We start from the raw sequence: 62,349 nt of genomic DNA, 5'->3' as shown, positions 1-62,349 counted from the left end.
AATTGACATTCCCACCAGCAGTGCAGGAGGGTTCCTTTGACCCCACACCCTCTCCAGCATTTGCTGCTGTTACCTTTTCTGATGTGTGACATTCTCACAGGAGTGAAGTGATATCTCATTGTTGTCTTGATTTGCATTTCTCTGACAATGAGAGACTTGGAGCATTTTTTCATGTGTTTCTCAGCCTTTTGGATCTCTTCTGTGGTGAATATTCTGTCCAATTCCTCCCCCCATTTTTGGATGGGGTTATTTGTTGTCTTGTTGTTGAGTCTGGTAAGCTCTTTATATATGTTGGTTATTAAACTCTTATCTGATGTATGGCATGTAAAGATCTTCTCCCATTCTGTGAGGGGTCTCTTGATTTGGGTAGTGGTTTCTTTTGCTGTGAAGAAGCTTTTTAATTTGATGTAGTCCCATAGGTTTATACTTGCCTTAGTCTTCCTTGTAATTGGATTCGTTTCATTGAAAATGTCTTTAAAATTTATGCGGAAAAAAGTTCTTCCAATATTTTCCTCTAAGTATCTGATAGTTTCTGGTCTAACATCCAAGTCCTTGATCCACTTGGAATTTACTTTTGTATTTGGTGAAATACAGTGATTCAGCTTCATTCTTCTGCATGTTTCAATCCATTGTTTCCAACACCATTTGTTGAAGAGACTCTGCTTTCCCCATGTAATAGTCTGGGCCCCTTTGTCAAAGATTAGATGTCCATAGGTGTGGGGCCTCATTTCTGGGCTCTCAATTCTATTCCACTGGTCAGTGTGTCTGTTCATGTTCCAGTACCAAGCAGTTTTGATGACAATGGCCCTATAATATAGTTTGAGATCTGGCAGTGTGATGCCTCCGGTTCTGTTCTTTTTTCTCAAGATTGTTTTGGCAATTCTAGGTCTTTTCTGGTTCCAGATAAACATTTGTAGCATTTGTTCTATTCTCCTAAAAAATGTGGTTGGGATCTTGATGGGGATAGCATTAAATTTGTAGATGGCTCTGGGTAATATATTCATTTTGATGATGTTAATTCTTCCAACCCATGAGCATGGAATATCTTTCCACTTCTTTGTGTCTTTTTCAATTTCTTTGAGTAGTGACTCATAATTTTCAGTATACAAGTCTTTCACTTCTTTGGTTAGGTTTATTCCTAGATATTTTATTGTTTTTGTTGCTATAGAAAAAGGAACTGATTTCTGGATTTCAATTTCTTCTAACTTAGTGTTTGCATAGAGGAATGCCACTGACTTTTGAATGTTAATTTTATAACCTGACACATTACTGTATTGCCTGATGATTTCCAAAAGCTTCTTGCTAGATTCCTTAGGTTTTTCCATGTATACTATCATGTCATCTGCAAATAAGGAGAGTTTGACTTCTTCTCTTCCAATCTGTATTCCTTTAATTCCTTGCTCCTGCCTGATTGCTATGGCAAGAACTTCCAACACTATGTTGAATAGTAATGGTGATAGTGGGCAGCCCTGTCTAGTACCTGATCTGAGGGGAAATGCTTCCAGTTTTTCACCATTGAGTATGATGTTGGCTGTAGGTTTGCTATATATAGACTCCACTATCTTCAGGAATTTTCCATCTATTCCCATTTTTTGTAGTGTTTTGATCATAAAGGGATGTTGTATTTTGTCAAAGGCTTTCTCTGCATCTATTGATATGACCATGTGGTTTTTGGTCTTGCTTTTGTTGATATGGTGGATCACATTGATTGATTTACGTATATTAAACCAACCTTGCATGCTTGGGATAAACCCCACTTGGTCATGATGGACAATCTTTTTGATATACTGCTGTATCCGGTTGGCTAGAATTTTGTTCAATATTTTCGCATCTATGTTCATCAGAGATATTGGTCTGTAGTTTTCTTTTTTGGTTGTGTCCCTGTCTGCTTTTGGTATCAGGGTGATGTTGGCTTCATAGAAGCTGGCAGGGAGTATTCCAGTGTCTTCAATCTTCTGGAAGACTTTTAAAAGTAGAGGTATTAGTTCTTCTTTGAAAGTTTTGTAGAATTCATTTGTAAAACCATCTGGTCCAGGACTTTTATTTTTGGGAAGATTTTTGATAACTGTTTCAATTTCATTAGCTGTGATGGGCCTGTTCATGTTATCCACTTCCTCTTGACTTAGTTTTGGAAGTTGGTAGGTATCTAGGAAATCATTCATTTCTTCCAGGTTCTCTAACTTGGTGGCATATAGTTGTTCATAGAAGCCTCGCATGATATGTTGAATTTCTGCAGTGTCTGTTGTGATATCTCCTCTTTCATTTACTATCCGATTTATTTGGGTCTTCTCCCTTTTTTGTTTTGTGAGTCTGGCTAAAGGTTTGTCGATTTTGTTTACTCTTTCGAAGAACCAACATTTACTTTCATTGATCTTTTGTATGGTTTTCCTATTCTCAATGTTATTTATTTCTGCCCTAACTTTAGTAATTTCTGTCCTTCTGGTTGCTTTAGGATTCCATTGTTGTTCTTCTTCTAGGTCTTTAAGATGTGCAATCAGGCTGTTTATTTGTGCCTTTTCTTGTTTCCTAATGTGTGCTTGTATAGCTATGAACTTCCCTCTTAGGACTGCTTTAGCTGTGTCCCAAATATTTTGATAGCTTGTGTCTTCATTTTCATTGAACTCTCGAAACATTTTGATTTCTTCCTTGATTTCCTCTTTGACCCAGAAGTTGTTAAGAAGTGTACTGTTGAGCTTCCACATTTTGGCACTGTTACTAATCTTTGGTTGATTGTTAAGTGTTAGTTTAATTCCACTGTGGTCTGAGAAGATGCTTGGGATGATTTCAGTGCTCTTGAATAGGCTGATGCTGTCTTTGTGGCCTAACATATGGTCTATCCTTGAGAATGATCCATGTGGATTTGAGTAAAATGTGTATTCCAGTTTCTTGGGATGAATGACTCTGAAAATGTCCAATAGTTCTAGTTTATCTATCTCTTCATTTAGCTCCCTTATGTCTTTACTGATTTTCTGCCTGGATGATCTGTCAAGTTGAGATAGTGGGGTGTTGAAGTCCCCTACTATGATTGTGTTACTGTTAATATATTGCTGTAGCTCTTTCAGTAGAAGTTTGATGTATTTAGATGGCTTCTCATTGGGTGCATAGATATTAATAATTGTTAAGTCCTCTTGATTGACTGATCCTCTGAGCATTAAGTAGTGTCCATTCCTATCTTTTTTAATTTTATCTATTTTAAAGTCTATCATGTCAGATATGAGAATAGCTGTTCCTGCCCTTTTTTGTGGGCCATTGGCTTGAATGATAGTTTTCCATCCTTTCACTTTAAGTCTGTGTTTGTCTTGTTGCGTTAGGTGAGTTTCCTGTAGACAACATATTGTTGGGTTGTGTTTTCTGATCCATCTTCCTACTCTGTGTCTTTTAATAGGTGAATTCAGGCCATTCACATTTATTGATATCAAAGATTGAAGATATTTTAACGCCATTCTTGTAGAGTTTTAGAGTGTTTTGATATATGTTCTATTTGTGGTGGTCTGGTTGTTTATAGGAAACCTTTCAGAACTTCTTTCAAGGCAGGCTTGGTGATGGTTGCTTCCTTCAACTGTTGCTTGTCTGAGAAGGTTTTGATGCTTCCATCTAGTCTGAATGACAATCTAGCAGGATATAGTATTCTTGGCTGAAAGCCTTTCTCATTGAGCACTCGATAGATATCTTGCCATTCTCTTCTGGCCTGTAGTGTTTGTATGGAGAAGTCTGCTGCTAATCTTATGGGTTTTCCTTTGTAGGTGACTCTTTGTTTTTCTCTTGCAGCCTTGAGGATCCTTTCTTTATCCTTATTCCTTTCCAATCTAAGTATAACATGTCTTGGTGTCTTTAGGTCTGGGTTAATTCTGTTTGGGACCCTCTGGGCTTCTTGAATCTTTATGTCTTTGGTGTTGTCTAGACTAGAGAAATTTTCAGCTATTATGGCCTGGAGAACGCTTTCTTCCTCCCCTTCTCTTTCTTCCTCTGGTAAGCCAATAATGCGTATATTGTTTCTTTTGAAGTCATCCCATAGGACTCTGTTGTTGTTTTCAGCATCTCTTAATCTCTTTTTGAGATCTCTTACTTCTTTTTTAGTTGTCTCTAATTCATCCTCAATCTTGCTAATTCTGTCTTCAGCCTCATTGATTCTATTCTCTCTGCCCTCTACTGCTTTCTGGAGTTCATCTATTTTGTTGCCCTGCTCTGATACTGTTTTAGCTTGTTCAGCTAGTTGCCTTCTTAGCTCAGCAATTTCAGCTTTCAGCTCTCTAATAACCATGCGATTATTAGAATTTTCTTCCATATTCTCATTTGTTGTTCCTGCAGTTCTGATTACAATTTTTTCAAATTCTTTACTCACTCCTGTTATTATTTCCTTAGCTAATGTTTGGATGTTGAACTCGTTGTTTTGTGCTTCGCCCTCTGGAGGACTTTTAGCTGGACTCTTGTCCTGGTTCGAGTCTCCATTATTTTTTCTTGTTGTTTTAACCATTTTATATAAGTTAACAGTTTTTTCAATCCCTGAGTTGGAGTTCAGTGGTGTAAAAGCCTTTTTTTTTTCCCCTGTAGGCTATGGTAGCCTGAGGGCTTTTAAACTATCAATAGGCTTCTTGGCTTAATCAATGACTCCTGACCAAGAGATAAAGCAGGGTGTGGCAGAGATAATCCAGTGGTTATGCAAAGAGACTTTCACAGCCCTTCAGCTATGCCACCGAGGTATAGGTCTTCTCCTGAGTTTCCCGGTTAGATCTCTGTGCCCTGGTGTCCCTCCCTGTTGCTGCTCCAGATTCTGAGGTTAGTAGCAATGGAGACTCAGAGTTGTACTTGGTGAGTCTCTGGGGAGTCCTTTCCTCCCTTCAGCTGTCCCCTTGTTGGTGGAGCAGACTGGAGGTGGTGTCTCCACTGACAAACTGTCGAACTGTTAGCAGTCACTTAATCTCTCCTTAGGCCCCTCTCTCCTCTCTGTCACCAGCCATGCGTGTTTGTACTCACGGGTGATTTACTGGGTTTCTGTGGTCATTCTAGTCCTGTCTTGTTTCGGTCCGGGTGGTCTCCTTTGGTATTCCTAGTTGATCCGGGAGAGGAGAGGAGAGCAGTTTGTTTCTTTTTATTACTGAGCAGAATGTCATTATGGACACACACAATTAGGTTATTTATTTGCCTACCAACAGACCTAGGGTCATTTCTAATTACTGGCTGTTCTACAAATAAAGCTGGTATGAATATCCATACTCAAATCTCTGTGAGAACATAAACTTTCTTCTTTATTATTGTATTGATTGATTGATTGATTGATTGGATAGATACAGCCAAGAAATCGAGACGGAAGGGATTGATAGAAAGGGAGAGAGGGGCAGGGCAGTAAGTAGTACAGTGGGTTAAATGCACATGAAGCAAAGCTCTCAGACACGCATAAAGAGTCCCAGTTAGAGCCCCTGGCTCCCCACCTGCAGGGGGGCGGTCACTTCACAAGCAGTAGTGAAATCCCAGAGATGATAAAGGAGGTCTCCCTAGGTTCTCTATTTTCATAGCTCTTATCATTGTAGTGTGTGAGTGGTGTGTGTGTGTGTGTGTGTGTGTGTGTGTGTGTGTGTGTGTGTGTGTGTGTGTTCTGGTTTATGGTGGTATGGGGGATTGAACCTGGGACCTTGGAGCCTCAAGAATGAGGAGTTTTGCATACCATTATGCTACATCCCCTGCCCCCTACACTGTTTCCTTTTATTTTTGCCTATTTGTTTGACTCTCTCTCTTCCCTCCTAGGCTTTCCACTGTAAATGCCTCATGAGGGCAGGGGTCATGCCTGCTCGTTCTCAGTAGGTTTTACTAGTGCCGAGCTGCAGCAAGTGTTCAGTAAGTGTTGGATGAATGAATGTAGAAATGCTTGAATAAACTGCATCTTATATTTATTTCTTCCTTTATTGCCCTTGTTTTTTATTGTTGTTGTGGTTATTATTGTTGTTGTTATTGATGTCGTCATTGTTAGGACAGAGAGATGGAGAGAGGAGGGGGAAGACAGAGAGGGGGAGAGAAAGACAGACACCTATAGACCTGCTTCACTGCTTGTGAAGCAACTCCCCTGCGGGTGGGGAGCCGGGGGCTCGAACCAGGATCCTTATGCCAGTCCTTGCGCTTGGCACCACATGCGCTTAGCCCACTGCACTACCACCCGACTCCCTGAATAAACTGGATCTTAAAAGGCCTGGAACTGTGCTCTCCAATACAATAGTCATAGCCATAGGACGATGTTTAAGCATATTAAAAATAAATGACAGAGTCAAGCTGTGGTTCACCTGGCTGAAGGCACGTGTTACTGCCCAATGACCTGGGTTCAAGTCCTTGACCCCCACCTCCAGGGGAGAAGTAGTGAGGCAGTGCTGCAGGTGTCTCTTCCTTGTTCTCTCTCTCTCTTTAGAATTTGTTTATTTATTCATGAGAAAGGAGAGAGAGAGGGAGGGAGAGGGATAAGGAAAGGGAGAGAGCAGGGGAGAGAGAGAGGGAGAGAGAGAGAGAGAACCAGACATCACTCTGGTACTTGTGCTGCCAGGGATTGAACTCCAGACCTCGTAGTTGAGGATCCAATGCTTTATCCACTGTGCCACCTCTCGGACCACACTGTATCTCTTTTTTTCTCTCTTCTACTCTATGATCCCCTCCCCTCTCAATGACTCTGTCCTGTCAAAATAAAGAGAAAGAAGGAATGAGGGAAGAAGGAAGAAAGGAAGGGTGAGTTGTGGATTTGTGGGTTAGTCTGGCAGGTACTGAGCCCCAGTGATAACCCTGATGCCAAAAAAGAAGGAGGAGGAGAAGAGATGGTAGAGGAAGAGGAGGAAGGGGACTGGGGAAGGGGAAGAAAATAATAAATTAAGAATAAATGACTTCAGGTTAGGGTGGGGGGAGATAGCATAGTGCTTATGCAAAGAGACTCTCATATCTGAGAGTCTAACAGTCCCAGGCTCAATCCCTCACACCACCATAAACCAGAGTTGAGCAGTGTTTTGGGGATGAATGGATGGATGGATGAATGACACCTAGTTCCTTGGCTGCACTAGTCATAATTCAAGAGCTCAAAGGCCACATACACAGGACTGGTGGCTACCATCGGACAGCAAAGATATGTCACTATCTTAGCAAGTTCTATTGACAAGTGCCTGGGTAGCCTGGAGGCACAGGGGGTGGGTGGCCGATATCACGGAGCAGAGGACACATCTTGTACCAAAACCTGCAGATGTCGATGAGCACAGTCAGGCTGTGCTTCTGAACAAGGAAGAGCCCCTTCATCCCATCCTTACAAAACCCTGTGGTTTAAGATTGACTTCAAGTAAGAAAACCGGAACTGGGAGAGTTCTTAGAGATTAGCCAGTCCCATGCAGCACTCTGTGGGGTGGAGCATGTGGCAGAGAGAGAGATGGGACTTAGGCAGGGTCAAAGCAAGTCACAGGAATGGGATGGAAAGCCAGGCATCATGGTGAACAAGTGTTAGAGCTGACTCATGCAGTACCTCCTCCCTCCTTCCCAGTCCTGTGCCCCAAGGGCCAGGCCACTGAACTCACCGAGCTCCCCAGCTACCCCTCCCTCTGCTTTTATTTACCCCCTAAAGCACACCCCCCACCCCATATCTGACCCCTAGAAATTGTCAACGTCCCAAGGAGAATAGCTGCATATAAGCATTTGCTAATTACACGTATGTATGTCAATTAATTCATTTAGCTAATTAGTCACTCGATGAACACCATGCACCAGAGAACTGTAAAAGACAGGCATATGGCCAGGGGGTGGGGTGTTCATGCAGCATGCAGGGACCAGGAGGGTGCTCCCCCCACGCCCAGACGCCCAGACGAATGGAAGGAGGCGGCTTAATGGCCAGGGGAGCGGAGCTGTGGCTGGAGCTGCCGCCATAAAGCATAATTACGGCTTTCTGCTAATAGCGCTGGGAAAAATATGCACGCATGCGCTCTTGCACACAGACAAGCACACAGACACGTATGCACGTTCCTACTTACACAGACCCATGCTCACAGGCTTGCAAACACAGCATGCACACATCTGTCAGCACAGCCCACCGGCACACACACCCACATGGACAAACGCATGTAGATGCATGGGACGTCAATACACCAGAATTTTCTTCTTTTGAAGATGTATGTATGTATGGGACCAGGCGGTGGCACAACTGGTTAAGTGCACCAAGTAACAATGTACAAAGACCCGGGTTCAAGGCTTTTGGTCCCCACCTGCAAGTGGAAAGCTTCACAAGTGGGGAAGCAGTGCTGCTGGTGTCTGTTTCTGTCCCGCTCTATTTCCCCTTCCCCTCTCAATTTCTCTGTCTCTAGCCAATAACAAATAATTTTAATAGAACTTTTTAAAAGATGTTTTATTTTTATTTGTTCCGTTTTGTTGCCCTTGTTATATTGTTGTAGTTATTATTGTTGTTGTTATTGATGTCATTGTTGGATAGGACAGAGAGAAGTGGAGAGAGGAGGGGAAGACAGAGAGGGTGAGAGAAAGAAACCTGCAGATCTGCTTCACCGCTTGTGAAGCGACTTCCCTGCAGGTGGGGAGCCTGGGGCTCGAACTGGGATCCTTAGGCCAGCTGGTCCTTGCACTTCACACCACATGCACTTAACCTGCTGCGCTACTGCCAGACTACCACAAATAAATAATTTTTTAAAAACCCTGAAAAGATATATACATTTATTAATATGAGAGAGGAAGGAGAGAGAAAAAGAATCAGAACATCACTCCAGCACATGAAATGCCAGGGGTCAAACTCAGAATCCTGGGCTTCCAAGTCCAAAGTTCTAGCTACTGCACCACCTTCACGACTGCAAGGTTTGTTTGTTTGTTTCATGAGAGAGAGAGGGAGATGACTCAGGAACAGACTCGTGGCGAGACAGTACAATCTCTTTTTTTTTTTTTAATTTTTTTAAATATTTATTTTATTTATTTATTCCCTTTTGTTGCCCTTGTTGTTTTATTGTTGTAGTTATTATTGTTGTTGTCATTGTTGGATAGGACAGAGAGAAATGGAGAGAGGAGGGTAAGACAGAGAGGAGGAGAGAAAGATAGACACCTGCAGACCTGCTTCACCGCCTGTGAAGCGACTCCCCTGCAGGTGGGGAGCCGGGGTTCGAACCGGGATCCTTATGCCGGTCCTTGTGCTTTGCGCCACCTGCGCTTAACCCGCTGCACTACAGCCCAACTCCCAGTACAATCTCTTTATTGATCAGAGAGCCCAGGCTTTTAAAGGGCAGACCCGGAAGTGGCAAGTTGGAAATGGAAATGGCTAGGAAAGGGGTGGAACTTGCTAGGAAAGGCAAAAGGGGGCTAGAAAGGTAGAAACTTCCTTAGCTACGGTTTTAACTGGTAGGATTAATATTACCCTGCAGGCAGGGAGGGTCTGGTCGTCTGTCTCCCGTCCGCGAAGCTAGCTTGGCATCTGGTGCCTGAACAGGGACATGAAGCCCCCTCTTGCTTCAAAATCTCTTTCTTTTGGTGGATTTTTTTTCTTTTGTAAATATTTATTTATTTATAAAAAGGAAACACTGACAAAACTATAGGATAAGAGAGGTACAACTCTACACAAATCCCACCACCAGAACTCTGTATCCCATCCCCTCCCCGATAGATTCCTATTCTATTTTGTTCTGTTCTATTCTATTTATTTAAAAAAAGAGACATTAACAAAACCATAGGATTGGAGGGGTACAACTCCACACAATTCCACCACTAGATCTCTCTATCCCATTCCCTCACCTGATAGCTTTCCCATTTTTTATCCCTCTGGGAGTATGGACCTAAGGTCATTGTGGGTTGCAGAAGGTGGAAGGTCTGGCTTCATGTAATTTCTCCTGGAGGCCATTTTTTCCTTCTGTTGCCCTTGTTGTTTACCATTGTTATTGTTGTTGTTGTTATTGCTGTCCTTGTTGTTGGATAGGACAGAGAGAAATGGAGAGAGGAGGGGAAGACAGAGGGGAGAGAGAAAGACAGACACCTGCAGAGCTGCTTCACCACCTGTGAAGCGACTCCCCTGCAGTTGGGGAGCTGGGGGCTCGAACCAGGATCCTTACGCTGGTCCTTGCACTTTGCGTCATATGTGCTTAACCCACTGTGCTACCACCTAGCCCACAACAGCAAGACTTTGAACTTGCTCTCCAACCAAGAGCCCAAGCTTTCCTGGTGCTTCATGTGCCCTCTTCCTTCCTACACTTAACAGACCTTCCCAAGACTGAAGGCCCAAGATGAGCCCCTTGAGCTCCCTACATGGAATTCTGTCTCCCTGTCTCAGGTCTTCTCTCCAGCACTGATGCTTCATGTCCTTCCTCATCCCCATAATGGCCATAGAGTTTTGCCTGCCCAACAGCAGAAGGATGGACATTTCCCCAGTACTAAGGGAAAGAGCATTCTCCCACAACCTGCAGTTTTCTTTTCTTTCTTTTTTTTTTTTAGGGGCCAAGAAGACGCACAGTGATAGTTAGTGCTCAGGACTTGCATCCAGACTCACAGCCAGGCACACACAGCAGAGTACACACATTACCTTGCATGAAGACCTGGATCCCTACCAGGGAAGATAAAAAGGGGAAAAAAATGGTATGGAATGGTATGGTGGAATGGTGGTGTAGGCACGAAACCCCAGGAATAGCTCAGCTGGCAAAAGAAGAAGCAAGAGAAGGAAAATATTGCAAACATGGCTTTAATTTTTTTTTCTTGTTGCTTTGCTTGTTTGTTTGTTTATTATTTGGTAGAGGCAGAAAGAGTGAAAGAAACCACACAACCAAAGCTTCTTTAAATTCTGTGGGGGCTGGACTTAAACTTGCAGATGAGGACTGAGAACTTGAACCTTGATCTTTACACGTGGTACTGTCTAAGCTTTACTAGGTGAGGTACAACCCAGCCCCCAGATGTTTTTCTAGTAGGTTTTTCTTTTTCCATTTACTTATTTGTTTATTGATTGATTGATTTTTAAACTGCAGCCAGGGTTTCGACGGGAGCTTGGTGCCTAACAAATAAACCACTTTCCAGTTGCATTGGTGGTTCAGTGGTAGAATTCTCACCTGCCATAAATATACCACTTTAAAAAAATTTTTTTGTTGCCCTTGTTGTTTTACCATTGCTGCTGTTGTTGTTACTATTGTTGCCATCATTGAGGTCATTGTTATTGGATAGGACAGAGAGAAATGGAGAGAGGAGGGGAAGACAGAGAGGGAGAGAGAAAGATAGACACCTGCAGACCTGCTTCACCACTCTCGAAGCGACCCCCCTGCAGGTGGGGAGCCGGGGACTCAAACCAGGATCCTTACACGGGCCCTTGCACTTTACACCATGTGTGTTTAACCCACTGTGCCACAACCTGGCCCCCCACTTTTTAATTTTCCCTTTTCTTCCTTTATTTTTTTTTTACTAGAGATAAAGAGAAATTGGGGGGTGGGAGAAGGAGAAAAAGAGACACCTACGGCCCTGCTTCACTGCTTGTGGAGCTTCCCTTAGTAATTTAGTGTGTGCCTCCACCTGGCCAGTAGAATACATTCTTCAAATGATCTTCTCCTCTGTCTGTCTGGCTTTCAACTCCTCCTTCGTCCCCTCCTGAAATCCAGCCTTCTGCCCCCACCCCCAGTTCCACCCCCCCACCTACCCTCACAGCTCTTTTTAGATCTTGTAAATGCCTCACTCCCTGGCATCTTTTATTAGCTGTAGTAGTAGTAGTGATTTAATAGTGATCAACAAGATTGTAAGATAAACAGGGATACAACTCCACAAACTTCCCACCACCAGAATTTTGTGTCACGTCCCCTCCATTGGAAGCTTCCCTATTTTTATCCCTCTGGGACTATGGACCAACATTCTTTATGGCATGCAGAAGGAGAAGGTCTGGCTTCTGTAATTGCTTCTCCACTGGACATGCTTGTTGGCAGGTGGATCCATACCCCCAGCCTGTTTCTAGCTTTCCCTAGTGGGGTAGGGCTCTGAGGAGGTGAGGTTTTCCTAAACCAAAGGTGAAATGGGAGGCAAGAATTCTGGATCCTTTGAGTCTTGGAAGTGGTTTTAATCCGCTCCTTCCCAATACATCTGAAAAATCTGACACATTCCACACCTCAAAAAACACATTGTCCTGTTGAAAACACTAGTCATGTCAGCTTCTTACTAAGAATGCAGCTTTAACCTAATCATATACAAAAACTCTTACCCCTTTACTGTGAAAAACATTGGAGAGCCTTTTACATGAACCCCTCATTGGAGTGTGCCATGTTTCAGGACTCCAGAAGGTAGGTCAATTCCTACCACTGGGATGTGACAGCTCCATCCTCCCCTCCCATCTCCCTTCACCCACTTCCTATGTCCTCTCCCTCCCAAGCATAGGACCTTGAACATGTGCAACTTCTTTCTCTTTTTCTTTCCTTCTAAAAATTAACTATTTATTTATTTTTATTGCCACCAGGATTATCACTGGGGCTCAGTGCCTGCATGATGAATCTGTTGCTCCTGAACTTTTTTTTTTTTCTTTTGGATAAGGACTGAGAGAAATTGAGCAGGGAGAGGGGGAAAAGGAGGGAAGGGAAAGAAGAGGGAGGGAGAGGGAGGGGGAGGAAGAGGGAGGGAGGATCTGGGTGGTAGTGCACCTGGTTGAACGCACATGTTACACTGCACAAGGACCTGGGTTCAAGCCCCCAGTCCCCACCTGCAGGAGGAAAGTTTTGTGAACTTCATTCACCACTATTATCCCCTTTCTCTATTTCTGGCTGTCTCTCTCCAATAAATAAAGATAATAAAAAATGTTTTTTTTATTTTATATTTATTTATTTTCCCTTTCGTTGCCCTTTTTATTATTGTTGTAGTTATTATTGTTGTTGTTATTGATGTCGTCGTTGTTAGATAGGACAGAGAGAAATGGAGAGAGGAGGGGAAGACAGAGAGGAGGAGAGAAAGATAGACACCTGCAGACCTGCTTCACCGCCTGTGAAGCGACTCCCCTGCAGGTGGGGAGCTGGAGCTCGAACCCGGATCCTTACACCTGTCCTTGTGCTTTGTGCCACATGTGCTTAAACCGCTGCACTACCGCCAGACTCCCAAAAACTGTTTTTTAAAAAAGGGGGGGGAGAAAGAGAGAGAGAGACATCTGCAGCACTGCCTCACCACTCGCGTTCCCTGCAGGTGGGAACCAAGGGTTTGAACCTGGGTTCCTGTGCATGGTAACATGCACGCTCAACCACGCACAATTTCACTGCTTCTGGGCCATCCACCACCACCCCCATTTTTTTTTGTTTTGTTTTGTGCTGTTTTCCTATAGGTGGGGGGTGAGGGAGCTCAGACCCATGCACGGCAAGGCATGCACCCTCTGGTGAGCTGCCTCTCTTCCAGCTAACAACCTCTTCCTATCTTCCTCCAGAGCACGTGGAGGCAGGGCTATCAAGATCAAAACTTCGTGGCATGACACAGTCATTTCTTTCACTTCCCAGAAACCTGGGCTGCGATTCCTGGTAGTCAGCAGCTCTCACTTGGAGTCTTTCCTGGGGTTGCTCCTCGGAGGGCTTGAGGACCCAGACTGCTGCTAGGTGGGTCTGGGTGGGTATTGGCTATGGACTGAGGCTTTGGTTACCACCCCCGCCCCCGCCCCGCCCCTGCTGAGAGAACCAGAATCTCTGCCTCCTGTGGTCTGGTCTTGGCAGCCATACAGCCACCTCTGTCTTACTCCAGCCTGGGTTCCATGTTGGACTGAGCTGCACCACGCCCATGAGGCTCAGGCTACGAAGCCTGGCTGAGTGCTCTCTCCACCTGCAGGCAGTCTACTCCACCTGCCTCCTCAGGCCTGCTGCTCCCTGGCTCAGTCATCTCCCTTCATTCACCTCCACACATGAGGGCTGGCACAGTTGATATCCCAAGAACTCAGGCAGCTGAGGGGCAGGGTTTGGAGCAGGCCAAAGTCTTTGACAGACATCACACTCGGGACTCCTGGATGGCAGGGAGAGGAGCCCTGTCACCAGCTGCTACCCTACAGGACAGAGCCCCCAGGGGTCAGGGGAAAGAGCAGCTTTAGTGCTGGTAAGGTTAAAGAAGGAGCCCCCAACAACACCCACCAAGAAAGTGCATGTGTCTCAGAGGCTATCTGCCTTCCACTTTCGGGCCCACAAGTGACAGAGGGGTCCCAGGTGAAAGCTGTCCAGCCAACAATCACTGGAACTTGAGACCCACAGAAGGCAGAAAGTCTTGAGGCCAATTTGCAATAATCTGATGTGTGGCATTGAAGAACTGGACATCTCCTCCCTCAGATGCACTGTTTATGTCATGTCATGTCATGCTATATCATGTTATGTCACTGTCACTGTCACCACTGGGAATTCACTCCAAGTTGACTCTTGCAGATAGAGAGACAACACAGCAAGATCTTCCCTCAGTGCTGTGGTGCCTCTATGTAGTGTACTGGGGCTCCTTGGTTGTGTGTGTGCCAAAGTCCCCTCCTGTGTGAGCTATTTCACTGGCTCCAACTGTACAGCATTTGTTTATTTATTTATATCAGAGCACTGCTCAGTTCTGGCTTACAGTGTACCAGGACTGAACCTGGGACTTCTGGTGGCTCAGGCATGAAAATCTGTTTTAATCCCCAAGGCTGTTTCCCTGGCCCTAATATATTACTTTAAAATGGCACTTACTGGGGCCGGGCAGTAGCACAGTGGGTTAAGTGCACATGGCGTGAAGCACAAGGACCGGCATAAGGAACCCAGTGCGAGCCCCCAGCTCCCCACCTGCAACGGGGGGGGGGGGGGGGGAGGGGTCACTTCATGGGAGCTGAAACAGGTCTGCAGGCATCTATCTTTCTCTCCTCCTCCTCTCTCGATTTCTCTCTATCCTATCCAACAACAACAGCAATAGCAACAACAACAATAACAACAACAATAAGGTCAACAACAAGGGCAACAAAAATGGGAAAAATGGCCTCCAGGAGCAATGGACTCATAATGCAGACACCAAACCCCAGCAATAACCCTGGAGGCAAAATAAAATAAAATAATTTTTGGTACTTTTTTTTCTTTCTTTCTTCCTCTCTTTCTTTCTTTCTTAACCAGAGCAGAGCACTGCTCAGCTCTGGCTTATGGTGGTGCAGGGGATTGAACCTGGGACTTGACCGAGCCTCAGGCACGAGAGTCTGTTTGCATAACCATTATGCTATCTACCCCCACCCTAAAATAATTTTTTCTAAAGTGGTACTTACATATTAAAGTGATACTATGTACTTTCCTCTCTCTCTTTCTATTTGATAAGACAGAAGTTGACAGGGAAGCGGGAGATAGTGAAGGTAAGAGAAGACATCTGTTTCACTACTTGTGAAGCCTCGCTCTTGTGAAGCAGCTGGGGACCAGGGGCTGGAACCTGGGTCCTTTCGGGTGATAGCGTAATAGCAGGTGTGTCCAGCCAGGAGCCCCACTAAGCCCTGTGTAGAACATGTTATGCACACAGCTGTAAATTTTCTCCCATTCGGTAGATGCCTTTTTCATTTGCTAATGGCTCTGATTTGCAGAAGCTTTTTGCTGGATGCAGTCCCACTTGGTTATTTTTGCTTTTGCTATCAATAAAATAAAAGAGAAAAAAAATCTTTGCTAACACTGAAGAAGTGAAAAAAGGGTGGGGGTAGATAGCACAATAGTTATGCAAACAGACTCACGTGCCTGAGGTTTCAAAGTCCCAGGTTCAATACCCTGCACCACCATAATCCATAACTGAGCAGTGCTTTGGTAAATAATAATAATAATAATAATAAAGTGAAAAAATCTTAATAAAGTGTCATCACTTTTAGGCCCAGAGCTGACCTGCTATGCACGCTGCAATTTTACCAGTCAAGTGGGTCTGTTGTCTTCCTCCCCTGTGGAAGGAACAAAGCAGAAAGAGGAGGCAAGAGTGAGACCCGGAGACAACACACTTCCACAAGGGCCAGCAGCTTGCAAGGGAAACAGGCAGGAGATCCCCACACGCTGTACACCGGCTCTTATTTTTGCCTCCACTTTTTTCTGCCGCTGCACCAAAGCCCCATTCCTGTTGCTTTTACTAGACCTGTAGCCCTCCCTTGCCCCCCTCTGACCACAGAGACCTGGGCCCCACACCTGTAAATACTCAGGAGCTTCCTCATTCAGTTTCTGCTTTGAGCAACACAAAGAAGCAGCAGGAGCTGGGACATCAACGGTTTGTTGCTGAGCTTCCTGGGTGAAAGTGGTCATCTCCCACCTTCAGAACAAGCCCCAGGTAGATTGGGGGGGGGGGGGCAGGTGAGGGGTGGGTTGCAGTGGAAGAAGCAAAGGCCACAGACTCGATCTAGATTTAGATGTAAGGCAGAGGGGATAGCATCATAGTTATGCAAGCAGACTTTCATACCTGAGGCTCCAAGGTTCCCTCACACCACCATAAACTAGATCTGAGCAGTGCTCTGGTAAAAAAAGAAATAAGACAAAAATTAGAGGGAGTGGGTGGGCGGTGGTGCAGTGGGTTAAGCGCACATGGCATGAAGCACAAGGACCAGCGTAAGGATCCTAGTTCGAGCCCCCGGCTCCCCACCTACAGGGAGGTCACTTCACAAGCGGTGAAGCAGGTCTGCAGGTGTCTATCATTCTCTCCCCTTCTCTGTCTTCCCCTCCTCTTTCCATTTCTCTCTGTCCTGACCAACAACAAGGACAACAATAACAACAGCAATAATAATAATAACCACAACAATAAACAACAAGGGGGGAAAAGGGACCTCCAGGAGCAGTGGATTCATAGTGCAGGCTCTGAGCCCCAGCAATAACCCTGGAGGCAAGAGAAAGAAAGAAAGAAAGAAAGAAAGAAAGAAAGAAAGAAAGAAAGAATGGAAGAAAGAAAGAAAGAAACTAGATATAGGTATATTGTCATCACTAGGGCTTCACTGATCTGAATGACTTTTCAGAGAGAGAGACAGAGACAGAAGGAGAGAGGGAAAGATAACACAGCACTGAAGTTGTCCCCTAGTGTGGTGGGGGCCAGGCTCAAAATGGGGTCAAATGCAGGGCAAAGCAGGCACACTATGCAGGTGAGCCATCTCACTGACTCTCTCAAACTGAAAGGCCACAGGGTAGCCAAGAGAATGAGAATGGGAGAAATCTCAGCAGGAGCTTTTGAAATCAAAGCCTAAGCCAAACACTTCTTAATGACTACAGGTCAAGGAGCAGGGTCATGGAAGACCTGGGTTTTCTCCACATTGTCTTGACTTCATTCTCAACAATCCTGTATCACCAACAGTAATAAGAGCCCAGTTGGTGACACACCAGATTGAGCACACATGTTACTGTGCAAAAAGACCCGGGTTCAAGCCCTCACATGCAGTGGGAGAAGCTTCCGGAGTAAAGAAAGTCTGCAAGTCGATCTTTCTCTCCTTCTCTCCCTCTCTCTCTCTCTCTCTACTCTTCTTCCTCCTCCTCTCAATTTCTCTCTGTCCTACCCAATAAAAAAGAAAGGGGGGGGGGAAGCTGTCAGGAGAAGTGGATTCATCATGTATTCATCAATAACTCTATAGCAAAAAAATGTAAATTAAATTTTAAAAAATATGATAAAATTCCCACCAAGTGGCCCAGGAGGTGGTGCAGTGAATAAAGCATTCAGCTCTCAAGCAGGAGGTCCCCAGTTCAGTCCCTGGCAGCATATGTACTAGAGTGATATCTGGTTCTTTCTCTCTCTCTCTCTCCTCCTATCTTTCTCATTAATAAATAAATAAAATCTTTTTTTAAAAAATCCCACCAAAAGGAGAGTCAGGCGGTAGTGCAGTGGGTTAAGTGCAGGTGGCGCAAGCACAAGGACCAGCGTAAGAATCCCGGCTCAAGCACCCGGCTCTCCACCTGCAGGGGGGTTGTTTCACAAACGGTGAAGCAGGTCTGCAGGCGTCTATCTATCTCTCCCCTCTCTGTCTTCCCCTCCTCTCTCTATTTCTCTCTGTCCTATCCAACAACAAAGACATCAATAATAACTACAACAATAAAACAACAAGGGCAACAAAAGGGAATAAATAAATAAATATAAAAATATTTATTTAAAAAATCCAGTCAACGCCCATGTTCAGCGGGAAAGAAATTACAGAAGCCAGACCTTCCACCTTCTGCAACCCACAATGACCTTAGGTCCATACTCCCAGAGGGATAAAAAATGGGAAAGCTATCAGGTGAGGGAATGGGAAAGAGAGATCTAGTGGTGGAATTGTGTGGAGTTGTACCCCTCCAATCCTATGGTTTTGTTAATGTCTCTTTTTTTAAATAAATAGAATAGAACAGAACAGAACAAAATAGAATAGGAATCTATCGGGGAGGGGATGGGATACAGAGTTCTGGTGGTGGGATTTGTGTAGAGTTGTACCTCTCTTATCCTATAGTTTTGTCAGTGTTTCCTTTTTATAAATAAATAAATATTTACAAAAGAAAAAAATCCACCAAAAGAAAGAGATTTTGAAGCAAGAGGGGGCTTCATGTCCCTGTTCAGGCACCAGATGCCAAGCTAGCTTCGCGGACGGGAGACAGACGACCAGGGACTCATGGCTGAGCTGGGAATGCAGTTCAATCTTTATTGATGAGCGGGGATGCGGTGCAATCAACCTAATCTCTCTTCATTAGAAAATCCTGTCCTTTATATCTCCTGAGGCGGAAGTGTCAGGAAGAGGAAGTACGTAGGATAGGGGGTGGGGAGAAGGAAAAAAGTGGGCAAACCAGTGGGGATTAAACAGTGGAAAACAGGATGTGACTTAGGAGAGGGGCGGAGTGGAAAAAGAGCTTGAACCAGTGGGAATTAAACCAGTGCGGGTCTCAAACAAAACAATGATTATGTAAATAATCGAGTATCCACAGCTGTACAATCTGCCACACACACCCCCACAGGCCCTGGGGTCCCTCCACTGTGTGATTCTGAGCTCTCCTAGCTCAGACCCCCTCATCAAACACCACTATGGACTAGCCTTCCCTGCCCCAGTCTGGCCCAAGATGGCAGCCAACACCTCAGGGTGCCCTGGCGACCCACATACAGGGACCTTGGAAACCACTGCCTGTCTCCTGCCTGCTGACAAGTGCTCCTGCTGTCCCCCTGAGCTATGACTCCTAGGCCCATCCGTCAGCCACCCAGCCAGTACGACTGGCATTTAATGATGTCATGACAGGAATGATCACAGCTGCTAATTACATCCCGGCCTGAGGCAGCATCTGCAGGCCCTTGGCCACGTGGCAGTAACCACCTGGGCCCATGCCTGCGCCGCCTCTGCTGACTTCATCACCCTCCCCACTGTGCTCCCATAGGTCCTGAGCTAAGAGTAGGTGGGTACATAACAGGGAATTCCCAGGCCTGGCACACAGAAGGTTCTGGGTTTGAAATCTGTGCTGTCTAAGGCCTGCACACTGTCCACATCATGTGTCTACTCTTGGGTCAGTGACTCCTCACTGCTGCAGCATAAAATGCCAACCTCAGCTTGGTATTTCACATATTCCACAGTGGGGACTGGAGAGGAAACTCAATGGGTAGGGCACTGGCTTTGCCATGCCATGAGCACAGCCCTGATTTGAGTTTGGGCACTACATCAAAGATACTGTGGTACCAGAGAAGTTCTGGTGCTATAATCTCTCTCTCTCCCTTTTAACTTAATTTATTTATGTTTATTATTGGATAGAGATAGAAATTGAGAGCTTCACCACTTGACCACTTGTGAAGCATCCCCCCTTGCAGGTTAGGGAGGTGGGGGCTCAACCCTGGACCCTTGAGTGGGTCTTTGCACTTAGTACTATGTGTGCTTAACTGGATGTGCCACCTCTTGCACAGGTGATGCGGGGGATCAAATTTGGGAACTGAGCCACTTCCCAGGCCACCTGCCTGCCTTCCTGCCTGCCTTTCTTCCTTTTAATTTTTTCTTAGATTTATTTGTTACAAAGAGAGCGAGTTAGCTGATCACACCAGCCACTTTTTGGAAGCTCACAGGCCCCCTCCTCTGAGGACTACACCCCACACACAACTCACACCCTCACCCCATCATGGATAACAGGACCTCTCAGTTCAGCCTAATCCAAGTTCAGTCAACTGGATACTCTCTCTTCCTCTGGGAACTGAGCTTCTTATGTAGAGCTGAAGGGGACCAGTGCTGGAATGCTATGGTGTGGTCCTGCAGGACAAACAAGAGAAAAAGAAGGGACAGAGGAAGGGATGTGGGGAAACAGAAACTGCACGTAGCTCTGGTAACTGACCATCCCGACTGGTCACCCCCGTCAACATAATCCATTGGCTCTCAAGCTGGTTTCTATTAAATGTGTACAAGAGGAAGGAAAATTTTGCTCATCAGTTTAGGGCTGGAAAGACAGCATAATGGTTCAGCAAAAATAACTCTCATGCCTGAGGCTCTGAATTCCCAGGTTCAATCCCAGTACCACCATAAACCAGAGCTGATTAGTGCCCTGGGGAAGGAAAGAAGGAAGGAAGGAAGGAAGGAAGGAAGGAAGGAAGGAAGGAAGGAAGGGAGGGAGGGAGGGAGGGGGAGTCGGGCAGTAGCACAACAGGTTAAGCCCCCAGCTCTCCACCTGCAGGGGTGTCGCTTCACAAGTGGTGAAGCAGGTCTGCAGGTGTCTATCTTAATCTCCCCATCTCTGTCTTCCCCTCCTCTCTCCATTTCTCTCTGTCCTATCCAACAACGATGACATCAACAACAACAATAATAACTATAACAATAAACAACAAAAGCAACAAAAAGGGAATTAAAAAATAAAGGGAGTCAGGCAGTAGCGCAGCGGGTTAAGCGCAGGTGGCACAAAACGCAAGGACCAGCATAAGGATTCCGGTTCGAGCCCCTGGCTCCCCACCTGCAGAGGTGTCGCTTCACAAGTGGTGAAGCAGGTCTGCTGGTGTCTATCTTTCTCTCCCCCTCTCTGTCTCCCCCTCTTCTCTCCATTTCTCTCTGTCCTATCCAACAACAACGACATCAATAACAACAATAATCAATAATAACTACAACAATAAAACAAGGGCAACAAAAATAAAAATGAATAAATAAATATTTAAAAAATAAAATAAAAAGAAAGAAAAGAAGAAAGAGAGAAATAAGAAAAAAAGAAAGAGAGAGAGGAAGGAGAAAGAAAAAGTGGGAAGGAAAAGAAAAGAAAAAGATGGAGACAGAGAGAAATTAGGGAGAAAAGCCAAGAGCAAAGTAAGACACTTGCAGAATTTGTAACAAACATCATCCATGTTTGGAAATACTCAGAGAAACAGAGGGATGTAGGGGAGAAAGTTCCAAAGGCTTGTCCTCCTCCCAACAGGTAGAAGGCTGGCTAATGTCTGGGAGGCAGGCCAGAGCACAGAGATGCTTCTAGAAGCTGTCTGGGGTGGGGTGGGATGGAGGAGCTGTCCGTCGTACATCCAGTTGGGAGCATGTGTTAGTATGTACAACAATCCAGGTTCAAGTCCCCAGTCCCAACCTGCAAGAGCAAAGCTTCATGAGTGGTGAAACAGTGCTGCAGATCTCTTTCTCTCTCTCTCTCTTTACCTCCCCCTCCCATCTCAATTTCTCTCTGGCTCTATGCAAATTAATTATTATTTTTTAAAGAATTTATTTATTTATTTATGAGGAAGATAGGAGGAGAGAAAGAATCAGCCATCACTCTGGTACATGTGCTGCCAGAAATCAGACTTGGGACCTCATGCTTGAGAGCCTAGGGCCTTAGCCACTGCGCCACCTCCCGGGCCACAATTAATTATTTTTTTAAAAAGATGAAATCTTCCCTAGAAGCCATCTAGATAGAGTAGGAGTTCCAGAAAACTACCCATCCCCGTTTCAAGCCCTGGATCTGTTAGTGTCCTGGCATATGAATCAGAAGTACAGTAGCAGCAATAGCTACCTTTGAGGGCATCTTGGGAGGATTAAGTCAGTTGGCGCATAAGAAGCACTTATTCATGCCTATTAACAGCAGACACCAAAAAGTGCTGGCAGAAGGGAGACAAGTGGATGCCGCTATGTTAAATCTCAACTAACTGGAGTCCTGAGGTCAATCCAGGTGTGCAAATTTGAAGCCAGGAGGCAGGCACAATGCATTTGAGAAGGATTTTTTTTTTTTGGGGGGGGGGTTAATGATTAACAGTATAATTGTTGGCACATGAAAACAATTTCTCATCCCACCAAGATAGGTGTCTGGATTGTACTGCGACTTCATGCCTGCATAATTCCATGACTCCTGGAAGATTCCTTTTTTCTTCTTCTTTTAACTGTAGATAGAAACAGAGCGGGAGAAAGAACCACACAGGAGAGACACCACAGCACCTCCCCACAGTTCACGCAGCTCCCCCTGATATTATGCACGCTGTTCTCATGTCGTGTCAGGGACTTGAACCTGAGTTCACCAAGGAAAAAAAGACAAGATGATGGGTGCAGGTAATCAGTGGGGTCCCAGGGAGGTGCCTCCAAGCTTACTCCAAACTTACTCTTTCTTAAAAAGAATCTGCAAGGGAGTTGGGAGGTAGCGCAGTGGATTAAGCGCACTTGGCAAAGTGCAAGGACCGGCGTAAGGATCATGGTTCGAGCCCCCGGCTCCCCACCTGCAGGGGAGTCGCTTCACAAGCATTGAAGCATATCTACAGGTGTCTTTCTCTCCCCCTGTCTGTCTTCTCCTCCTCTCTCCATTTCTCTCTGTCCTACCCAACAACATCAACAACAATAATAACTACAATAAAACAAGGGCAACAAAAGGGAATAAATAAAAATTTTTTTAAAAAAAGAATCTGCAAAGTCCTACACATGTAGGGTCCAAGAAACAAACAAACAAACAAAACAAGAAAATTCACTGGGGACTTGAAGGTCCGCTGAAGATGAGGAGGGGGCTCCCTCAGCGACCTCTAGTGGGAAAAGGGAGAGGCACTGTTTCAGGGGCCCAGCAGAGGGGGTCCAGTCTCTGTTCTGCCATGTGAACCAATCTGCTGTGTGAAATAGGGCAACAGAAGCAGACAGCACATCTGGGAAAGTGTCCATTCTACCATGCACTAGGACACAGGTTCAAGCCTCCTGCACCACACAGGAACACCATACAAAAGGGAAGTTCGGGGCTGGGTGGTGGCATACCTGCTTAAGCACACACACTACCATGTACAAGGAACTAGGTTCAAGCCCGGAGTCCCCACCACAGAGGGGAAGTTTCACAAGAAGTCAGGCAGTTCTGCAGATGCCTTTCTCTCCATCTCTGTTTCTCCTTCCAACTTTTGTCTGTCCTATCAAATTAAAATAAATATTTAAAAAATAAGAAGTTTGGGGGCGGGGGTAGATAGCATAATGGTTATGCAAAGAGACTCTCATGCCTGAGACTCCGAAATCCCAGGTTCAATCCCCCACACCACAATAAGCCAGAGGTGTGCAGTGCTCTGGTATTTGCCTCTGTGTCTTTCTCTCTCTGCATCTCTCTCAAAAATAAAGTAAATAAAATACAAAAAAAGAAAAAGAAAAACCCTAGTGGCAATAAAGAAACATTAAAAAATAAGAAGAAGAATTTTCACAGGCAATGAAACAGTATCATCAGATCTCTCCTCCGGTCTCTCTCCCTCTCTGTTTCTCTCTGAGATTGAAAGGGAGGAAAGAGTCTACTGGAAACAACAGGATCAGGCAGGCAGTAAAAATAAAACAAAAGAAAAAAGGGGGGTAATGGGTCCTGGGAAAAGTAAGCAGAACTGTCCCATGTGTGAATCTCAAAAGACCAGTGACCACTCTCCCCTTTCCCTCCAGAAGATGGATCAACGGGACAGCAACTACTCCAGTGTGAAGAGAGGTGACTGCTCCCTCATGGTGAGTACTTCCAGGTGCCAAGGGGGAAACAGCAGGGCTGGAGAGAAAGCTGAGCAAGTTCAACCCCCAGTACCACATGGGAGGTGCTACAATATTAGAGCAAGCACCAATGCTGTGGTCTCTCTCTCTCTCTTTCTCTGTCTGAACAATGACAACAAAAAATGCACCCGCGTGCAGTGAAACCAGAAAGTGACTTTGGCTCAGCTCAAGAATCTCCCTGAGTTGTCACTGGTCCTCACAGCAACTCCACAAAATGTAGTTTCCCAACCCTACGTTAAAACAGGAGACTTAGGGGTTGGGTGGCGGCACACCTGGTTGAGCACACAACTTACAGTGATCAAGGACCCGGTCACCACCTGCAGGGGGAAAGCTGTACTTTCTGTCTCTCTGTCTCTCTTCCTCACTGTCACCCCCTTCTCTCTCAATTTCTGGCTGCCTCTACCCAATAAATAAAGAAAGGTAATAAAACAATTAAAAATAAAATAGGCGACTGAGGAGCCAGGTGGTGGCACACCTGGTTGAGCATACATGTTATAATACACAAGGAACTGAGTTCAAGCCTCCCTGTCTCCACCTATGGGTGAAAGCTTTACAAGTGGTGAAGCAGTGCTGCAAGTGCCGCTCTGTCTCTCTCTTCTATTGCCCCCCCTCAATTTCTGGCTGTCTCTATCCAATAAATAAATAAAGATAATTTTTTTAAAAATAGGAGAATGAAGCAGGTGGCTCAGGGCACATACAGAGCACATGCCTTACCACACATGAGGCCCTCAGTTTAATCCCTGGCATCATGGACAGCAACTTGTAGAGCTTAGAGGATGGTGGAGCCTCCAAAGTGTCTTTCTCTCTCATAAAAATATAAAATAGGGTGGCCAGGCAGTAGCACAGCAGGCTAAACACAAGTGGCACAAAGCGCAAGGACCGGCGTAAGGATCCTGGTTCCAGCCCCCCGCTCCGCACCTGCTTCAGGAGCAGATGAAGCAGGTCTGCAGGTGTCTAGCTTTCTCTCTCCATCTCTGTCTTCCCCTCTTCTCTTGATTTCTCTCTGTCTTATCCAACAACAATAGCAATAACAACAATATAGTAACAACAACAATGATAAACAACAAGGGCAACAAAAGGGAAAAAATGGCCTCCAGGAGCGGTGGATTCATAGTGCAGGCACCGACCCCCAGTGATAACTCTGGAGGCAAAAAATAAAATAAAGGAACGAGGCAGTGGCACACCTGATTGAGGCCATACATGTTACATGGGCAAGGACATAGTTTCAAAGCCCTGGCCTCTACCTGCAAGGAGGGCAACTTCAAGAGAAGTGAAGCAGTGCTGCAGGTATCTTTTTTCTCCCAATCTCCCTCTACCTCTCTCAGTATATATGGTGGAATAGTTTACGGGGGCAGTCTGCACTGTGCATGACCCAAGTTGGAAATTGGCCCTCACCACATTAAAGGAAGCTTCAGGGCTGTGACCTATCACTCTGCCTCTATCTATCTCAAATACAGCAATATAAAATTAAAGTTGGGGCCAGGGGGTGGGGCAGGCAGTACTCACATTATAGTGCACAATGACCCAGGTTCAAGCCACTTGTCCCCACCTGCAGGGAGAAAGTTTCACAAGTAGTGAAGCAGGGTTACAGTTGTTTCTCTGTCTCCTTCTCTATCTACCCCCCTCAATTTCTCACTCCAATAATAAATAAGTAAATATTAAATTATTTTTAAAAGAAAATCAAAGTTGGGCTGGGGAGCAACAGAGTGCATGAGTGAGGCCCTGTATTCAATCTCTGACACCACATTAAAAAATGATGAGTAAGGGGAGTCGGGCGGTAGCGCAGCGGGTTAAGCGCAGGTGGCACAAAGCACAAGGACCGGCTTGAGTCCGTCCAGGGCTCCCCACCTGCAGGGGAGTCTGTAGGTGTCTTTCTCTGTCTTCCCCTTCTCTCTCCATTTCCCTCTATCCTATCCAACAACGATGACGTCAATAATAACTACAACAATAAAACAACAAGGGCAACAGAAGGGAATAAATATTTTTAAAAATGTTTTTTAAAAATGATGAATGAGGGGCGGGGAAGAGAGGCGGATCATGTGACCCGGACCTAGCTTCAAGCCCCAGCACCACCACACCGGAGGAAGCTCCATAAATAAGGTGGTGGGGCGGTGCATTGCCATCTATCCTTCCCTTTGTCTCTATCTTAAATAGAATGAAAAGTCATCCAGGAAGCAATGGAATCACCTATGTGCAAGGTTATGTGCACTGAGGGCTGAAAGGGGGCGGGAAACTGAGGTCCAGAGAGGACAGGGGTTTCCCCCTCCTCAAGGTCAGCGGGAGAGGGGGCTTTGACCCTATCAGTCTGCGAAGGACATAACTGTCCCAGCAAACTACAGAAATGCAGCGAGGAGGCTGGGCTCAGGCGCCTCCGCAGCTGGAGGAGGCGGGAACCTTGGGGCCCTTCCCGCCGGGCCCCTTGCGGTTGGCGGCCCAGGACGGAAAGCCCCCACCGGCTTCCAGGGCGGGAGGCGGGCGATTTCCCAACCTCACCCCTCCGGGGGCGGCCAGACACTCCAGTCCCCCCACGACCGCCTGCCAGCCAGCCCTGCCCCCCCCTCCCTCCCGGAGCGGCCGGAAGCCCGCAGCCGCTCTGTAGACACCCCCTGGTGGAAACAGCTTATTAAGGGATGGGGAAAATATGCTAGAACATTAGCTTAATAAATCAAGCGCTCCCGGAGCCCAGGAGTCAGCCGCAGCCTGGGCAGGAGGGCAGCTCCAGGCGGGGCCGGGAGCACAGGGAGGGTACAGCCCGCCAGTCCCCCCTGCTCCCTCCCTCTGCCAGCCCGGTTTGCATCCTCCCGCCACCTCCAGCTCCTCTGGGGCCCAGGAACACCCGGTATGAAGAGGGCTGGGGGGGGGGGTGCGTGGCAGGGGGACGGGTGTGGTGAAAGGTGGAACCTACAAGTTACAATGTGCAAGGAGCCGAATTCGAGCCCTCGGTCCCCACCTGCAGGGGGAAAGCTTCACGATAGGTGAAGCAGTGCTGCAGATGTTTCTGTCTCTCCTTCCCCTCTTGAGATTTCTTTCTGTCTCTATCCAATAAATTTTTAAAATTTTAAAAGAGGACTTGGGAACTCAAGGGTCCGTATCCTACTGCTGCCATCAGGCAGCCTGTGAGCTGGAACAGCGGCCCTCTGGGAAACTGCCTTCATCTACACCATGAGACAATTAGCAGGCACATGTCTGGTGGGGCTACCTTCCGTAAGGCATGGGGCTGTGAGACCATGCTAACCCTCAGCCCAGGGTCACTGGCAAGCTCGTGGTCCCACCTCTGGGTGAAGACAGACCTAGGGGGTGACTGGGCTTGAGAATACTAGGCTTACCTCCTGGTCACCCTACCAGCCCCACCCTCTCCCAGTCACCAGCCCCCGGCTGATGGTAATGGGGGTGCCACTGGCCAAGAACTAGGGAAGCCCAGGTCTCCTGCAGCCACTCTAAGTCCCATCTGCACACCAAGCACCAAGCTTATCCAGTCCCTGCTTCCTTCCCTCTCTGGGGCAGTGCAAAAAGACTGTACCCCTGTTAGCTTGTAATTTTTAAAAAATATTTATTTATTTATTCCCTTTTGTTGCCCTTGTTTTACTGTTGTAGTGCCGGGCTGAGCTTCACTGACGGGAGACAGATGACCCGGGACTCATGGCTGGGTTGTACGCAGTATCTCTTTATTCATGCAGGACGCAGCACAATCTAAGCTGAGCTAAACTAAACTAAAACTAAAACCTGAACTAAAATGAACAATCCTGTCCTTATATATATACTTTCCAAGTAGGGTGTGAACAGTATGTGACGTAGAGAGGGTGGAGAGAAAAGTGACTGGTGAAAATCAGGGTATGACAAGGAGAGGGGGCGGAGCAGGCAAGAATTCTACCACTGAACCACCAATGCCCTGGAGGGAGGGTGGTGCTTTATGTAAATGTAAAAGTGATTTATGTAAATAGACCGCAGCTTTGAGTGGGATCAAACCAATCCCTATACAGGCATACCGGTGCTTGGTTAAGCAGAAACCAGGGGGAGCTGGCATACTACCCAACATTGTAGTAATCATTGTTGTTGTTATTGATGTCATTGTTGTTGGATAGGAGAGAAATGGAGAGAAGAGGGGAAGAGAGAGGGGGGGAGAGAGAGACACCTGCAGACCTGCTTCACCACCTGTGAAGCGACTCCCCTGCAGATGGGGAGCCGGGGGCTCTAACCAGGATCTTTATGCGGGTCCTTGTGCTTTGCGCTGCTGCCTGCGCTTAAGCCGCTGCGCTACCACCCAAGTTCCTGTTATCTTGTAATTTTATAAATCAGTATTAAATCACAGAATAAGAAGAAGAAGGAGAAATCTGCCACCAAGAGGCCACTCCCTGGGCCTCAGTTTCCTCTGCTGTCTAGAAGGTCTGAGAAGGCTCCTGTTTCCTTCTTACCCCAACACCCCCCCCCCCAATAGTTGGCCTGGGCAAGGGAGGGGGTGCAACCACAGAGCTCCTGAGCAAGAAGAAACCACTGTCTCCAAGGCTAATTCCTCCTGCTCTCTGGGGGGTGGAAAGAGAGCTAGAGAGAGAGAAAAAAATTCAATTAGCAGACCTTCTATTGGTCAACTCTTCCCCCACTGACTTAATTTTCTCCAGCCAGACCCAAAGTCAGAGGAAGAAAGAACAGGAAGCCCACAGGCCCACTATGGAAGGGGGGTGGGAGGGGAGAGAGAGCATGGAAAGGGAAGGAGAGGCCCTAAGATGCGCTTAAGCTGTGGCTTGAATGCTGGAAGTAAGAACATGAAGTCCTGAGTTAATTCACCAGCAGCTCATGTGCCAGTGATGCTCTAGTTCTCTCTCTCTCTCTCTCATCCTGTCTTTTTTTATGTTAATAAATACGTCTTTTTAAAAAAAAATTATATGGGCTGGATGATGGTGCATCCAGTCAAGCACACTTGTTAACATGTACATAGACCCAGGGTTCAAGCCCCAGCTCCCCCCATGCATGAGGGTTATATCACAAGCTGTGAAGCACATCTGTAAGTGTCTCTCTTTCTCCCTCTCTATCTCCCCCTCCCCTCTCAATTTCTTTTTCTTTTAACTTTATTTATTTATAAATAACCCTCCAGGGTTATTGCTGGGGCTCAGTGCCTACACTATGAATCCACTGCTCCTGGAGGCTATTTTTCCCTTTTGTTGCCCTTGTTGTTTACCGTTGTTGTTCTTATTGTTATTATTCTTATTGTTGTTGTATCGTTGTTAGATAGGACAGAGAGAAATGGAGAGAGGAGGAGAAGACAGAGAGGGGGAGAGAAAGATAAACACCCGCAGATCTGCTTCACCGCTTGTGAAAGGACTCCCCTGCAGGTGGAGAGCCAGGGGCTCTAACCAGGATCCTTACACCGGTCCTTGTGCTTTGCACCACTTGCACTTAACCTGCTGCGCTACAGCCCAACTCCCATTAATTAATATTTTAATAAATCTTTTTTTAAAAAATGACAGAGACTGGAGTCCAGCTGTAGCGCAGTGTGTTAAGCACAAGTGGCGCAAAGCACAAGGACCGGTGTAAGGATCCTGGTTAGAGCCCCTGGCTCCCCACCTGCAGGGGAGTCGCTTCACAGGTGGTGAAGCAAGTCTGCAGGTGTCTATCTTTCTTTCCCCCTCTCTGTCTTCCCCTCCTCTCTCCATTTCTCTCTGTCCTATCCAACAACGACAATAACAACAATAACTACAACAATAAAACAAGGGCAACAAAAGGGAATAAGTAAATAAATAAAATATTTAATATATATATATATATATATATATATATACGACAATGACAATAACTACAACAATAAAACAAGGGCAACAAAAGGGAATAAGTAAATAAAATATTAAATACATATATATACACAACAATGATGACAATAATAACTACAACAATAAAACAACAAGGGCAGCAAAAGGGTATAAATAAATAAATATTTTTTTAAAAGATGGAGACAAAGAGGCAGGAGCATGAAAGAGACCACAGTACCAGAGCTTCCTTCAATTCAGAAGGCACTGGGCTTGAACCTGGGTTACCCACATGGCTAAGCAGCACACTACCCAACTGAGCTATTTCACTGGCCCATTAAATAGAAAAGTTTTAAGGAGAAAAAAAAAGTGGGGCCTCAGTCCTGCCTGGGGTAAGCCACCAGGTTCTAGATGCTACCATGATGCCAACCAGACCTCCTTGGACAGACGACCCCACCAGTGTGTCCTGGAGCCCAGCTTCCTCAGAGCCCTACCCCACTAGGGAAAGAGAGAGACAGGCTGGGAGTATGGATCGACCTGCCAATGTTCATGTTCATCGGGGAAGCAACTACAGAGGCCAGACATTCTGCAGCCCATAATGACCCTGGGTCCATACTCCCAGAGGTTAAAGAATAGGAAAGCTATCGGGAGGGGGTGGGAAATGTAGCCCACTTATCCTATGGTCTTATCAGTCCTTCCATTTTATAAACAAATACATTAAAATTTTTTAAAACGTGTTTTAAAGAAAATACTAATGCTTAAAATGTAGATATTTTGTCTTTATCTTATACCCAAAGTAAAACGGGATTTATTCACTAATAAATAAATAAATAAAGCAGCAACGATCCTATTCTTCCTCCTGAGGATTTCCTTAGGTAAGGCACTGGGGAAGGGCACTGCTGGGCTCCAGAGTTGCTCTCAGACAGAAAGCAGCTGCAGGCAGAGCAGAGGGGCTGACCATGGGAGAGAGCTCAGCGTCACACTCCTCACTCATTCTCGGGGCCTCTCCACGTGACACGGCCAAGTCAAGGAGTCTGGGCTTCCTCACAGCGTGGTGGTGTGTGTGGAGGGACTGTTCACACAGCAGCTGGCTTCCACCAGAGAATTGACTCCAAAAGCACCAAGCAGACACACTTGGCATCTTTCTGACCCAACCTGAGTCATGAAACACTTTCACTCAGCATGAATTCCACTGGTCCAGGCAGTCACAAATGTCCAGCCAGGCTCTGAGAGAAAACATGAAGACAGTCAAGCCCCCCACACCTCAGTTTGACAGGGGATGGTGTCCAAGTCACATGGAAAGAGGAACACATGGGACGGGTGCTACTACTGAGACCATTTCTGGAAAATAATCGCTACAAACCACACTTGGGAGTTTAATTAAGGTTGCCTCGAGGCCAAGCGGTGGTGCACTTGGTTGAGCACACATATTACAATGTGCAAGGACCCAGGTTCAAGCTTCTGGTCCCCACCTGCAAGGGGAAAGCTTCACAAGTGGTAAAGCAAGACTGCAAGTGTCTCTCTCTCTCTCTATCTATCTCCCTTTTAATTTCTCACTGTCTCTATTTAATAAATAAATAAAGATAATAAAAAATTATTTGAAAAAAGAAGGTTGCCTCGAACCCTCCTTCAGCCTTGGGCATTAGCTCCTCCATATTTCCTTTTCCTCACTTACATTTCCAGGCTCTTTTCTGATTCCAAATTCCCACCACTATTGTATTTGCTCACTCTGGGGGTTATCTTGCCAGCCTGTGGCTGCTGACTTTGTCATAAGCCTCGAGACTCCCACAGAAACCCAAACCCTTCCTCAGGCACATGAGGTCCTGACAGACTTGGCTAAGGATTTCAGAAAACTTGAATCGACTTGAAAGAGAAGTGTAGACATCCCTGCCTATAACGGAGGTTTCTACTTGGGCCTCTCCAGTCTACACAGCTACCCTGTCTCTTACCCTCTCCCCTCCTTTGTCCCATCCATGCCCACATTTGGTATGCTTTGGAGTTTGTTTTATAGAGACAGAGAAAAATTGAGAGGGAAGGAGGAGATAAAAAGGAAGACAGAAAGAGAGACACCTGTAGCCCTGCTTCACCACTCAGGAAGCGCCCCCCCCCCCCCCCCCGCAAGTGGGAACCAGGGACTTGAACCTGAGTCCTTGTGCATGGTAACAACTGTGTTCAACCACATGTGCCACCATCCAGCCCCCAACAGCCACATTTGTGTCAGTTAAACTGAGTTGTTCCCAGGAGCCCTGGCCCAAAACTCAGTCCTGAGCAGCCTCCAGCAGTCTGAGTACTTCCTTTCCAACATACATTCATTTTGATATTTAATTTCTTGCCTGATTACAGTGGCGAGGCCTCCTATGCTGGGTAATGATGGTAATATGCTGGACAATAATGGTAATAGTGAACATACTCACCTAGTTTCAAATTTTAGAATGATGTCACCTCTGGGTTTGTCAGCTATGGTCTTTATTTTTTTAATGCCATTATTTTTTATTTTATAGGACAGAGATTGAGGGGAGATGGAGAGATAGATAGATAGAGGGCGGGAGAGAAAGAGGGACACCTGCAGCTCTGCTTCACTGCTCATGAAGCTTCTCCCCTCCAGGTAGGGGTTGGGGGCTTGAACCCCGGTCCTTGTGCTTGGTAATGTGTGGGCTCAACCAGGCGCACTACCACCTAGCCACCATATATGGCCTGTGTTAAATAGGGGGCTTTTCCCTCTACTCCCAATTTCTGATGGGTCTTTATAGTGCCGTGTTCTTTTTTTTTTTTTTAATCTTTATTTATTGGCTAGAGACTGTCAGAAATCAAGAGAATGAGGATAAGGGGAGATAGAAAGGGAGACACCTGGCGGGGATAGATAGCATAGCGGTTATGCCAAGAAACTATTACGCCTGAGGCTCCAGAGTCCCTTCTTCTTCTAGCGTTTGCCCTTCTTCCGTAGCCAGTCAACAGCGTCAGGTTGAGCCTGATGTAAAGTTTCAAGACCTCCTTTGAATCTGGAGAGGTGGCAGTCGCTGACTATGTGGGTCATAGTCTGTCTGGAGCCGCAGGGGCAGTTCGGGTCGTCTCTGGCTCCCCAGCGATGGAACATAGCGGCGCACCGGCCATGGCCTGTTTGATAGCGATTGAGGAGGGCCCAATCATAACGTGCTAGGGCAAAGCCGGGTTGACGCTTGCAGGGGTCTGTGATGAGGTGTTTGTTCCCTATAACACCATAAGTCAGAGCACAGCAGTTATCTGGTAAAGAAAAAAAAGGGGGGACACCTGCAGCAGGACTTTTCCACTAGCAAGACTTTCTCCCTGCAAATGGAGACCAGGGGTTTGAACCCGGGTCCTTGAGAATTATAACATGTGCACTCAACCAGATGTGCCACCACCTGCCCCCCATGGGTCTTTATCATAAATGGATGTTGGATCTTGTCAAATGCCTTTTCAGCATCAATGGATATGACCATGTGATTTTAATCTTTCTTTTTGTTGATAGCGTGTTTTACATTGATTGACTTGTGGATGTTGAACTATCTCAGTTTCTGAGGGATGAATCCCACTAGGTCTTGGTGAATTATTCTCCTTTTATGTTGTTGGATGCAATTTGTCAAGATGTTGTCTGATGACAAAATGAGGGTCTTTGCATCAGTGTTCATCAGGAATATAGGTCTATAGTTTTCTTTTTTTTTTTTTTGGTACAGTCTTTTCCTGCTTTGGGATCAGATTAATGTTAGCCTCATAGAATATGTTTGGGAGTGATTTCTCCCCTCTTCAACTTTCTGGAAGAGTTTGAGGAGAATTGGTGTCATTTCTTCTTTGAATGTCTTATAGTTTGTTAGTAAAGTTATCTGGACCTGGGCTTTTCATCTTGGGAAAATTTGATTACGGATTCCATTTCTGCACTCAAGGTGTCCGGGCATAAGCAAAGGGTCTCCCTGCAGGAGCCAGGTGGGGATGCACCTGGTCAAGTGCTCACATTACAGTGTGCAAGAACCCAGGTTCAAGTTCCTGGTCCCTACCTGCAGGGGAAAAGCTTCACAAGTAGTGAAGCAGGGCTGCAGGAATCTCTCTGTTTCTCTCCCTCTCTACCTCCCCCTCCACTCTCAATTTCTCTCTGTCTCAATTCAATAATAAATAAATAAATAAACATCTTTTAAAAAAGAAAAAGAAAGAAAAGGTTTCCCCCTGAAGGCTGATGCAATGTGTGGGGGTTGGCCTCCCCTATTCCAGAACCTGCAAGATGAGAATTATTTCATCTATCCTTTCAGATGACTCTGTTCTGTCCCCCTCAGCCTCCCTAACACACTCACTAAGGCCTTAGAAGCAGGACAGCCTGAGCCATTGGCCCAAAGCAGGGCAAAGCGTTCCAGGAAGGTTGAGGAGGTGAGAGCAGTTCATGTGACACTGTCACCAGGGGCTGAAGGGCTCATTTGCTAGAGTTCAGGTCTTTCCATCCAGCTGGCCCTCCTTCTCCCTGAAGGAGAGATGGGCTCTGTGTCCACGGGCTGTCCTGTGAGGAACTATGGAGCATCTTAGCCCAAAAAGCAGACCAGAAAAACCAGCAGAAAAAAATATACAGAGTACATGGCAAGCACTTCACGGAAAGCAGCCTGGATGGCAAGCAGGTGAGAGCTGCTTGTGACTGATAATGAGCCTTAAAACAGGGCAGGGATAGATAGCATAATGATTATATAAAGAGACCCTCTTACCTGAGGCTCCAAAATCCCAGGTTCAATCCCCTGCACCAACCTAAGCCAGAGCTGATAAGTTCACTGGTAAAATAAAATAAAATAAAATAAAAATAAAAATAATCCTAAAAACAAGTGAAGATGTTAACACTCTATGACCACCATGTTGGCAAAAAAACAGGAGGCGGCTAATACCCAGTGCTGGCAGGCATGCAGAGATCTGGGAAGTCTTGTGCATTGCCAGTGGATTACACAGTGGCTTAGTCACCCAACATGAAGAAGAAACATTCTTAGGGAGCCAGGAGATAGTTTGCCTGGTAGAACAGAGCACTTACATGAATTACCATGGTCAAGATCCCAGGTTTGAGCCCTTAGCCACCACATGGGAACACCTGCTGGGGAAAGCTTTGCAAGTGGTGGAGCAGTGCTGTAGTGTCTCTCCTCTCTCTCTCTCTCTCTCTCTCTCTCTCTACCTCTCTCTTTTTGCCTCTCTCTCTCCCTGTCTTTCACCCTCTACCAGGAGCAGTGGGATGGCACATGCATGAAGCCCCAGCAAAAACCATGGTAGCAGTAATTCTTCTTCTTCTAGCGTTTGCCAATAGCAGTAATAATAATTGTCATCTTTTTAAATTTCTATTATTGTGACCCGGGAGGTGGTGCAGTAATAAGGCTTTGGACTCTCAAGCATGAGGTCCTGAGTTCGGTCCCCGGCAGCACATGTGCCAGAGCGATGTCTGGTTCTTTCTCTCTCCTCCTATCTTTCTCATTAATAAATAAATAAAATCTTTTAAAAAATTCTATAATTTTGTTGTCACCAGGACTTCACCATTCCAGACTGACCTTTCCCATAGAGAGCAAAGCACAACACTGAAGGTCCCCCATACAGCATACCGAGAGGCTGGGACCCAGGTCACGGGCATGGTCAAGCAGGCACCATATCAGCTGAGCTGATCTCACTGGCCAGACATTTTTTTAAATATTTATTTGTATTTATTTCATTTTTTATGAGTTCTTAAGAATTATTTATTGGAGGAATGATAGCACAGCGGGTTAAGCGCAGGTGGTGCGAAGCGCAAGGACCAGAGAAAAGAAGCCCCCGGCTCCGTACCTGCAGGGGAGTCGCTTCACAAGCGGTAAAGAAGGTCTGCAGGTGTCTGTCTGTCTTTCCCCTTCTCTGTCTTCCCCTCCTCTCTCCATTTCTTTCTGTCCTACCCAAAGATGACGACATTAATAACAACAAAAATAATAACTACAACAAAAATAAATAAGGGCAACAAAAGGAAAAATTATATATTTATTGGATAGAGAAAGCCAAAAATTGAGTGGGAGAGAAAAAGAGGGAGACAGAGAGACACCTGCAGCACTGCTTCACCACTTGTGAAGTTATCCCCTTCCAGGTGGGGGTGGGGGCTTGAACCTGGGTCCTTGCGCATCAGAATTTGGGCACTCAGCCAGGTGCATCAGCGTCTGGCCCCTATCTGCATCTATTTCATATGAGAGAGTGTCACAAGAGAGAGAAAGAGTAGGAAGCGGATGTAGTGTCAGGGAATTATCAGTGAGAGGAAGAAATTCTGGGAGATTTCATGGGTGGCGGATATGTCTGCAGGAAACCACCCAGCAACTGAAAGCAACAAAGAGAGAGCTTCCACACCCAGCACTGAGTGAGGAGTAGAATGAAAGACAAGAGTCCGGACAGTGGAGCATCGGGTAGAGTGCACACATTACTATGCCAAGGACCCAGGTTCAAAACCCAAGTCCCCCCACCTGTGGGTAGGGGCTTCACAAGCAATAGAACAGTGCTGCAAGTCTGTCTGTCTGTCTGTTTCATTCGTCTCTATTTTTCTCTGTCTCTATAAGAAAGAAAAAAAATGGGGACACCCCGAGCAGTGAATTTATTCTGCACATACTGAATCCCAGCAACAACTCTGGCGGGAAAAATAAATAAATACATGATAAAGAGCAGGCTTCTGGAACCTAAGTTCACTCCATATTTTTTTAAAGATTTTATTTATTTATTAATGAGAAGGATAGAAGGAGAGAGAGAAAGAACCAGATATCACTCTGGTACATGTGCTGCTGGGGACTGAACTCAGGGCCTCATGTTTGAGAGGCCAGTGTTGTGTCCACTGTGCCACCTCCTGGACCACTACTCTGCACCTTTTACAAAGGTAAAGGACCACACACAGAATTCAAAGGGCTGGGCAGTGACACACCCCAGGGGAGGCACACATTTCAGTGTGCAAGGACTTGGGTTCAAGCCTCCCTGCAGATGGGAAGCTTTACAAGTTGGGGAGCAGATGTTTCTCTTTCTCTCTGCTTCTTCCTGCTCAGTTTCTCTCTGCTTCTATCAGTTAATTAATTTAATTTTAAAAAAAAGTGGAATTCATTGGAGGAGGAACTCATGGAGAGGAAAACTCTGGGGAGGAGACTGAGGGTGGAGAGATGGAAAGAGAAAGATGAATGGTGTGGCCTCACCTTCTAGTCCCTAAGAGTCCCTAACTCTTCCACAGTTTCAAGCCTTGGTTTCTTTTTATAGACTGAGATGCAATTGGCATGGACAGATCTTAACTTCAAGGAAGCCCATGAGTGCAGACAAACATCTTTGTCTCTTTTGCAGTCACTGCCTCTTGGAGTCAGTTTTCTGCATCTACAAAATGGGATCCTGTCAACATGACAATGTTGTCAGAGTCGGGAGTTGGGCGGTAGTGCAGTGGATTAAGCGCAGGTGGCGCAAAGCTCAAGGACTGGCCTAAGGATCCCAGTTTGAGCCTCCAGCTCCCCACCTACAGGGGAGTCGCTTCACAGGCAGTGAAGCAGGTCTGCAGGTGTCTATCTTTCTCTCCCCCTCTCTGTCTTCCCCTCTTCTCTCCATTTCTCTGTCCTATCCAACAATGACAATAATAACTACAATACTAAAACAACAAGGGCAACAAAAGGGAATAAATAAATATTTAAAAAGAAAGAGAAAGAAAGAAAGAGAGAGAAAGAAAGAAAGAAGGAAAGAAAGAAAGAAAGAAAAGCAACATGTGCAGCCTGAGATGATGTGCTGGACCTTCAAGCTCACTCTCCACAAGCCCATATGTTGGGGCGGCATTCTGGTTTGCTCTTTCATGTAAAATAAAAACTAGAGGCACAGGTGGGGGGTGGCAGGGTAATGTATGGCAATTGACTTGCAGTGTCTGGCACACAGCTGGCAGATGGTTAAGTGTCTGTTACTACTATGATTCACAAGCTACTCATACACAATCCTTAACAACAAACATTTAATTGAGCATCTACTCTGTGACCAGGTGTGCAAGATTGCAGAAAGCCCGGAGAAAGTTAGAGTTAGAGGCTGCAGGCTACTAAACTGTAGTGGGAAAGGTTCTGTGACACAAGATGACACTGAGGCACAAGGGGCAGCGGAAACTCAAAGAATAAACAGCCCAGCTGTGGAGATCAAGGAGAGAATGACATCTTTTCCTTCTTATTATCTCCCCCCACACACACTGGAGTCTCAGTCTCATGTGTTGTTCCATCAATCTGAGGTTGATTTTTTTTTAATATTTATTTTCCCTTTTGCTGTCCTTGTTGTTTTTATTGTTGTAGTTATTATTGTTGTTGTTGTTGAATAGGACAGAGAGAAATGGAGAGAGGAGGGGCAGACAAAGGGGGAGAGAAAGACAGACACCTGCAGACCTGCTTCATCGCCTATGAAGCGACTCCCCTGCAGGTGAGGAGCTGGGGGCTCGGACCAGGATCCTTACGCTGGTCCTTGCTTTGCGCCACATGCGCTTAACCTGTTGTGCTACCGCCCCGACTCCCCTGAGGTTGATATATTTTTTTTTTACTTTCTTTTTCTCTTGCTTTTTTTTTTTTTCTTTCTTTCAGCACCAGGATTTCACTATTCTGGACCAGTTCTTTTTCTTTTCTTTCAGATAGAGAAACAGAGACAAAGAAAGTCGCCACAGAACTAAAGCTTCCTCCAGTGCAGTGGGGGCCAGGCTGGAACCTGGGTCAAGTGCATGGCAAAACAGACCCGTGATCCTGATACTTTGCTGGCTCTTTGGGGGCGGGTGATGAGTGCACAAATTACAATGTGCAAGAGCCTGTTTTCGAGCCTCCAGTGGTCTCCACCTGCAAGGGGGAAAGCTTTGCAAGTGGTGAAGCAGTGCTGCAGGTGTCTATCTATCTTCCCCCTCCTCTCAATTTTTGGCTGTCTCTATCCAGTAGGTAAAGATAATAAAAAAAAAAAAGAAAGAAAAAGGAAAGAAAAAAGAAAGAGAGGGAAAGAGAGATAAATAAGAGAAAAAGAAAGAGGAAGAGAGAGAGAGATTCCCTTAATGTGGTGTTATTTCAGGGTTCGAGACAATGGTTTGGTGCACACAGTAAGATAAGGGCCCTCCTGGGTGAGCTGAATCCCAGGCCTTCTTTCCCTCTTTTTCTTTTCTTTCTTCTTTATTTATTGATTTGTGTGTGTGTGTGTGTGTGTGTGTGTGTGTGTGTGTGTTGCCAGAAATGGGAGCCAGGGTCTCTCTACCACTAAGCTACCTCCTCAGCACTGAATGGTAGCTTGAAAAAAGCCCACAGTTGCCTAAAGAAAGCCTACATAAAACAGAAAGTATATGGGTACAGTTCTGATGGTTGGAAGTAGCCCAGTGTATTTGGAGAACTGCAAATAACCTCACTGACTAGGGTGGAAGAAGTGTCAGGAGGTGAGAGGATGAGTTGAGCTGCAGAACTGGGATGGGGGTGGGTAGAGCACGGCCACAGATCCATCCACGGAGGAGAGAGCCTTGCACTGCCGGTGTCCAGCCACCACCAAAGGGGGGCAAAGTGGGCAGTGACAGTGCCACTGGCTATATGTTGCAGAAAGCTCTCAAATGCAGCTGGGTGGTGGCACACCTCATTGAGTGCACATTACAGTGCACAAACACCCAGGTTTGAGCCCCTGGTCCCCACCTGTAGAGGGAAAGTTTTGCAAGTGGTGAAGCAGGGCTGCAGCTGTGTCTCTGTCTCTGTCTCTGTCTCTCTCTCTCTCTCTCTCTCTCTTACCCTCTTTCCTCAATTTCTTTTTTTTTAGATTTTTTTTTAAATTTATTTCCTTTTGTTGCCCTTATTTTATTCTTGTAGTTATTATTGTTGTTGTTATTAATGTCGTTCTCAGAGAAAAATGGAGAGAGGAGGGGAAGACAGAGGGGGAGAGGAAGAGAAAGATAGACACCTACAGACCTGCTTCACCACTTGTGAAGTGACTCCCCTGCAGGTGGGGAGCTGGGGGCCTGTCCTTGAGTTTTGCGCCACCTGAGCCTAACCCGCTGCCCAACTCCTTTCTCTCAATTTCTGGCTGTCTCTATTCAATAAGTAAATAAAGATAATTTTTAAAAAGTAAAAATATATAAAATAGCATAATAAAAATATTTTTTTAAAAAGAAAGAGGGGCCAGGCAGTGGCACACCTGGTTAAGTGCACACACTACAGTGAGCAAGGCCCCAGGTTCAAGCCCCTTGTCCCCACCTGTAGGGGGAAAGCTTCACAAGTGGTAAAGCAGGGCTGCAGGTGTCTCTCTGTCTTCCTCTCCCTCTCTACCTCCTCCACTCCTCTCAATTTCTCTCTGTCTCTATCCAATAATAAATTTTTAAAAATATTTTTAAAAATAAAATTTAAGGGAGTCAGGCGGTAGCGCAACGGGTTAAGCGCACGTGGCGCAAAGCAAAAGGACTTCAGGATCCCAGTTTGAGCCCCCAGCTCCCCACCTTCAGGGGAGTCACTTCACAGGCCAGGCGGTGAAGCAGGTCTGCAGGTGTCTATCTTTCTCTCCCCCTCTGTCTTCCCCTCCTCTCTCCATTTCTCTCTATCCTATCCAACCATGATGATATCAACAACAATAATAACTACGACAACAATAAAAACAACAAGGGCAACAAAAAGGAAATAAATATTAAAAATAAAATAAAATTTAAAATTTAAAAATAAATAAAAATTTTTTAAAAAAGAAAGGAATTTGGGTGGTAGCGCAGCGGGTTAAGCGCCCGTGGTGCAAAGCGCAAGGACCAGCTCCCCACCTGCAGGGGAGTAGCTTCACAGGCGGTGAAGCAGGTCTACAGGTGTCTTTCTCTCCCCCTCTCTGTCTTCCCCTCCTCTCTGCATTTCTCTCTGTCCTATTCAATAATGACGACAACAATAAAACAACAAGGGCAACAAAAGGGAATAAATAAATAAATGAAAGAAAGCTCTCAACTTCCTCACTCTGCTTTGACCCTGTGTCTGTTTAGTTTTTAGAGACAGAGATAGACACAAGGATAGGGATGGGAAGAGAGACAGAGAGAGAGACCACAGCACCAAAGCTTCCTTCAGTGCCGTGGGGGCCAGGCTCAGACCTGGGCTGCACACATGGCCGAGTGAGCTATTTCTCCAGCCACACCCAGTTTACTCTTCACCTCCCTCAGTCTACAAACTCCTTGATGGCAAGAACCGAATCTGCTTTTCCCTTCAGCCCCTGCAGCTCCCTTCTGAAGGAGGCAGTGGGGAAAAGTAGCTTAAGGAAATAAACGGTTGCTCCTGTGGTCTGCGAAGTGGCCCAGGGAGTAAAGTACTGGGCTTTCAAACATGAGGATCTGAGTGCGATCCTAGGCACTGCCTGTGCTAGTGACGTCCTGGTTCTCTCTCTCCCTCCCTGCCTCTTCCTCATAAATATTTAAAACTATAAATAAAAGTCATTAGAACAAATAAACCTGTCGCTTCTGTATTCCCTAGGCCCAACTGCAGAAAGAGATGTCCCCAACCTGAAGTTTCAGCTCAGGGCTCAGAAGCATCTCTGGACTTTCTCCATCTGGCTCCCTCTACAGCCCCCCTCTCCCCACTGCCCTGCTACTTGAGCTACACTGTCTTCCTGCTCCCATCAGGCGACAGGAAGCTCTCTCATCACTTCTGCCTCTTTGCTGTCCCTGGATGATCTTCCCCATTTGGTTCCATGTCCCTGACCCATGCACTCAGTACAAGCATCACCTCCTTCAGGAAGCCTGCCCTGATTCCTCAACAGGCCAAGTAAGGATCCTCTTAAGCCCCCATTCTGCCACCAGTTATTAGATGCCCACACCAGCTGTCTTCTCCCTGGTCTGGGGACTCTGCAGAGGTTACCCTACTTCATTTTAGGCTCCCCCAGATCTGGCTCAGGAAGTCACATGCAGTGTCACTGGGACACAAAGGGTGTGATAGAGAAGCCCTAAAGGAGGTGGGGAGGTGGCAGACCCTGGAGCCTAGACTGACCACAGAAAAGCAGGGGTTGAAGGAGGGAGCAAGGTGTAGTTTGGTTCTGCAGGCTGGGTGAGGGGAACAGTGTGGAGGAGGAGCTGTTTGGCTCAGAGCGGCTAGTCTAGAGCCCCCTGGAAACCTGGGCAGATTTGGGTGGTGGCTGAGGGCTGAGGAGAAGGGGGAAGACTGGAAAGAAATTGAAGGGGAGAAAGGACCAGACTTGGTGCCTGATTGTTCGTGGGCTGCAGGAGAGGGAGGAGTCAGAATGTCTCCCAGCGGGCTCCCCGGTCTCCAGGGAGAGAGGAGGGAGGCGAGCAGCCAGCTCGGACACCAGTTACCTTGGACACAAATAACCCCCGAGACCCTGCAGAGCTGCAGCCTCTGACAGCCCCCCCCCTTCTTCCCAAGGGGCTGACTTGCCGCTCTGCTGGCTCCTTGCCCACCCTCCCTCCTGCAGTCCGCCAGCGCCTGCCAGGAGCGAGGGGAGCGAGGGGAGGGGCAGCCGCAGAAGCCCTGCAGGGAGGGAGGAGGGGAGAGGGTGGAAGGAGCCAAACCAGCAGACCCCACTGGAGCCGACAGGGAGAGAGGAAGAACAGAGGGACAAAAGAGGAGGTGGGGCAGGACCCTGTCACCAACCACTGGAGGTGCAAGGTGCCTTCTTCTGCCCCCCTTCTCCCCTGAGATTAAGGGTGGGGGAAACTGAGGCCCGAGATGACATAAATGTAGCCCCCCCCCCACCCCATGCAACAGCCAGGTCTACCCTGGTCTGAAGGGGATGGAGCAGCCACACAACCGGCGAGCCCCTGACTCACTCAGCGCACCCCCAGTCCCCAAGGCAGAGAGTTAGGCTGAAAGACAAGCTTGCGCTCTCTCTCTCTGATCGCTCACTTGTAACATTTTGATCATGCCTCTGACAAGGAGCCATTGAGGTCAGCGATGGAAAAGGCCCTGGTAAATCCAAAACAGCCACCACAGCAAACCCTCTTGTGGGTAGGAACTGGGGGAGGGAGCTGGGTTCAAGATCCAAGTCCCCCAGCTAGTCGCTCCTCCTCCCCCCAGTGTCCCCAGAAGCACCTTAAGGGAACTTAAGACACATGGATCTGAAAGGTATCAAGTCAATGTCTGCCATCCTGCAGGACACACACACACAGAGACACACACACACAACTGCCCGCCAAAGTTTTCAATTCCAGAGCAAATTTTTTTAAAAAGCACCATCAACCACACACCCCTGGACCCCCCCAGAACGGGGCGCTAGGAAGGCCTCCTCGGGCTTGTCACCGCCAGTCGCCCCTCGCCCCGGGAAGGGGTGGGGAGGGGAGTCAGGGCAGCCCCCCCACACACACACCTCCCCAGGCCCGGGAGCAAGAAGAGACTCGGAGCTCAGGACCCTGCACGCCCGGGACCGGCCCCTAGGGCGCAGTCTTGCCCCAGCTTGGCGGCCGCGGCTCCCCCGCCCCCCGGGCGCCCGGAGAATACGCGAGTTCTGGGAAGGTTTGAGGGCCCTCTCCACCTCACCTCCCCCCCCCAAAAAAAAAAACACGCCGCCCCCTGCCCCGGGGGCTCCCGCGCCGCCTGCAGCCCGCCCGGGGCACAGGAACCCGGCTGGTGGGGTGGGGGTGCCATGGGGAGGATGCCTTTTTTTTTTTTTTTTTTTTTTGCATGAGTGGGGGTGTAGGTACTGTGCTCAGGCTCCTCGCTGGGACCCGGCAGTCCCAGGGGGTAAGTCTAAGGGGACCTGTCAGCCGCTCTCCCTCATCCCTCCGACACTGCCATCCCCTGACTTTTTGGCGGGCATCCACCCCGCATCTCGGGTCCACTGCCATGGGGTCCCCCAGCCTCTCTGGAAGCACCCCGGGGCGGCGGGCTGGGTCCCTGGGTGCAAAGCTCCGCGCTGCACCGTCAGCCTGGCCTTTCACCAGCTCCAGCCCAGCCGTGCACCCGCTGGGGCACAGGGATCGGCTTGTAGTTTGGTTTTTTGTGTGTGTGTGTCTTTTTGAGGGGGTGTCCCTGGGGTGCTATGCCCCCCACCCCTTGCTGGGAGCAGCAAAGCCCGGGCGGGGGGTGGGGGAGACGAAGGGAAAAGCCCCATACAAGTTTGACCCAACGCTTAGTATTGGGTGGGGGGTTAAGGGGCGAGAAGGACGGCTTGAAACATCACTACCCCAACCCACAAAGCAGGCTTTAAAAAAATATTAAAAACATCTCGGAGTAAAGGCCGCCAGCAGCGGGCCAGCGCCCCCCCAGCCCCCCGTGCACCCCATCCCCCTCCCCAGCTCCCCGGAGTCCGATGAAGTCATGATAAGTTGGTTGCAAAAAAAAAGAAGAAGAAAGAAAGAAAGAGAAAGTGGGGGGGTGGATTTGTGGGGACTGGGGGTGCTGGGGGCGCACGGGTCCCAGGCTGTCACCCCCACCCCCGCCCCGCGCAGGCACAGTTTGGATACTATGGTTACGCGATCCGACCCAAACAGCGAAGGCGGACAACAATAGCGGCCGCCAGAGGAGGAAATTCCTTCCGGGGTGGACGGCGCGGGGGGAGGGGCGCCTGGCTGGAACGCCGAGGCGGCGGCTCGACCAATCAGCGCGCGGCCGCCGGCGGTTTCAAGGTGCCCCGCGCGGCGCGCCTCCCCCCCTCCCCCCCCCCACCCCCCCCCCCCCCCCCCCCGCGCGCTCCGCTTGGGCGCTGGAATTGCTGAGACGTTTCCCTGCACGCGCCCGGGTAACCCTGCGGGGGCTGCTGCCCAAACCACCCCCCCACACCCTAGCCCACCGCTCCAGGAAAGGGAAGGGAGGCCGCGCGCTCCGCTGCTGCACGAGTTGCTTGCACTGGGAGGAGGAATAGGGGTTAGAAAAAAAAGGAAAAAATCCCTCCAAGCCACCCCTTTCATGGGGGGAGCAGGTTCCTGTGCAAGCCTGTTTTCTGTTTTAAAGCAGGTCTTAGAATAAATAAATAAGGAAGGAGGGAGAGAGCGCGCAGAGGGAAGGTCCACCCCAAGTGGAGAAGCCTGCGAGGCCCTGACCCCTGCCTGTGCCCGCCTGCCTGCGGGTATGTTATATAATAACTTGGGTTGTGGATGCTGGGGGCCAAAGACACAGCTGGCAGTGAGAACCTCTGAAGTCCCCCCACAGACAGACAGACACCATGCGCCCTCCTAGTTAACATTACCTGCCTTGCAAGAAACCAGAGAAAGGAGGGGCTGTCCTTAAACCAAGAACCCCTTGCATTAGGGTGGGTGTTGTGGTGCTCAGTGGGGTGATCCTCCTCTTCTTCCCCCCTTCTGGGAATCCTGACACACACACACACACACACACACACACACACACACACACACTCCCTCCCTTTGGAAAGCTCTGCCCTCCACCGTGCCTCCAGTTCTGCCAGGGCCCCCCCCATGCCCCAATGGGAGTTGGTCCCAGTCCTTTCTTTCTTTTTTTTTTTTTTTTTGATGAAGCCCCTCTACTAGGTTTCTTGCTTTCTGCTGCCTCCTGAGCACTGCTTGGAAGAGGAGTAAGTGCCTTTTATATCCATTGTATATTAAGAGATTTCACTTCTCTGCAAGGATCTGAGGTTCGAAAAGTACTTGCCTTCCTCTCCCTCTTTTCATATATAATGCGGATAGCCTTAATTCTCGGGATCTTCGTGTGCCTCTTGATAAATAAATAACGAGGTTTTATTAATTATGCACGTACAGAATCTGCAAGCAGATTGCTATGTCTTGATGCTTAATAGAAGAAAAAAATAATGAGCCCCCCTACACACTCACACACACACACACACACACACACACACACACACACACACACAGTTATGTTTCCCCCTACAGGCAAACAAAAACTTCTATTGCTTCCTCCAAGGGGAGAAGGGAAGGCAGAAATTGGGGTGGGGGATGCACGAGGTAAGAAGGAAGAGATTAAAAGGTTCTTGTGCAGTTTTTCAAGGCAGCTGAAGGCAAATTTCCAGTCCAAGCTTCTCACGTTTGTAGCTGAGCTGCCGGGTCTGAAAACATACCAAGGTTCTCTTTGGCGTTTATACACTGGGCGGGATGGGCAGCTGTTAATGGTAAACAGGAAACCAGTGAGGAGAGAGCTGGCCTCAGCCCATTCCCTCTCTCAATGCCGATCCCCTCCTCAGAGCCCCTGAACCCCAGAGCTCACAAAACACACTAGGTTTCTGGGTATTTGTGCCTCAGCTATTTCCTGCATGCCCAGCACAGTTCCTGGCACATGGTGAGGGCTTAACAAATATTTGCACATTGAATGGATAGAGCAGGGAACACACACACACACACACACACACACACACACACACACACACGGAGGGGGTGTGCAGAAGTGGGCAAGAATTAGGTCTCGGCACTATGCCTTGGAGGTACTGTACTTGGTGCTCTAGTCCTCAGACAATGGGGGTGGGGCATGTGCCTGGACTTTTCAAAGTATAGTTGAGCACTGCAAAAACTAATCTGGATGAGAGGCCAGAGAGATGGCAATGATACAGGTGACACTAGAGGAAATCTGTGTAGCTAGAGAAAGACACAGTGGGCCTGGGGAGCTAGCATAGTGGTGAAGCAAAAAGACTTTCCTGCTTGATACACTAAAGGTTTCAGGTTCAATCCCCAACACCACTCTAGGCCAGAGTTGAGCAGTGCTCTGGTAAAATAAAAATAACACATGCAGTGAGCGGATGGGGGTACAGCGGATGGCTCAGAATGCCCACTTAGCCACGTAGATTCCGGCTCCTTCACTACCCACATGGGAGCACCATGCAAAGCTTATAAAGTGATAGCATAGTGCTGTGGTATCTCTCCCTTTCTATCTCTCAACGTCTATCTTAAATAAAAGTCCACAAGGAAACACTGGAATTGTGAGGGTAAAGAGCAATAACCTTGGTAGCAAAAAAAAAAAGTGGGAGGCAAGATAAAGAGAGATCTGGTGAGGATGGACATGCCTGACTACCTCCCCCACCTGGACATGAGGCATGGGAGGGGTCAGAGGTGAGCTTCTAATGGGAGTCAGGGGGCTCAGCCGGTTAAACACACATGGCACAAAGCGCAAGGACCGGCCTAAGGATCCCGGTTCGAGCCCCCAGCTCCCCACCTGCAGGGGAGTCACTTCACAGGCAGTGAAGCAGGTCTGCAGGTGTCTGTCTTTCTCTCTCCCTCTCTGTCTTCCCCTCCTCTCTCCATTTCTCTCTGTCCTATCCAACAACAACAATAAGAACAACAAGGGCAACAAAAATCAAATAAATAAATATTTTTAAAAAATTTCTAGCTGCAGTTCTTAATAACAAATCTGTACTGCATAGAAATAAAAGATTTGGAGGCTGGGCAGTGGCGCACCCAGTTAAGTGTACATAATGTTAAGCAGAAGGGGGAGTCAGGCTATAGCACAGTGGGTTAAGCACAGGTGGCACAAAGCACAAGGACAGACGCAAGGATCCCAGTTCAAGCCCCCAGCTCCCCACCTGTAGAGGAGTCCCTTCACAAGCCCTGAAGCAGGTGCAGGTGTTTGTCTTTCTCTGCCCCTCTCTGTCTTCCCCTCCTCTCTCCATTTCTCTCTGTCCTATCCAACAACAACAATAAGAACAACAAGGGCAACAAAAATCAAATAAATAAATATTTTTTAAAAATTTCTAGCTGCAGTTCTTAATAACAAATCTGTACTGCATAGAAATAAAAGATTTGGAGGCTGGGCAGTGGCGCACCCAGTTAAGTGTACATAATGTTAAGCAGAAGGGGGAGTCAGGCTATAGCACAGTGGGTTAAGCACAGGTGGCACAAAGCACAAGGACAGACGCAAGGATCCCAGTTCAAGCCCCCAGCTCCCCACCTGTAGAGGAGTCCCTTCACAAGCCCTGAAGCAGGTGCAGGTGTTTGTCTTTCTCTGCCCCTCTCTGTCTTCCCCTCCTCTCTCCATTTCTCTCTGTCCTATCCAACAATGACAACAACAATAATAACTACAACAATAAAACAACAGGGGCAACAAAAGGGAATAAATAAACATTTAAAACAATTTTTTTAAATACTAAGCACAAGGATCTGGGTTCAAGCCCCCAGCTCCTCACCTGCAACAGGTCTGCTTCACAAGTGGTGAAGCAGGTCTACAAGTGTCTTTCTCTCTCTCTTCCTCTCCCTCCCTCTCTCAATTTCTCTTTGTCCTATCCAATAAAATGGAAAAAAACAGCCGCCAGGAGCAGTAGATTCCTAGTGCCAGGCACTGAGCCCCAGTGATAACCTGGAGGCAAAGTAAAAAAAAAGATGTGTGGTGAACAGAGAGGAGATACAGGAACTCCCATTAAATGAATACCTTAGGCTGATATGTTTAAAACAGAAAGCAAAAGAAAAGGACCCCAGAGGAGGCCCAGGAGGCATTTGTCTGTGATGTTACTGTTTGGGACTCCGCAGCCCCCAAAGGGTCAGGGTCCAAGCAGGGGTCCCAGGGCAAGGTAGGGTGGAGCTGACATAGCACCCTCATGGTTTTTGCTTCTTCCTCCTCAAGTAGTTTTTCCTACATCGGCCGCCAGCCAGGGCAGACCCAGCATTCTAACGAAAGGGTTAATTAACCTGGGTTTGTGTTACACAAGTTCAAAAAAAAAATTTTTTTTAAGGGAGAAGTTCTGGATGCCATTGCTTCTGCCTCTGAAAAGTCTATATATCACCAAGGAAGAGTTAAACCATAAAAATGAAACCATGCTGGCTGGGGTTACCACAAAGCTATCAAGCTGGGTCTTGTTGCCGGAGCCCTGGCATCTGCTGTGTAATTTGGGGAGCATCCACTGTAGGTGGGGGTGGTATAATTTGGGGAGCAACCCACTGTGGGTGGGGGTGGCTTGTCTGACTTTTCTTTGCATAACTTTTTTTAAATTTTTTATTTAAGAAAGGATTAATGAACAAAAACATAAGGTAGGAGGGGTACAACTCCACACAATTCCCACCACCCAATCTCCATAACCCACCCCCTCCCCTGATAGCTTTCCCATTCTCTAGCCCTCTGGGAGCATGGACCCAGGGTCGTTGAGGGTTGTAGAAGGTAGAAGGTCTGGCTTCTGTAATTGCTTCCCCGCTGAACATGGGCGTTGACTGGTCGGTCCACACTCCCAGTCTGCCTCTCTCTTTCCCTAGTAGGGTGGGTCTCTGGGGAAGCAGAGCTCCAGGACACATTGGTGGGGTCTTCAATCCAGGGAAGCCTGGCCAGCATCCTGGTGGCATCTGGAACCTGGTGATTGAAAAGAGAGTTAACCTACGAAGCCAAACAATTTGTTGAGCAATCATGGATCCCAAGCTTTGCATAACTTTTTAAAAGAGCTTGGCTTACAACTGTAACCTTCCAATTAAACAGAACCAGGAGTCCTCTCCACATGCGTTACAGAACATGTCTTGGAGCAGGGAGTAACAGACAGCAAAGGCACCTGCTATCTGAGACAGCAGTACCAGTCTACAGGAACACAGCCCCTCAGGATGTCAGGGTCTGCTCTGTGGCCTTGGGCTGAGGCCTGGGTCTCCTAGAGATCAAACTGGGAGGAGAGGAAGCTGGCAAGATCCCAAGACTCCCTTTTCCGTTATAATATGGGTTCTCCCAGGCTCACTGGGATGGAACTTTGCCCCTATCCCCACCACCAACACTCAGGCAGCCACCATGCCTGGGGGGTCCCCCTGGCCTATTAGGATGGAGCGTCTGCCCCCACTCCATGTACCCATCATGCTTGAACCTGCCCCCACTTACAGCTGTAAGCCAAGCTCTCTTAAAAAGCACTACTTCGGGAGTCAGGTGGTAGCACAGCGGGTTAAGCACACGTGGGGCGAGGTGCAAGGACCGGCATAAGGATCCCAGTTAGAGCCCTGGCTCTACACCTTCAGGGGAGTAGCTTCACAGGCGGTGAAGCAGGTCTGCAGGTGTCTGTCTTTCTCTCTTCCTCTCCTCTCTTGATTTCTCTCTGTCCTATCCAAAAACAATGACATCAATAACAACAATAATAACTACAACAATAAAACAGCAAGGGCAACAAAAGGGAATAAGTCAATAAATAAATATTTTTTTAAATATTTTTAAAAAGCAGTAATTCCTTTAGTCTGCCAAGACCCTGGATTATAGACATGACAAGTATATCACACACACGTGCACACACACACACACACACACACATGCACAAGAGCCCAACCTCAAAGCCAGGAATAGTCTAGTCTGAGCAGTCAGCAGGCCTGGTCCACCTGGGATGCCCATAGGCATCATTCAACAGCATTTCAGGCTGGTGTTGATCCAGCTGCTGCTTGAGTAGCACATATGCCAATGAGCTCACCACCACTGATCAGCTCTAGCAGTTTATTCTAGCTGTTGCTGCTCCTTTCCATCAAGAGGTCCTGCTAATATATAGTCCAAAAGCCAGCAGGTACTAGGGTTGATGTTATCCTCAACATACCTGCCTCGTTTCCCCTGCGTCCTATGTACCCTTCTTCAAGGAAACTGGCACCATGGGCTAAAAACTTGGGGACCACTTAGTCCATAGTAGCAGTAGCAGCAACAGCAGTGCTGTTCAGTTCTGGCTTATGGCGGTAGCAGAGATTGAACCTGGAACTTTGGAGCTTCAAGAATATATTTTGCCTGACCATTACGCAATCTCCCTTAGCCAGTAGTTATTCTTCACTTCCCACTTCCAGTCAATCTCCAGGTCCTGATGATCTATCTACCTTCTTACTGTCTCTCATCTACGTCATTTACCCATCACTCCCCGTCCATTGACTAGCTAGTGTCCCTGTCTCCTGACTGGTCCCATCCAAAACTACAAGAAGCTGCCCAGTGCTAGAGCACTCGTTGGACTGGGAGGAGTGAGGTCCCAGGCCTATGCCCAGCACTTCAGATGCTGAAGCTGTTCTCCATTCTCTAAATTATTAAATCTTTGGGGGATATAATATATATATAGACATAGACATAGACTCCCCTATATTGTCTGCCATGTCTTTTCCACTAAAGATTTAACCTGAGAACCAGGTGGTGGTGCCCCTGGTTGAGTACACATTACAATGTGCAAGGACCCAGGTTTGAGCCCCCGGTCCCCACCTGCAGAGGGAGAGCTTTGTGAGTGGTGAAGCAGTGCTGCAGATGTCTCTTTCTCTCTCCCTGCTACCCCCTTAAAAAAAAAATCTTTAAAAAATATTTATTTATTCATTTTCCCTTTTTGTTGCCCCTGTTGTTTTATTGTTGTAGTTATTGTTGTTATTGATATCTTCTTTGTTGGATAGGACAGAAAGAAATGGAGAGAGGAGGGACAGAGAAGGGGAGAGAAAGACACCTGTAGACCTGCTTCACCACTTGTGAAGTGACTGCCCTGCAGGTGGGGAGCCAGGAGGCTTATGCCGCAGGTCCTTGTGCTTTGTGCCACCTGCACTTAACCACTGCACTATTGCCGGACTCCCCCCCCCTTTTTTTTTTTTAACCAGAGCACTGCTCAGCTCTGGCTTATGGTGGTGCAGGCTCTTTGCATAACCATTATGCTATCTACCCCTGCCCCCCCTTTTTTTAAGATTCTATTAATGAGAAAGAGAGAGAAAGAACTAAACATCAGAGAGTCTGGCAGTAGCACAGCGGGTTAAGCGCACATGGTGCAAAACTCAAGGACCGGCATAAGGATCCAGGTTGGAGCCCCTGGCTCCCCACCTGCAGGGGAGTCGATCCACAGGCAGTGAAGCAGATTTGCAGGTATCATCTATCTTTCTCTCCCCCTCTCTGTCTTCCCTTCCTCTTTCCATTTCTCTCTGTCCTATCTAACAACGACAACAACGATAATAACTACAACAATAAAAAACAAGGACAACAAAAGGGAATAAATTAATTTTTTAAAAAAAACTAAACATCACTCTGGTACATGTGCTGCTGGGGATTGAACTCAGGACCTCATGCTTGAGAGTCCAATGTTTTATGCACTGTGCCACCTCCTGGACCACAAAAGAGAAATTTCTTTCTCTTACCAGACCACTGCACAACTCTGGTTTATGGTGGTGCTGGGGATTGAATCTGAGACCTCAGAGCCTCAGGCATGAAAGTCTCTTTATATAACCATTATGCTATCTCATACCCCCCCCTCTCTCCCTCTTTATCTCCCCCTTCCCTCTTGATCTCTGGCTGTCTCTAGCCAATAAATAAATAAATAAATAAATACAATTTGATTTTTAATTAAAAAATAAATAGAAGACTTAACCTGAATAGGATACTTTTTTGCTTATAAATAATAACAGGGCTGGGAAGACAGTATAGCAATTATGCAAATGACTTATATGGGGGGGGTTGAGCACACTGCTACAAAGCATGAGGACCTAGGTTCGAGCACCATCCCTACCTGCAGATGGAAAGCTTTGCAAGTGGTGAAGCAATGTTACAGGTATCTCTCTTTCTTTCTCCCTCTCTATCTCTCCCTATTTTCTCGATTTCTAACTGTCATTATCCAATGCACAAAAATTTTTCTTAAAAAAAGATTTTCATGTCTGAGGTTCAAGACCTCAGGTTCAATCCTCAACACAACCATAAGCTAGATCAATACTGGGAGGATTATTTTATAGTGATTATGCAATGAACCATGACCTTAGTTGTCTACATAACTGAAATCCAAATTGTAGCTATTAGCAGGATAGTGACATTATTTGAATATGGCCAATAAAACATCAGTAAAGGTTTTTGTTTGTTTTGTTTTGTGATCTGGCTTCAGACATACATCACAGGCCTTTTGTTTCCAGAGTGTTCTTTATAACCCCCTTTAAAAACTTTGATTTAATTTATTTATGTTGCAGAACCAGGTTTATTTATGACATATTTGTTTATTTATGCACTTTTGTTGTCTTTGTTGTTTTATTGTTGTAGTTATTACTGTTATTGATGTCATCATTGTTGGATAGGACAGAGAGAAATGGAGAGAGGAGGGGAAGACAGAAAGGGGGAGAGGAAGATAGACACCTGCAGACCTGCTTTACCGCTTGTGAAGCGACTCCCCTGCAAGTGGGGACACATTTATGTATTTTCGTTTTATTTTATTTTTTATTTTATTTACTTTTGTCACTAGGGTTATTGCTGGGGCTCGGTGCCTGCACTAGGAATCCACTGCTCCTGGAGGCCATATTTTTTCCCTTTTGTTGCCCTTGTTGTTTATTGTTGTGTTGTTATTTTTTTAAATAATTACCACCACCAAAGGACTGTGTCCCCTCCCAGCCACTCACCACCACCACCACCACCACCCTACCCCCCCCACCCCACCCCACCCCCGCCTCTGCCCCTGGGAAGGGAAGCCGAATGTCCACCCTCCCCCTCACCACAGGGGTTTTACTTTGGTGCTCTACTCTATGTTGTTGTTGTTGTTATTATTGTTATTGTTATTGCTGTCGTTGTTGGATAGGACAGAGAGAAATGGAGAGAGGAGGGGGGAGACAGAGAAGGGGAGACACAGAGAGACACCCACAGACCTGCTTCACAGCTTGTGAAGTGACCCCCTCACACCGCAGGTGGGGAGCCAGGGGCTCAAACCAGGGTCCTTATGCCATCCTTGCACTTGGTGCCAAGTGCGCTTAACCTGCTGTGCTACTGCCTGGCCCCTATTTTATTATTTTTTTTTTAACTAGAGCTCTGCTGAGCTCTGTCTTATGGTGGGTACAGGTGATTAAACCTGGGATTTCAGAGTCTCAGGCATAAGAGTCTGCATAACCATTATACTACTTCCCCTGCCCTATTCATTTACTTACTTATTAAAGATTCTATTTTTTTTATTTTTGATTTTTTTTTTTAGTATTTATTTTCCCTTTTGTTGCCCTTGTTTTGTTGTTGTTATTATTGTTGTTGTTGTTGATGTTGTTGTTATTGGATAGGACAGAGAAATGGAGAGAGGAGTGGAAGACAGAGAGGGGGAGAGAAAGATAGACACCTGCAGACCTGCTTCACCACCTGTGAAATGACTCCCCTGCAGGTGGGGGAGCCGGGGGCTAGAACTGAGATCCTTATGCCGGTCCTTGCGCTTTGTGCCATCTGTGCTTAACCCGCTGCGCTACCGACCAACCCCCTATTTTTTTTTTTAACCAAAGCACTGCTCAGCTCTGGTTTATTGTGGTGCGGGTGATTGAACCTGGGACTCTGGAGCCTCAGGCATGAGAGTCTGTTTGCATAACCATTATGCTATATACCCTCCACCCAAAGATTCTATTTATTAATAAGAAAGATAGCAGGAGGTAGGTACATGTGCTGTGGGGATTGAACTAGGGACCTCATGCTTGAGAGTCCAATGTTTTATTCACTGTACCACTTCCCGGACCACTATTTATTTATTTATTTGTTTTTAAGGATTATATATTATTGAGGGAGATTATATATTGAGCGATTCTTCTTCTTCTAGTGTTTGCCCTTCTTCCGTAGCCAGTCAACAGCGTCAGGTTGAGCCTGATGTAAAGTTTCAAGACCTCCTTTGAATCTGGAGAGGTGGCAGTCGTTGACTATGTGGGTCATAGTCTGTCTGTAGCCGCAGGGGCAGTTCGGGTCGTCTCTGGCTCCCCAGCGATGGAACATAGCGGCTCACCGGCCATGGCCTGTTCCATAGCGATTGAGGAGGGCCCAATCATAACGTGCTAGGTCAAAGCCAGGTTGACACTTGCAGGGGTCTGTGATGAGGTGTTTGTTCTTTACCTCAGCTGACTGCCAGCTCTGTTTCCAAGAGTCTGGAACAGAGAAGTTCAGTGTAGGCGTAGGGGACCAGATTGGATGACGAGACGTCAAGCGTTGGACAGGGTGGGCGAAGATATCCACGTATATTGGCAGGTCCGGTCGAGCGTAGACGTGGGAAATGAACTTAGATGATGCCGCATCCCAACGAATATCTGGCAGGGTGATGTTGCTAAGAACTGGCAGCCATGGAACCGGGGTGGAATGGATGAGCGCTAATATATATTATCTTTTTTTTAATGTTTATTTATTTATTCCTTTTTGTTGCCCATGTTGTTTTTTATTGTTGTAGTTATTATTGTTGTCGTTGTTGTTGGATAGGACAGAGAGAAATGGAGAGAGGAGGGAAGACAGAGAGGGGGAGAGAAAGAGAGACACCTGCAGACCTACTTCACCGCTTGTGAAGCGACTCCCCTGCTGGTGGGGAGTCAGGGGCTCGAACCGGGATCTTTCCACCAGTCCTTGTGCTTTGCGCCACATGCACTTACCCCACTGTGCTGCCGCCTGGCTCCTGATAATATATATTATCTTGAGGGAGAGTTTCATGTGAGACAGAGGCAGGGATAGAACCAGGACCTCATGCTTGTAACTCTAGCCACTGCTCTGCCTTCTGGGTCCCCATACTTTATATTTTGTGTCATATCTTCCATGCCGTATCTATTACCTAAATACCAGAGAAAGGGCCGAAGAAATAGAGGAAATAGAAATAAATACTTCCTGCCTTGGAGGTACCCAAACTCGAAAGCTGCACTCTACATTATGATAACCACTCTTATTTTTTATTTATTTATTTTTTTACCAGAGCCCTGCTCAGCTCTGGTTTATGGTGGTGTGGGGGATTGAACCTGGGACTTTGGAGTCTCAGCCTTGAGATTCACTTTGCATAATTATTATGCTATCTACCCCACCCCATTTTTTTTTTCCATTCAGGTAGAGAGGCAAAGAGAGGGAAAGACATCACCTCACCAGAGCCTCCTCTAGGGTCACAGCACCTTCCACATGGCGCCTATGTTCAAACCGAGGCAGTATATGTATAGTAAGGCATGCTCCCTAGCTAGTAAGCTCCCTCTCTGGCCCTGTTGTTACTGTGGAAAATGCGGCTATTAGAGAAAGGCAGGAGCTAGCTAGAGCCTGCACTTCACCTGAGTTGGAGCCTCCCCCCACCCCATGGGAGCGGCATCCAGAAAGGGAAGATTAAGGAGCTGTGTGACAGTGCTGTGGTATCTCTCCTCCCTGTGACTCTCACACACTCTTGGGAGGTATGGTGGGGGGGGAGAATCACCATGAGCAGGAGAATCTCCAAGACACAAAGCCCTAGGACTCCAGTGGTTGGGGAAAAAATTAATATTTTTATATTTATTTATATATTGGTTAGAGACAGCCAGAAATCAAGAGAGAAGGGGGTGATAGAGAGGAAGAGAGACAGACGTTTGTAGCACTACTTTCCCCCTGCAGGTGGACACAGGGGCTTGAACCCTGATCTTTGTGCATTATAACATGTGCACTTAACCAGGTATGCCACCACCCAGCCCCCCATTGTTTTTTAAATTAATTTATTTATTTTCCCTTTTGTTACCCTTGTTGTTTTTTATTGTTGTTGTAGTTATTATTATTGTTATTAATATTATCATTTTAGGTAGGACAGAGAGAAATGGAGAGAGATGGGGAAGACAGAGAAGGGGAGAGAAAGACAGACACCTACAGACCTGCTTCACCGCTTGTGAAGTGACTCCCCTGCAGGTGGGGAGCCGGGGACTCAAACCAGGATCCTTATGCTGGTCCTTGCATTTTGCACCACGCTTAACCCACTTAACCCGCTGCACTACCGCCCGCCTCACTTTTTTTTTTTTTTTTTTTTTTAATCACGGCTCTGTGAACATTCACATTGGCAGACATGGTTCACAACTGAAGCTTACACTACGTGCAGCACAGGCCAGTGCTGTAAGAAGCATGGACGTGAACACCAGTGTCAGAATCAACATGGCGGGAGCGATGATTCTGAGAAAGGTAGGTGCTAGAGACCCAGGTGAGGGCAGAGCTTTGGTCTGAAGGTGATCACTCACTCTCTGTTCTCCAGCACAGTGGCAGAACCTCTGATGCCCACCCCACCCCCCACCCCTGCATCCAGCTGGGGTGCAGTGACAAGTGCCAGTGAACAGTCAACTATACACAAAGCCAGGTGAGGAAGGCCCACCAGCTCAGCTGTCACCCAGCACTTTCCCTGGGAAGCCACCCCTGATATCCCTGCCCAGGCCCATCCTGGGCCTGCCTTAGACCCTCCTGGGGCCCCCACAGCCCTCTTCCCTGTCACATCCCTGAGCAGGTTGCACTGTCATCACCCAGACCCAGGGCCTCAGGGGCAGTGCCTTGTCCCTTCCAGTGTCCCAGGGCTGGTACAGGGGGGACACTCAGGGAATGTTTGTTGAAAGTAGAATGAATTCCTTTGTTCAATAAACATCCACTGACCCTGAGAGACCTTTCTAACTGCATCCTTCCACCCACCCCCACCCTCCACTGAGCCTTCCACCGAGTGGAGTGTTGGCAAGTATGCTTCTTCGGGGTTCCAGAGCCTCTTGTGTGCCTTATCTGGCTGCCTGCTCCCCAGTATGCTCTGAGGTCAGCTCCCTGCACCCCATGCAGCTGAGGCATGTGGCAGCTGGCTGAGGGAACTGACTTGTCCTGAGCTGCATAGAAGACCCTCCCTCGGCACCCCAAGCTTTCTTGCCCTTCTGTCTCCAGCCTGCAGAAGAGCCGGCCTTGACTCAGACCCCAGCCACAGGGTGGGCCTCTCACCCCACACACACCCTGTGCAGAAGTGTCTCCACCCCTCCTCCAAATGCTGCCTAGGGCTGAACACCCCACCCCCAGCTGGGAAAAGGAGGAGGGAGGGAGGGAAAGAGAAACCCACCAGGGCCTCTGGGGCACAGCCCTTGAGGAGCCCCGGTGTTTGGTTTCAATTAGGAGGACAAATTCCAGGAAGCCAGGCCAGTGCTGGGGGGATGGGGGTGCGCTGAGCAAGGCTCAGAAATGTGGAGGCTCCTACAGTCTGACTTGGGGAAGAGACACCCACAGGGCCAAGGGGCTGCTGAGGGGAGAAGCCTGGCCAGCAGGGCTGCTGGCTTTGAGCCCCAGCTCATGGTTACCCGGCACAAGTTCATGGTTGCAGTATACAGCATGCTGGTGTGGGGGGGTTGTGTAAGGTGCATGCACATAGCTGATCTCTGCGGCTTGGTGAATGGTGGCCTGCATTTCTCTCTGGTCTATAGATTTCAGTGCTGAGGAGTGAGGTGGGTGGGGTGCCTGGTTGCGACCTGCTTCTGCTTCTTATCAGGTGGAAGCTGGGAGCTGGAGCCCCAAGATGAAGGGGGGCAAGGTTCTTACATATACAGCCTATACAGCCCAGGAGCAAAGGGAACACAGAGCCTTCAGGTGGTGCTGCCAAGGTGGGTGACAGGAGGCCCAGGGGAAGGCTGAAAGACTGAAGAGGGAAGTAACTCCCTTTGTGCTGTTCACTCCCGCTTCCCAGGCCCCCCGGAACCATGCCTCACACACAGGGAGCAGAAGACTTGTGGAGTTAATGAGAGACGAACTCTTTGGGGAAATTTCAAGGAAAGCTTCTTAGAACAAGGGTGCATCTAAGCAGTGAAGAAATGAGTCAGAGCTTGGAGACTGAAAAAGGAAGAAAGGGCATTGCCAGCAAAGAGAACAGTGGCTGTGGAGGTGAGGCAGCAGGGAGCAAGTGGCAAAGAGCTTGTGTGGCTCCACTCATTCCACACTGACTGATCTTTCAGCTACCAAGTTGCAGCTGCTACCATGATGCCATCCTGACTTCCCCGCACAGAGGACCTCAATGTGTCTCACCTCTCCAGAACCCTAGCCCACTAGAAAAAGATAGAAACAGGTTGGGGTATGGATCAACCTGCCAATACTTATGTTCAGTGGAGAAACAATTACAGGCCTCCCACCTTCTACACCCCATAAAGAATTTTGGTCCAAATTCCCAGAAAGGTAAAGAATAGGCAAGTTTACAATGGATGGGGATGAGACGCAGAACTCTAGTAGTGGGAACTGTATGGAATTGTATCCCTGTTATCTTACAGTCTTGTTAATCATTATTAAGTCACAAAGGAAAAAAAGAAAGAAATACAGATGGCAGGACTGGTGAAATAGTTCACTTGGACAGTGCGTTCCTTTGCCGTATGCGCCACCCAGGTTTGAGCCCAGCCACCACCACATAGAGGAAAGCATCAGTGTTGTGGTCTCTTTCTCTGTCTCTCTGTCAGAAAGAGAGAGTGCTGGGCACCTCTGCCCAGTGCTCTAACATTAGCCATTTATCTAGGTGCTGCTTTTCCTTTTTTTTTTTTAAATTATTTATTTATTCATTCCCTTTTGTTGCCCTTGTTATTTGTGTCGTTGCTGTTGGACAGGACAAAGAGAAATGGAGAGAGGAGGGGAAGACAGAGGGGGAAAGAAAGTTAGACACCTGCACCTGCTTCACTGCTTGTGAAGTGACGCCCCCTGCAGGTGGGAAGCCAGGGTCTCAAACCGGTATCCTTACGTCAGTCCTTGTGCTATGCACCACATGTGCTTAACCCGCTGCGCTACCGCCAGATTCCCCCTTTTTTAAAAAATATTTATTTATTCCCTTTTGTTGCCCTTGTTGTTTTATTATTATAGTTATCATTGTTGTTGCTATTGATGTCATTGTTGGATAGGACAGAGAGAAATAGAGAAGGGGAAGACAGAGATGGGAAGAGAAAGACACCTGCAGACCTGCTTCACCGCTTGTGAATCGGCCCCCCTGCAGGTGGGGAGCCAGGGGGCTCGAACAGGGATCCTTGCGCCAGTCCTTGCATTTTGTGTCACGTGTGCTTAACCCACTGCACTACTGCCTGACGTTCGTTTTTTCCTGGTGACTGACTTTCTTTCCTTTTTTTTTTTTAAGAGATTTTTTTTTTTCCTCCAAGGTTATTGCTGGGGCTCAGTGCCTGCACTACAAACCCACTGCCCCTGGAGGCCATATTTTTTCCCCTTTTGTTGCCCTTTTTTTTTTAAATCACTGTTGTGGTTATTATTGTTGTTGTTACTGCTGTCATTGTTGTTGGATAGGACAGAGAGAAATCAAGAGAAGAGGGGAAGACAGAGAAGGGGAGAGAAAGACAGACACCTGCAGACCTGCTTCATCGCTTGTGAAACAACCCCCCCTGCAGGTGGAGAGCCAGGGGCTCAAACCAGGATCCTTACTGTGGTCCATAGCTTTGCACCATATGTGCTTAAGCCACTGCTGTGCTAGAGTCCAACCCCCAAGAGATCTCTTTTAATTACCTTTATTTCTTTATTGGATATTCCGCATTCCCTGAGTTAAGAACAGTTGTCAGGAGCCCCCTAAGTGAACGTCTGTTCTCCTCGTCATTTGGAGCCAGTGAGGTCACAGAGCTATGCAGAGCTCTTCCTCTCTGGCTAAGTGCTGCTCCTTGGGGCATGGCACTCAGGATGTGTTGAGTCACCTCCAAACTGTCCTTCCATGTGCGCAGTCCACCTCTAAGCTCCCTTCTGGAGAGCTCCTTATGACTCTCCGCTGCAGCCTGCATCAAGGCTCCTGTGGGGTCGAAGCTTCCTTAGCATCTCAGCCTGTGAGTACGGCTGCTGCTCCCACGATGAGCAGAGTATCTACTTGGAATCCCAGCACCCATTCAGGCTGTACCGGAAATGGCTGCATAAAGCTTTGTGGAATCGAAGAAGGTGGGTGCATTTTAGTGTACGTGTTGGTGGCATCAGTGCCTATCTCTCTGAGGTCTTTTTCTTTTCAATTTATTTATTTATTTATTCATTGACCAGGACACTGCTCAGCTCTGACTTAGTGCAGGGGATTGAACCTGGGACTTTAGAGGCTCAGGTATAAGAGTCTTTTTGTATAACCATTATGCTATCCCTCTGCCCCTATTTATTTATTTAAATATTTTATTTGTGTTAAACAATTTATTTGTTTTGTATAGAGACAGAAATTGAGAGGGAAGGGGGAGATAGAGAAGGGGAGAGGAAGAGAGACACCTGCAGCACTGCTTTATCACTTGTGAAGCTTCCCCTTGCAGGTGGGGGACCAGGGCTTCAGCCTGGTTTCTTGGACATATTGGACATACCATATGCACTGCACCACTGCCCAACCCCTTTATTTACTTTATTTAAATAAGAGAGAGAGAGAGAGAGAGAGAGAGAGAGAGAGAGAGAGACCAGAGCCCTGCTCAGGTCTGGCTTATGGTATTGAACTTTGGGACTTTATGCATGGAAGGTTGTTTTTTGTTTGTCTTGTTTTGTTTTTCCATAATCATGCTGTCTCCTCAGCCTCTGGGACCTTTTGTTAGGCTTCTTTCACTGTTGAGTCTCCAGTAGGGAACAGTTAGGAGCAGGGAAAAGATGTAGATATGGGTTCAAATCCTGTTCAGCTGAGCTCAACTATCCCCATGTGTGAAGGGTGCGAGGGGCCTCGTGCACACCAGAGACACACACTTGCTTATTATGGAAGGGTCAGTACTGCAGCACATGCAGAAATCTCAGAAGTCCAGGGAAAAACTAGGAACTCAATTGCCCAGGAGCTAGGTGGGGCAAGTTTTCTACCCGAGGGAACTTTTGAGTTGAGTTTTGAAGGGTAAAGAGGAGTCCCCCTATTCAGTTGGTCATGGGGCTTACAAAGTAAGGCATTGTAGACAAAACTGAGACGAGAAGGCCAGGAGTCACAGAGAGTACTCCTAGCCTCTTCATGAACTACAGCAAGAAGAGTTGTAGTTAGGAAGAAAGAGGAACTTCTTAAAGCTCAGGCCAGAGTTCTAGTCCAGGATTTGACCAAAAATAGAATGAAAGAAAAAAAAAAAAGGACTTAAGCAGAGTCAAAGACCCTTTCGTTTTAAGTCCAGTGGACTCTGGTCCACCCTTCTTTGGCTAAGCCACCCGACTACTTTTGTCTCTAAACATGCTTCCTTTGTGCTAAAAGTGAGTCTGGCCTTGAGTGAAGGGAAGGAGGGGAGGTTCCCACTGATTCCTGGGTCTGCAGCCAACAGGCTGGGCCTAGGGCCAAGCAGCCCCCTTCCTCTTTCTCTCAGACCCAGAGCTGCACCCCGCCCACCCAGGTCCTCCTCCCTCCTGCAGAAGTGACCCTGGGCGGGTGGTGATACCTAGTTGAAAAACAAGCCCTTCTCCAGGGCTAGGGAGGGACAGAGGAGGCAGGACCCACCCACCCTTTAGGTCAGAACTCCTTGCCCTTGCCCTTCCTCCTCTTGTGTTTTTCAAAAGTAGACCTTGAGGAGGGAGGGAGAGAGGGAGGTGAGGATGCTCCAGTGTGTGGCTGCGGGTATATGTCTGTAAGGAGCGAGGGAGGGAGCAGAGCCTGCGAAGGAGAGAGGGAGGGAGACAGAGAGAGGGGGAGAACACAGCCTGGGAGGGAAGGAGGGAGGGAGGGTGAGAGAGAGAGACTTCAGCAGTGAGTTCTACCTTAAAGGCACAGACCCTGCTCCCCTCCACCCCCAGCCCCAGGCAAAGCCACCTCTGCCACCATCAGCTGGGAACCAGCCCTGCGCCTGTCCCTGGTGACTCCTGCCCGCCCTAGGGAATGGAAAGGAACCACACACAAGCACACACACACCACACACACACACGCGCACACACACACACACACACACACACACACACGCACACACGCACGCGCGCGCGCACACACACACCCCTCCCTGGCTGAGGCCTAGGAGCTCAGAAATGGGTCCTGCCTGACGAAAGAGAAAGAGGCTTTATTTCTTAGGAGAGCTGGGCCTCCCAGAAGACTGGGAGGGGGAGAGGGGATGGAGGACCAGTACTGGGGCAGGACCACCTGGTTGGGGTCCTGGCTCTTGGCTTGTTGGGGAGAGGGGGGTGGGGGTGAATGTGGGGGAAGCCTCCCTCAGCAGAGCCATGCAGGTCGCCTAGGGAGGCCAAAGGGTGTAGGGGTGGCAACGCGCCACGAGGGGCTGTGGCGGGGGCGGGCAGCCCCCACCTAGGGCCTGAGTTCCCCACAGCCTTCCGGCCATCTTGGCATCTGTAGCTGCAGTACAGAGACGGGGGTGTTTGCTTTCTCCTCACAGCGACCTGCCCCTCCCCCGCACCCTCCGCGCTCACTTGGGGTTTGGGCTCCCCGCGGCGGGAGGTGATGGGTGGAGCGCAGGGGGGGCGGCGAAGGAGACCTGCTTTCCTCCCTGCA

At 47.5% G+C, this 62,349-nt stretch overlaps 1 long non-coding RNA gene across 2 annotated transcripts; it reads left to right on the top strand.

The window, feature by feature from the left end:
• The first annotated feature begins 32,079 nt into the window (after positions 1-32,079).
• On the top strand, positions 32,080-58,448 carry LOC132542546 (uncharacterized). 2 transcript variants are annotated; one of them, XR_009553547.1, is made up of 4 exons: positions 32,080-32,134; positions 56,018-56,132; positions 56,203-56,304; positions 57,457-58,448. It is a non-coding gene; the product is annotated as an uncharacterized LOC132542546 (long non-coding RNA). The 2 variants fall into 2 exon arrangements; XR_009553546.1 differs by lacking the exon at positions 57,457-58,448 and having other exon boundaries at positions 56,203-56,553.
• Positions 58,449-62,349: the final 3,901 nt, after the last annotated feature.

The sequence above is a fragment of the Erinaceus europaeus genome, chromosome 13 (genome assembly GCF_950295315.1).
Source record: "Erinaceus europaeus chromosome 13, mEriEur2.1, whole genome shotgun sequence".
Taxonomy (NCBI): domain Eukaryota; kingdom Metazoa; phylum Chordata; class Mammalia; order Eulipotyphla; family Erinaceidae; genus Erinaceus; species Erinaceus europaeus.
Note: the sequence above shows the minus strand (reverse complement) of the source record. Positions and strands in the feature narration are given on the sequence as shown.